At 42.5% G+C, this 54,216-nt stretch overlaps 2 protein-coding genes across 2 annotated transcripts; one reads left to right on the top strand and one right to left on the bottom strand.

The window, feature by feature from the left end:
* Positions 1–12,818: 12,818 nt before the first annotated feature.
* Positions 12,819–21,788, bottom strand: WDR12 (WD repeat domain 12). The gene is made up of 12 exons (XM_084265764.1): positions 21,714–21,788; positions 20,553–20,647; positions 19,817–19,923; positions 18,482–18,597; positions 17,966–18,120; positions 17,210–17,255; positions 16,399–16,484; positions 16,057–16,197; positions 15,843–15,948; positions 14,815–14,947; positions 13,978–14,050; positions 12,819–13,270 (listed from the first exon to the last, which is right to left on the bottom strand). Exons 2-12 carry the CDS (start codon positions 20,592–20,594, stop codon positions 13,193–13,195), a joined length of 1,083 nt encoding a protein of 360 aa, XP_084121890.1. The 5' UTR covers positions 20,595–20,647; positions 21,714–21,788; the 3' UTR covers positions 12,819–13,192.
* Positions 21,789–28,295: 6,507 nt separating this feature from the next.
* On the top strand, positions 28,296–54,004 carry CARF (calcium responsive transcription factor; the record flags this gene model as incomplete). The annotated part of the gene is made up of 13 exons (XM_084265760.1): positions 28,296–28,416; positions 30,195–30,324; positions 32,292–32,376; positions 36,438–36,627; positions 38,788–38,908; positions 39,782–39,925; positions 40,357–40,590; positions 40,980–41,142; positions 41,953–42,028; positions 45,764–45,894; positions 46,771–47,137; positions 48,241–48,918; positions 53,872–54,004. The coding sequence occupies 12 exons, from the start codon at positions 28,296–28,298 to the stop codon at positions 48,390–48,392; spliced, it is 1,914 nt and encodes a 637-aa protein (XP_084121886.1). The 3' UTR covers positions 48,393–48,918; positions 53,872–54,004.
* Between the last annotated feature and the right edge of the window lie 212 nt (positions 54,005–54,216).

Here is a 54,216-nt window from a genome sequence, read left to right on the forward strand (position 1 = left end):
ACACAACCCAATCTTGCAGCCGTTTCTTCATAAAGCTTCATATACTCTAAAACTGGAAAGCTCACTACTGAACATGCAGTTCTTGTGACCAGACACTTGTGCATGTGACTTTTAGATGGAGGGATGATTGGAAGATTCAAGGGTGAATGAGCATGGAATCTTTTACCTGCTTAGAGAAGGGCAAGGAATAGGGCTCAGTCTTTCCACATACTACATTCTGGAAAGCTTTGCAGAATTCTTCAGATTTCGTTTTTCAAGTTCAAAAGAATTTCTTAAATAGTGTGATTTGCTCTCTTTCATTGAAAATGATGGGTGAACTGTATAAGGCTGCTGTCAGGAGTGGCCTTTCCAGAAGGCAGGCAGGCAAAGGCAGCAGGTCTGCACCTACCATGGTAAGTTGTGTGCTCAGTTGTGGGAAACTGGGGAAGGTAGATGAGCAGGAGGGATCTGGTTCTACAGCAAGTACCTGATAGACTGCCAAGGCATGGCACAAGAAGTTACAGTGATTGCCTTAAAGCAAGTTCACCTGCTGACTGATGCCTCTTCAGCTTCTCAAACTCTGACTTGGTAACCCTTAATTGACTCTTTATCAAAACCCATGACAGTGGGAAGATGCAACAGCACAAGGAGATCAGTCTTTAACTCTTATTAATACTGCAACATCATCTGATTACAGAATCCATAAATTCAAACCAACTTAGAAATCTACAGGAGGACAAATTCTGATGTAATAAGGCTTTTTAATGTGCTGATTGTATAAGGTGATTGTGTCTATCCTAGAGAAACTGGCCTTCTGTTGGAGAGAAGTGTAAAAATACTGAATAATAATTATAACCTTTTCACTTCCTAGAGGTGAAAACATATGGAGGATATGCAGGTAATCTTATACAGCAGCCTAGCAGTAAATGTGTCATTTTGACTTAAATTCGTTTTCTTATGTAGACTTTTAACTTTGAACACTGCATGTAACTACCATGTCATCCTGGAGGAATGTGTTTGAGGCAGAAAAGTAAATTAAGTTTCTGGTCACCCTTTAGTTTGCTGAGGAAAAAGGAACTTAAAAGAGCAATTGCTAGAGAGGCAGAAGGAGGAGAGACTTTGGGAAGACAAGTACTTAACATGGGTGGGAAAGTTGATGCAGTGTTCCTCTTGTGGTGACTTGTTTGTGGCAATAAGCACGTTCTTCTGTTTTAGTAACAAGTACAGGGAACAACAGGGTTTTGTTCTCCAGGTGTGGAAGGGATTCTTTGGGGTTTATTTAGTTTGCTCAGCACACTCAAGAGACGTATTAGGTATCAGTAGCTAAAAAAATGTACTGAGTTGACATGTCTCTGTTGCCACTTAAGTTATAGAAAACTGCTGAAGCACTTGTTGGCAGCCAGTACTTCATCTAGTGTAGGCACTACTTGTATAGATGAGTGAATTTATTTTTTGGAATTCCCTGTTTTGCTTGCAGCTGTCTGGATAGACCTCCTGGGGTTCATCATTCATCCATAGTGATGCTCTTCTCTGTTCTGTGCAGGCAGGCTCCAGAGTATCAGATACTGTAGTTTTATGGCTGGATGCTGGCAGTTCCTGCCCAAGCTGAAGGGCCAATCTGAAGGTAAAGAAGAAAAAAAAATAGTAAAATACACAGGAGCCCAAGTAAACAGAATGCTTTGGGGAAGTATGGGAGAAGTGGGCTGACTGTAACTGCAGCTTAGTTAAAATTAAGACTTCAGCCTTCATGCTTACCGGCATTCACACACAGGCTGCCCCTCATCACCTTTTTACCACGTGGCAAGAACAGTAATAAATGCTGAGCTAAAAGGTGGTACATGAAGTTGATTTTCTTTCATTCTACAACCCAGGTTATAGAAGTGCCAGAGATGCCTGCAAAATAAATGTCATCCTGCATTTACAGGAGTAAAGGAACCTGTTTGCGTGCTCATGGCCAACAGTGCATCCAAACTCTGCAAATGCTCAGCTTGGGTGATGCCCATTTTCTCTCTCACTTCTGTGTCAAGGATCATGAGGGGTAAGTACATGCAGTATTTAGTGGAATTCCCAGCATTCTGAATATAAATAGAATTAAAATGTCATATGGTAATAATAAATCTCGTGCTCCCGCCAGCTCTCAGACAAGTGGGTGAAGGATCTGGCTTTGATAGCAGGGTGTGTGTATGTCTACCCAGCAGCAGCATTGAACTCACCTTCAGTCTGTTGACTGAATATATCTAGTAATAGCTTGAGCACATAACAACAGCTATAGCTTATTTTTGCCTGGATGCTTTAGCAGTAAGTTCCCCCCCTGCAGAACTGTACAGGGCTTTGCTGAGTGTTTGTGTATCAGGCTGAAATTTTGCATTTGGTCTGCCTCTGGATGGGCTTGTATTAACACTTGGCCTGAGGTGGATGTGACCCAATCTAAACAGGAGAAGGATGTGTGGGAATGAAATAGAACAGGCATACAGCTTGAGCTGTCTTGAATGGTGGGGGAGAGGAGGTAGAGAGGTGTGGGTAAAGCTCCCTGTTAACAGATCATCAACCCCTGCTAGTTCATACTTTACTTACAGTAGAGTTCAGGAAAGTGGTTTTCTTTTTGGATTGAAAATGGCTCTTGCTTTTGACACATCCCTCCTAATGTACCCTCCTTTGTACCAAATACATGCACGCTTAGAGTTGTACCTTCAACTGCATTAACAGCAGTGCATTTAACTAAGTGAATGGGAATATTTAAAAAAAAAAAAGTTGAAAACCTTTGCTAGACAGGAGAAAGGAGAATCCTTACCTGGACATCTATCCTTTCCAATTTCATTTGCGTTCTGCTCTTCCTGGAGCATTAAGAAGAGCCTGAGCTTATTTTGCTCCTCAGGCACGGCTATTAAAAGAAGTAATTGAAAAGAAAATGTGTGACAATTCCAAATTATTGACTCTTTTTTTTGAGTACTCTGGAGGTGGCAGAACAAGCACATTGTTCAAACTGATAAGATGCATACAAAGATCTTCAGGTTTTGACAACATGTGCAGTTAGATGTAGAGTACGTGGGGTTGGGGGGAGGAATTAATTAAAGAAGGAGTCATTAATGTCCGTATCAGACTTCCCATGGAACAATGATGAGATGATGGGCGTTGGGAAGAAAAAATGGCCAAGGGATATACAGATATGCTACAAAGGAATATGAACGTGAATATTTTTACTCTATTATTAAATACAGTATTCTTTGCTGGTTTTCTACTTAAATGTCTTTAACTGAACTCTGTGGCTTAAGGCATTCCTAGCAACATAATGTTTCCAGGATTCCTAAAGACAATTTTGTGTTCCTTTTTCTTGAGACTTAGTGAAGCTTAGAAATGTCATCTGTGATATGTCAAGGAAGTTTATATCTATTAATAGTTTCCTAAATAACAAAAAAATGCAGAAAGCTGCAAATAAATACGAGGGAGCATGTGCCATATATAGTTTTTTGTATACATTCATGAACATTTTTAATTCTGAATGTTTAATACTTTTGAATCGTTCATTATGAACAGCAGACAGCATTTTGAAAGGCTATGCAGTTATAATGTAATTTTTAAATACTGATTTCCAAATCATTTCCCATAAATGCCCCGAACTTGTCTGTAAAGTACTGATTTTACTATCCCGGGGTGGTTTTGGGGTGTGTGTTTTTTAAGAATTGAGAGGTGAAGGTGCAAGGGAGGGGGAGCTCCTTTTCCATAAACTTTCCACCCTTGTAGTTCCATTACACTGTGCGATTTGTCATGAATAGCTCACTGGCAATTAGATACTGCTATGCCAGCGTTGAATTTTGTAACTGGAAAGACATAAAATCCTTCTTAATCCTTTTTGGGTTTTTGTAAGATGCCATTAAAATTTTCAAAGATTATTAGAGTTCATTCTTTGTTACAACTACAGCTCCAGTAATAGGCCCTGCAAAGTCTAGCTAGATTGAATATGTAATGAAGGACATTTGTGATGTTCTGTTTCTGAAAACACAGCATTAAATTATTTCTCAATGCAATCTCAAGCCTGATCTCTGTGACCAACTTGAAGCAGCGATTGCCTCATGAGACCATCAGTGTTGTAATGTATCCCAATGTTAGAGACTACATGAATGTATAAACATATGTGTATATACATATATTTCCCTACACTTACAGATTCAGCATTCATTTAAAAAATGAGAATGCTGAAAAGAAGGACAAAAGGAACAAGAGCCTTAAACTAGAACAAACTTCGCTGCATGTGGTACCATGAAGTCCCTGTCAGGGTTCCTTAGTGCTCCACTACTCAGTAGTAGAAACTGGGAGTCAAGCTGCTTTTACAGAGATTATCAGGGTATTTCTCATGTGAAGGTCTTGCTTCAGTACAGGGTTTCACTGCCAGCAGTGCAGTGTAGGCAGATTCACGTTCAAAGACTAAACCAGATTTCAAGTTGACAGCAGATGATAGCCCTGTTTGTAACAAGAGTCAGGCTGGACTACTGACAAGCACTGGGTGTAGACTTGTAGACAATTTGTGAGAAGTCTCACACACAGAGAGTGGTGGTTCAGGCTATTTGTGCCTTTCATAGGAAGTAATTAGGACCACAGAATGGGTGGTGGCTCACGCTACAAGGGTTCAGACCTTTGCTTGCTTTAGACCATGGGTGCTGGTTCTTCACAGAGCCCTGCTGCTAATGTAGGAGAGATGTTAGTGACCAGAGCTGGTGCTTATCACTTGAGCATCAGCTGTGCTTCCTCTCTGTTTACCCTGTTCTTGAGAAGCTTGGTAATTCTTCTAAAGGTGAGGGGAAAACTTAGTAGCAGAGACATTTGCAGAATAAATGTGGATGATGAACACATGTGTGAACATGTCTGCTCTCATGGCCCTGCTGTCATAATGTAGTCAGTAATGTATGTGGGAAGAGAAGGGCAGTGGCACCTGGAGTGTCTGCTATGTTGGGACACATTAGCCTAAAGGTCAAAACCTGACATATTTAAAAGGAGATGTTTGCACCTCCTTGATCTTGGTGTCCCTGTGAGGAATAAGGAACGAGTTGCTTTCCTTGTAAAGCACGGAGTGGGTGGTAGAAAAGGAGACTAAATGGCAAGAAGCTACTACTGCAGAGGGGAATAGAAAAGCTTATCTTTCTCTCTAACCTTTTACAGTAGCAGTCCCACAAATGGCTGTGTCATAATTTAGAAAAATTAATTAGAGAAAATCAGTGGTGAAAGCAGTACTCGAGCCAGCAAAGCAAAATGATTAACCTCAAATGTGTGCCAAGATATGGGATACAATCCAGACATCCCAAAACGGAGAGTATTTTTCGGTTACTGCACTAGGCTGCAGCAAGCTTAGACGAGGTTGGAAATGGAGATTCCTTTCTTTTAAACAGACTTCTCTGGCACATAGGCTAATATTGTTCTTCTCAAGAATGATCTGGTCAGATAAAATTTTCCATCTCATAATCCCATGTTCACATCTAGCAAGCAGGACTGTAGATACCGCAGAGACTCACGGGTGCAGGTGGCATGGTGCACAGGTACTAACTGATCTCCTTGCAAACGCGATGGCGGCTTTTTAATGTGACACTCAGGACAGCTGACTACTGACTGGTAAAACTGAAGTGGGGAACTGATCTCTTCACCTTCTCATCTTTGGTGGGTTCATACTGGATTCTGTGGCATCAGTATCTCAGGCAGCATTTTTCATACTAAACATCTATTGTTTTCATTCCTCTGTTTAGATAGATTGGATTAGAAGGGGAGAAGAACCATCATCTCCTTCTCCTCAATCTTCCCCAAAGCTTAGTTACTACGAAAACAAATCTCACTTGTTTTCTTCCAGAAAAGGCTTTGCTGACCTACAGTATTTGATTTTTTTGGAAACTGGTTCTGACTTGATTTTCAGCTACACCGACATACAAGATCTAATTACTGTTAAATTGCACTCAGCTAGGCTGCATCTAAGCTCTGTAAATCTGTATTAAGTCCATTGATTTTGATAGGCTTTGCTGTCTAAACTGACATGCTCTGGAATTACAGCAGTGTAACTGAAACCAGGATCTGTTTCAATCTGTGCTGTTTAGATCGAGGAAACATTTTGTTCAGTATTTTAACTGCAGAAGGCAACTACTGGCCATAGTGCAGATTCCTGAAAAGCAACAGAGACGATTGACTGAGGGGCTGTGTATGCTTTAAAACCTAAGGGCAAAACGTGGTGGTGGTGGTATTCTTGTAGTCGTCATCGTCGCTGCTGCTACTGCTGTTGTTGTTTTAAATGCTGTGGATATAATAAGAGGACCACTTGCACACTGATGCAAGGTGGAAAAAAGGTCTTTTGTTTAATACCAAGAACTATATTCAATCTCTATTCCAAGTATTAGAAGTCTGCTGCCAGCAAATTCCAAAACCTCATCCTATGCACAAAGTCCACCAAAATACTGAACGAACAATCCAAGATCTGCCAAAAGATAAAATCCCTCATCTGAAATTGAGAGTGGAGGAGACAAAGATCACCGTGATCTTACAAGTACACAAACAGATCTGGTCTCTGATGGAACTCTGTGAAATGATGTCAGGCTTTGACTTCCTGAATTATTTTATTTTTTCTTTAAAAAGATTACAAAGAGCTCCCAAATTTGTATGACCCTTCCAAGATTCGGACTAAAGCTGACACAAAACTTGAGATGCAAAAGATGGAAAATAAATGGAAATTTTTGCTTTTTAAATTGGAAATGACTCTACTTAACCAGGGGAGATTGGGAAGCAGATGTTTGTTGTGAATCCGAAGCACATGGTAGCATGAACAGCTCTTCTGCAAATGCACACCCCTGCCATGCCTGCCAGACTTGGTTCAAAGTACATGTTTACAGCAGATGCCTCTGGGTGTCTGCATCCGCTGTCCGACCAGCAGTGTGCATTCAGGCTTAGAATCACACAAATGGGGGGCTTAATCACCCAGTAGCCATCAGTGGTGCAAATATTTTGGAAAAGGCATGTGTAGCTGCTTTGTTGTTGCCTTCTCCCCATCCCCAGACAAGCCCTGTGTGACAGAACTGTCCTGGCTGCCAGTCTCAGCAGTAAGGCTCTGGTTAATGCAAGACACTGGGAACGGCCAAGCTGTTCCTCCTGTGTGCAGGGGTGTGTGTGGATGCAGCAAGGGCACCAATGAGCCTGGGGAACCATTTAAAAAAAGTTCTCCTCCTTGATGTCAAATTGATTCAGAAAACAATAATGCAATTCCAACACTAGATACTGTTTTTTGAGTGGCTCAAACAATACAAATGGCTGAGACTGCCCTGTTGACAGAAATTAATGCTTGTTAGTGGCAGGAAGAATGATGCCATTGTCCTGTATTCATGTTTCACATATAAGTTCACACTGACACTGCTTATCTCTAAGTTTATCTCTAATTTGGCATCCAGGTCTGCATCAGATGTTGCCACACACTCATGTTTGTCCTTTGCTGAGCTTGTTTCAGTTTCCAGGATTTCTTCTACGTTTTGTTGACTGCTGGCTGGGCTTTTGACCTGTCTGGTGTGCAGAAATCCCTGAAATAGCTCTGTATGTCCACATACAGTGTAACAACCACAAATGTTTTTCAACAACTGGGATACAGACAGAGTTAAAGGAGAGCAGCTAATTCAGTGAGCGTTTCCTGAATGCTCTTCCAAGTGATCTCAACTTTCAGAAGCAGTTTACAGCAGCTCTGGTCTGATGACTGGAGATCAGAAACTTCCCTAATGTAAATGTATAGACCAGAGACGACAGGGAATGTGACGAGTGGGATCCTTTTGCATAAGCAATCTAGATTATTGGGATGTTTTGCTGTATCAAAGTTTGGCAGATAGTATTGCTCCAGCCAGTTCTCCATTAATTCTGCTTTGCATTCAGAGAGGGCTCCAAGCATTTAAAGAAATGTCTCTGCTTAAATTTTAAGCTGAATCTCTCAGTAGCAAGCACAAAGTATTTATTTCGATGTTTGTTTACTTTTGCAGGCATTTAAACTCCTACTGATCCCCTGTTGGTCAATAGGCTACTAGTTGCCCAGTGGAACAAACTGCAAAGATATGTAACACTGACATTTTAAAGTTTTGAACGTGAATTTTGTAACTGATCCAGAAATTTGTGGTTTTGTGGTGTGAGTTACTTTTTCAGCATTCCAGGCAGGAAATCTCTTGATCTGGCTTGGTAGACTCATCCAGACTGAGCAGCTGTCTCTTCTACACTGGATTCAGCCTCTGAAAAGCCACTCATTTCATGCAGTTTACAGGATAATTTAGATTTGTTTGCTTGACGATTAATTTTAACCCAGGTTTCGCTCCTAATTTGACTTCAGTGCCAATGTGCTTATAAATAAAACATAACTGGTGATTCTACCTCATCAGGGCTCTTTTGGCGGGTTGAGTGGTAAGAGAAGCTACTGTAACTTGTTGCTGTCTGAGCAGATAATCTGTGCAGCTCGCTGTATCTGTCTGTTTCTCTTCCCCAGGTTGGCCAGAGCCAGCTGTGGGAAAGCAGGAGCTGGTGCTGGGGTTTGCACCAGGCTGCTGTGAGACGCTTTGGGTTGTCTCAGCCTTTAACTACCGAGCAGAGGCGCAATGGGGATAGTGTGACAGGGCAACCTGCCATGATGATGTGTACTCAAAACATACCCAGTAACAACTTATAGGTAAACACTGAGTAATCCTACTAAAGGTGAATAACTTCCTTTTTTTTTTTTTTTCCTTTTTTAACCGAACAAAACCACAACAGAATGAACAATAGTGTCACATGAAGAAGGGTGATAATCCGTAGGCTGTATTCACCCCTGGCTGGGGCGTGTGAGGGCAGCTTGGCAGCCCTGTTCTGGCAGGGTAGAAATTAGATCCAAGTCAAGTGTGGTGACCTCCGAGTTTGCACTAAGTATTTAATCTGAAAAAACCCTTCTCCTTTCCCACAGCAGGAAATTTCAGTGACGTCATGGAATAGATCTGCCCAAATCTGATATACCACTTCTTTTCTTTTTTTAAATTTTTAAAGAAACATCTTTAGACTCGTGCAATCTCAGAAATAACTTTATAGACTGAATTACTTAACTGTGCTGAGAAAACCATTAAAACTTCTGAAATTCTTAAACTTATATCCATATTTAAGTAACCAGTTGATCACTAATAGAACTCAGATACTCTTAGCAATGCAAGAAAAGTGTATTTTTCCTGTGGGATGTATCTGCAGAAGCATATATAGCACTTTCTGTTGCAGAAATGTCACAAAAATGTAGTAGAAAACCTTGTATCTCAGGAGCTTTGGTTAAAAGTGTAGTCCCTTTTCTACACAAGTTGTTTTGTTTGGGGTTTTTTTCTTCCAAGCTCTGTGAGATTTTTAATTGAAATTGTAGGAGCAATTTTAGGTATATGTAGTTAGATCTAATGTATGTGTGTGAAATACAGGGAAATAAATGTTTATACTGGAAATTTATCAGCCTATACAAAACTTCACATAAATTTATTTTCTTTAAGGAGAAACCTCACCACCAGACTGCGCTGTATATCGAAAGGAATAGGCAGAGCAGGGCCGACAGGAGATCTGCATCCTTGCCCCAAACTCAGTGATCATCCAAACTCCTCAAAATTGCAGCTGAAGATACCCACGGTCTCCTGCCAGCCTGTCCTCTCTCCTCACCCGTGCCTCCAGAGCAGGTGTGTGCCCCTCCGCAGCTACCACCAGGAGAAGAGTGTCCAGCAGTGAAGCATTTGCCTGGGGAGCAGGTATCTGAGCTGAGTTTGGGGCATCTCCAAGCTGTGACCAGCATGTGTGCAGAGGCTGCCATCCACAGTGCTGTGGGTGAGGTGGTGTGCCCTTCCCTGGTGGGGGTCTGGATGGGTTGTGAAGGTGCTGATCTTGTGGGTGGTGCCACAGTGAGCGGCATCACGCCAGACTGACTGAGGCTGGGTGTCACTTTCCCCGGAACATTTAAGAGTTTCCTTCCCCCTGTCCTTGTTTTTAATCCAATCTCCTGTTGGAGAGGAGGCTGAGAAACTAAATATTAAAAAAATAAACAAAATGCCTACAAGAGAGAAGGAACAGTTATCTGCCAGGGCTGGGTGCAGGGAAGTGGTGGCAGTCATCCAGAAGCAAAGATGAAAGCCTCAAAGCAAGAAGCTGACAGGGCCAGCTAGGGAAAAGCAAACACCTGAACAGAAACGGGTGTGTGGCACTACACCGAGGGCCAAGCTGGTCCCCCCACCCCAGTCTGAAGTTTTAACATGTGTCTTCCTGCACAGTGGTGTGTGAGCTGTGCTGAGAGGCAGTGTATGTATGTGTGCTGAAGTTAACAGTTTACACCAGGTGTCAGTGCCAAATGAGAAGATGAAATAGAACAACTTATTGCACAACCTTTCAAAAACCTAACCCATCCCCACTGATACAAAAAAAATTCATAAAGCTTGAAGTAGTTGATTTTGACTTTATCCCCCCCACTGGTAGAATCACTTCAATGTTTAAGGAAAACTGGCTGTTGGTACATAAAAGTTCTTTGCTGTTCTGTATTAAGCTACCAGGGCACCACGAATATGCAGAAACAGTTGGGTGGGGTTCTTTTTGGAGGGGAAAATATTTTTCTGAGTAGAATCACTTGTCAGCAACTTGATTCTGGAACACCAAGTTTGGTTTTGAGTCAATTATGTTGCAGTTTTAAAATCAGCTCGTGCTGGCCACATCAATTTCACAACACCATTTTAAATGAAAGAACTGTGCATTTGGAGGAAAAAGGTATTCTTATTTAAATGTTTCAATCAGGATTACAGAACCTCCAAAGAATTGTCACTCAGACAAATCTAAAAAGTATTTTTGTAGGGTCTGGGATAATTTATAGACAGTGGCAATACAGATGCATTCTGAAACTGTCGTGCTGGTATTACCTCATAATGGGGATATGGTTGCTTAGCTGCTTTTTTCTGACACAGTACTTCTCCAAATAAGAGAACCTGAAGTAGGAGAGGGTATAAAAACCATCCTGTTTCTGAACTAGTTACACCCTGTATATTTACTACAGGGGAGAAGTGTAGCAGATCAGCGGATGCAGTGTTTGGAACTGAAATGCAAGCTGCCATTTCTTAAGTTTTAAATGATATTAACCTTTCTAAGCTAAAGTGACAGTCCCAGGGAGGGGACCTTTTCAAAAGTGTGGTTTAGATCTTTTTGGGAAGGCGAGAAAACTATTTAAGGTTACCTACCTTGCAGTCAGGACCCATGACACACATGCATATAAGAAAAACCATTTACTTCTATCAGCTATTTAATTGGCTGGAGGTGCACCACAGCTGTCTGTCTTACAGACAGGTAAAATACCACAGGAATTCTGAAAGCATAAACCCAAGAGTAACACGGATGCTTCTTGGAATACACAAAATAACTGAAGCCTGTAGATTAAATGGTCACTGAAGGATCGACGAGAAATGAAGCAAACTAATTTCCAAACTTCCATTACTGTCCTGTTTTCCACTAAAATAATCTCAAAACTTTACTTAGCCAAGACCTACAAAATTCAGGTATACTGGAGAGTAAGGATTCCCTTAAGAGAATATTACTCCCCTTTCTGTCTTAATACAAAAATACTGATTTTTAGAACTCTTATGAATATTAGGCCATGGATTACTAGAACAGACTGGTATATCCATAAATGTGTGTGTGAAATTACACCAATCTGTAACAGTAGGGAGGGAGGAAGGATTGCTGCATGTTCCAGCACATCCTAAATGCTTTGGATTTTGGTAGGTTTACAAAACAAAGTTATTCACACCACATTTACAAGTTACAGTTTGTGGAGTAAATAGAAGGTTTTAAAAGGAATTCCTGTTTTAAAGGAATATAGTTTAAGTAAGAGAATATAAATATATAAAAGAATTTTAGTTGCTCTATATTCTTATATATAAGAATATTAGTTGCTCTATTAAGGTATGACTAGTGTTTACTTCTTTAGAAAAGATGAAGCACTTACCAAGAACTTGCACATGGATTAACAAGACAATGGCAAACTAATTAATTCCTTGTAAGCAGCATTTGTAAGTAAAGGTTAGTCTGTAATTTGCAGAACATCACTTGCAGAGCCAAGGGGTCAGAGATCCTTCCCCTGCTCCCTTGCTGTTCTCTGTAGTTTTGCTGTTCTGGCATTTCCTAAAGAGCTTTCTCAGAACTTCCCATGTTGTAAACCTGGAGGTCAGAGTTTTCACTCTTCGAAGACAAACTAACACCCTTGCAATTTAGGCATTTCACTTGATTGTGCTGTACTAGTCTCATGTTTACTGAAGGCTGAGATGTTGGTTTCCATTTTATTAAACTATGTGCTCACTGACCATCACATACATGGCATCTAACAAACTGCAGGAGTAGCTTTTTCATGTAAATGCTGATTGAAAAGCAAGACCACCAGCAGAGAAAATTGACATTTGGATAGTATTTGTCCTCTATCAACCCAAAAGCTATTTAAACTCTTTTGTATCCATTCTTTCTAGGAACAAATTAATTTTTCTTCAGCCTCCTGTATGATCTTCCACTTCTATCTAGACATCTGCTGCTTTTTAGAAGTAAGATACCACATTAGTTTGCTGCAACCTAAGATGTACTGTGGCAAGGCAGAGATGTTCTTATCACAAACTTTACAGCAACAAAAACATGGAGTATTTAATCTGCTGATAAATCTGCCAATTTCCTTCCTATCCTACCATTCACCCTGCAACATACTAACTCTTCATCCTAAAATGAGAAGTCTTCATCAATTAAGGACCTAATCATAAGAACTGCTAACAGCCATGCTGTGTGGAGAGCTGAAGTCTGATTTTTATCTGAAGCAGAGCACTAAACCAATGGACTGTAGATAAAAGCTTTATTTTTTTTTCAAGGGAAAGCAGATAAACTCAAAATAATTTAGTCCAGTAATTTTTCTGTATCAGGAACAGTTAACTTCTTATTAAAAGGGCTAAACACTTAGTCATTTATAAGTTGTTAACAGAAAGCCATCAAAAAGGGAGGAAACACCCTTTGCTTTTTTCATGTTCATTAACTGCTTGCTGCCCTTTTTCTGTGACAAACTAGGTTACCAACACAAAAACCAGGAATAGCAGTGCTCTGAGCAACAAAAACCTCCTTTCTTCAGATGTTGGCTGTGAAAGGTGTTAACAGAATGTGACTGCTGCTAAACTTTTTTTTTTTAATATTTTTTTTAAAGTCTTCTTGCTGCTGACCTTCATGCTCCAACATCAGAGGCTGTAGCTGGGTATCTGTAGCAATACAGCTTGTTGTCTGCACCTCCACTCAGTAGCAACTGATGAGAGGAAAAGAAAACTCTAATTAATATCAGAACAAAGCATGAAGTAGAAGACTGCAATTTTTCTTTCCTCTGAAGACATAAAAAGTAGTGAATAATGAACTATTAATACATGACTAAAACCAAGAATGAAAGTGCAGAACCACACTTGTTCCTTCTCCTCCCCCTAAAATTACAAGCAGTTTTTGCAGGAAAATTTCTGAAGCTTTTTCCTGCCTTGTCCTGAGAACAGGTGCCACACTGAGAATCTTGAACATCAACAAAATTTTCCCCCTTTTCATACGTGTGTATTACCACTGCAGCAGCAAAACATCTGGCTAGAGAGGATTATAGTTCCCCCTTCTATATGCACTGCCATGCCCCAGCTGCCAGGACACACTGCTGCTTTAGTCTCCATGGCAGCAAGTGGTACCTTGGAACATATATGGCCCTGCTCTCGGGTCCTTGCCTAGACTATCAGTGTAATGCCTACTTAATCCTGCAGAGCTTAAACTCCCATCCTACTCCTCTGCACAGCACTGGGAAGTGCTGCAGGGCGTGTGACAGGAACGCCCAGTTATCAACCCAGTATCGACCACAGCACAAATAAAACTTCCTGTTCTCTTCTGTCTTTAACCATAAAGGAAGAAAATAGTCCATGACTGCTTTTACCCCTCTTCCTCACCACCCTGCATGTAAGTCAAGTAACTCCTTCAGATTCTTACCCCTGCTTCTGTCCAGTCCACACACAAAACCTTCTCTTCATGAGCAGCCAAGTCGTAGAGAGGAGCTTTGCAACTGGTAAAACACAAGTATTTAGTCACTTGTTGGAGGTTACATGAACAATCACAGACCCCAAAATTGGTCCCTTGAGGAAATCCCATCACTGCTATCAAACAGATGTGGTGTAGCAGTTTCTGGGAGTACAGGTATCTCCCACCTGTGCTCTTCAAGAGCTGATCACACCCTGCGTCCCCAAAGAGAAAAGCTGCAACACTTTTCACCTGCTTGGAAACTATCTCAAGACTGAAATTTAATCAATCTGCTAGTTAGGAACAGTTTATTATACAGTTTCCTTCTTCCATGTGTGGATGCTGCTCAACTGTGTGTGTGTTCCAGAAAAGCCGTTTACATCTTCTGCATGCAAACCAGTTCATCGCTTGGAAATTTTTAAGAAAAGATCTGAAAAGAGTATTACCAAGCCTAACCTCACACTGTTAGGCTTGTTCCTTAGGAAGGGAATGTGTTCAGCTCCTTACAACACAGGAACAGTTAGCAGGCCGCCTGCTGTTCTGAATCCCAGGAGCAATAGAACGTTACGGTTGCTGCCTTCTGCCTGTTAGTGCCGGTAAGCCCCGCATTAGAACACCACACCTGTTAAGCAGACTGCAAGCATCTTCCTTCTTTTCTTTATATGCTTGTCTCTTAAAAACTAGAGGATTTTCATGAATGCCACAGGAGCTTCCAATGAATATCTAAGACTGCTTCTGCTATTTCATTAGGCTAACTGGCCCTGTAAGCTTACATGCCTTTCAACAGCAATGAACATGTGTTTATTTTACCTCCTTGTGTCCCACAGCTTCACAATGTTGTCCAGGGAACCAGAGATCAGCTGATGCTCATGGGTAGGTGACCACTTCACAGATGTCACCCAGCCTGTGTGAGATGTCAGAGACAGCAGAACCAAGGAGCCATCTGAACAGAAAGAAGAGAATAAAAAGACATCAGTAGATGCTGACTGAAACTGGCACTGTGAAGATTTGTACAAAATCTGGTGAGAAAAGTGGTCAGCAACATATTTCTGTACATGGTAAGTGCTTCCCCCACTAGTAATTCCAAACCCAAAAATGGAAGTGAACTTTCAAGAAAGCAAACAAAAAGTAAGTCACACAGGTTGGGGGGGACACAACACACCCATCAACAAAACAGAAAATACATTTTCTTGTCACTAAACTATTTTCAAACATTTCAGAAAAAAGCAAACAAATGCTTTTATTGTTAATGAGTAAGAAGGCAATACTGTTGAAGGCTGGATTTAGATTTAGAGAAGCCAAACTAGTAAACATGTCTATGAAATACATCTGGTAAGCTCAGTCAAGAGCCATCTGCAATCCTGTCAGACGTGGCAGGGCTGCATTGTAACAGAGTGACTGCTACTTCGCTGTAACGATGGTTATAGAATCACAGAATTGTAGGGGTTGGAAGGGACCTCGAGAGATCATCGGGTCCAACCCCCCTGCCAAAGCAGGGACATATCAGGTGTCGAAACGGGTCTTGAATATCTCCAGTGAAGGAGACTCACCAACTTACGTGTGAACCTTACAAAAAAATAGCTCAGGCCTCCAACTATACTGGGGAACATTCACTAGTAAGTTAAAAAAAAAATGAGGGTGGGGAGAAAGTTAGTTTTCTTAATTATTGCAAAGTCTTGCACCACAAAACACTGATGTAATCTTTTTATTTAATAAAAGCCCCCAAATGGCTCATTTCAAGCAGAGGGACCAGAAGACAGTTTGTGTGATGTCTCTCAACAGAAGAGGTTCTGATTTTGAGAACACAACTTTGAGAACATGTTGTGCTTTAGCTTTACCTTTGCTGCGGGGGTCCCACAGTCTGATATGCCTGTCTGTGCTCCCGGATGCGAGGCGTCGACAGAGCGGTGAGTAGGAGACTGAATTAAACACTTTGTTCCCTGTCTGTCAGGAGAGAAAATGGAACCTCTAAGAGAGGAACTACTGTTTTGTGCGCTTTTTGCTTTGAGCTGGACTTCAGCTGCACCTACAGAGAAAGTATCATGGTCTCACCAAAGTCGATTTGAGATCCCCAGTCTCAGCATCCCAGAGTTTAATGGTGTGGTCCCACGACGCGCTGCAAATTTCTTCCGCATCTGACCACAGCACAGAGGAGACAGCTTCTGTGTGGCCAGAAAGGGTTGCCAGGGGAGTCTAGAATTTAAAGGTTGAGAGGACAATAGACTGAATACTGTCCCCAAACCCCTATTATTTCAACAAATAAAAGCATGTGTCTGATCAGCCTGACACACGTCACCAGACAGTTTCATAATAATCACTTTTAACAAAGAGAAATTATTTTCCGTAGTCACAGCTCTAAAATAAATCCCTGGACAAACCTGGAGCTCATCTTACCCTTGTTAGTCCTAACTGCTCAGTTTTCTGTTTCTTCCTTGGTCTGTTGGCTGCTTCTTCCATTTCGTCCTCTTCATCTGTAGGTACTGTGACAGAAGACAGTCAGAATCCATCTAGAGGTTTTCAACCTGCATTTCCCCATAAGTAATTAAGCAAACCCCTAACCTGTCTACAATGAATGAATATTTTAGCCTTACCACCTCTGATCAGGTCGGTATTATCTCTGTTCTGAGCAAAAGGAAAATGAACACAAATTCAGTGATATTCCCTAGGTCCCACAGTTTTAAAATGAAGTCCCAATGAATTTTTAAGGCCATCCTTACTTGTGGAAATTCCAACAGTAGTTCAGGTGTGTGATAAATGCAACACAGTGCCTACATATATAGTCCCAAACTGAAAGAATATGATTTGGAACAGTGAAAGCAAACATTTGGAGTGTGTAGGATTAGTCTAGATTTCTAGACAAGCCCTGGTCATCCTACTGTCCTCCATAGAAACAGGAAAAAACCCTCCAACCACACTTCTATAGAAGCCCATTAAAAATAAGAGGTCTATCTTCCGAATAAAATAAACATCAGCATACAGTTGATAACCATACCTGAAATTGTGTTACCAACTGAACCAGTAACTTACTATAGTGATGTACAGGCTTACAAAGCCTACAAACCCCCCCCAAAATTTCTAGCTTGCTTTAAATCTTAGTGGTTTGAGTTTTCTTAAGGAAAAAAGCATTCAGATATCCATCTTTCAGGCTGTACTAAGTACCGAGTTTTCTAGGAGAGGTGAGAATCCCAGCTTATGCTTATCTTACCTGCAGACCAGATCTTTAACATCTTATCCCAGGATCCACTGCAGAACTGCATGAATAGAAACATTTTCTTAAAAGTTGATCTGGACAGACCTTTAGGCCATACTAAATGCACCTCCTACTTGAAAACCTAACCAGTTGGTTTTAACACATGAATAACAGTACTAGGTTCAGAAAAAAGTATGTTTGGTATAGATCAAATCATTCTTTTTCCTTCCTTTTCAAGGAAAAAATATCTACAATGTGTCTCCTTGGTTTTATTTTAACCACTCTGCTACTAAGTCAGACTAGGAGTGACGATGCCACCTTTGGTGTGAGTGCTCTTAACTGCTGAATCCCTGGATAACAGGAAAGGACCTCTTCTGCCACCTGATTTTTCAAAGTGTCTCTCTGGAAATTTCTTACCCACCAAAATCAGATTTGAAAATAGTTCACTATAACATAAATTTCACATGTGTTAAAAGTAAAAATTTACTTAATAGTAAGTATTTTACTTCAGTCACAAAAGCCAAAACCAGCAGTATAATTGCTTGTGCACCTCAAGCTTTTTGTTGTATTAGAGGTTAATTGCATCACTGAGAAGATGGCCAGGCACTGATGTAGCACTCCTAACCCTCAACAACCACCACTTTCAAGAAGACTGGAAACTTATCAGTGTGTCACATACATGATATACCTCTGCAGGGACACAAAGGTGATTTTTGAGGTACTGGCTGCCAACATCCCAAAGCCAAAGGTTTCTTTCCAGGAGTCACTCACTTTAGTTCTCGTGCAATCAACAGCTATGGAGTCTACGCTCCCAGCGTGTCCCCTGCAGCAGTGAAGGGCTTTCACTTTGTTCTTCTCCACGTTCCACTCCCACAGCAGGACAGTTTGGTCCATGGAAGCGCTGAGTAACAGGCATGATAAGCTGTCTGAGGGAGAGAAAAAGTCACACTTGCACCCATCTCAGTTTTCCAAAGTCTTCACAAGTCTGCATATATTGTAGTCAAAGAAGAAACAGCAGATAGGGGACTCCTATATATGTTTACATTACGTTACAAATAATGTAAACAAACACACCAGTATTTGCTACCAAGGACTGCAAGGTGGATAAACAACATACATATTGAACTACTGCTGTTAAAGGACTGGTTTACTCACACAGTGACTTAATTTCTAACACCACGGAAATAACTGTAGTATTTAAGTAATTAAATAGTCATGGTTGAAGAATGCTGACATTTCTCCCCCAGTAAATCAAACTATTCCTACTCCCCATATATATAAACTGACCTTGCTTCACCCACGCCACATCCTTCACTACTTCTGTGTGCCCAGCTACTGTCATGATGGATTTCCCTTCCAAAGACCAGATTCGAGCAGTCTGATCGTAGCAGCCAGTCAGAATCCTGCAGGGTACAGAATTAGAAACATTACTGTCTTTAAAACCAACAGGGTTTTTTATAGGGAGGGTGGGGGGAAGGCCTCAACCTGAAAAAAACTGCATATTAATTGGTTACCTAAAATTAATTCAAAGAATAGCTACTTTGTATGTTAAAAAAAAAATAAAAGTTGCAATTGCAAGGCTACAAATATGATTAAGGGCCTGGAGCATCTGCCCTATGAGGAAAGGCTGAGTGAAATGGGGCTGTTCAGCCTTGAGAAAACAAGACTGAGAGGGGATCTTATTAATGTTTATAAATATCTCAAGTGTGGGACACAGGGAAATGTTCAGCCTCTTTTCAGTGGACTGTGGGGACAGGACAATGGGCAATGGCTGCAAGTTGGAGCACAGGAAATTCTGCACCAATATGCAGAACTTCATTTTCCCGGTGAGGGTGAGAGAGGCCTGGGACAGGCTGCCCAGAGGGGATGGGAGTCTCCATCTCTGGACATATTCAAGACCTGTCTGGATGCCTATGTGTGCGATCTGTCCTAAGCAACCTGTTTTGGCAGGGGGGTTGGACTTGGTCTCTTGAGGTCCCTTCCAACCACTACAATTCTGTGATTCAGGAGTACAAGCTAGAAAGAAAAGCGGTGGGAGTACTGCGTGTTCTGGTAGGTGAGACTTAAGATTGCTTACATAATTTAAAATAAAAGATAATGATATGTTACTAGAGGATCTCGAAGCGTTTTCAAAGAAATACAGGAACACTGCCTAGTTGACTGGAAAATGAGTGTGAAAATACAGTAGAAAGGGACAACCGTGTTTGTGTGGTTTTTAAAGAAAAGCTTTCCTTGCTGCTGCTGAATGCCACGTTTGAACCCAAGGGTTTAAGCTAAGATACAGAAACCTTGCTGTCCTTTAAGAGAAAGGACAGAGAATACCATCTGTGCTGCCCATTGGATCTTGACAGCATCTTGTGTGCAGAAACTCCAGCCACTTTCCCTTTGTTTTACAGCCACTGTCAGCATAGTGCAGACGTGTTAAAACTGAACTGCTTACAAACATGAGTAGCTCACTGACTTGACAGGTTAAAAAAACACAACTAAAACAGAGCAAAGAGGGGGGGAAAAAAAAGCATACAGCCCCAAAACCCAGGTTCTTCATGAGCCACAACACTACTGAGCCCCCTACACACAACAGCAGCCAGCAAGGCCAAACTTGGTGCTGCCTTGGCGCCGTACCATTCCTCGGTGGCTTGAACAGAGCTGATCCAGTCGTCATGGAAGATGCACTCCTCAGGCTGAGGTGCCATGTATTTCTCCACATACTCGATTTCCACCACTTCTTCCTGAGCACACAGACAAAACGCTTATTTAGCATGGTCTGGTTTTAGTTGGCAGCAGTCATATTTAATGGTAGCACAGTGCAAATACATTTACTGGGCAAGTATCTTGGCATCCATGTCCTCTGACACATTAGTGGAATTCATGTCTTTAAAATAATGTGTCTGAATTGTATTGCTTTCCATATTTTTATCAAGTTACTATTAATAGCAGGCTAGAAACAAAAGCAAGTAATTTTACTCTTTTCAGGTTCCTATGCTTCTGTATTTATGCATACAAAACTGGCATCTGAAATACTTCACAACATTTCCTAGAGGTACCAGTAACCTCCCCATCGTCCCTGATGCAACTAATACTGTAGGAGACAAAACTAAATCAACGGTGAACTGAGCAAGACAAGGATTTCCCCTCTGAACTGCGTACAGACAACAGACTGGATAGCAATGTTCTTCACACTGCTCAGTCCCGTACTCTCTAATCACTCTGCAGTTCAGAATGGGCTTAAACATACCGGGAATTCTCCTGGGGAAGTCAGAAGGGAAATAAAACTTGAGGAAGGGTATCTCCCTGTCAGCTTGAAGCAAACTGGCTCTAATCTACTGTCCAAGGTGGGGAGAAACTGAGTGTGACTCACCGTGGAGATGTTTTCCATTTCCATGTGCGTGACCAGGGGCATACGCAAGAACTGGCCATTGATAAGGAAGTCAAATTCCACATACTTGTGATCCACTGAAAGAAATTAGGAAAAGCCCAGGTACAGATGTCACTATTTATTTGATACCATCAAGAGCAGCATCATTCTGTGGCTGGTTTGGGAGAACTAAGCCAGGAAGGTTAAAAATTTAAAAAAAAAACCCCAAATAAAAAGCCCTCAACTACACAGTTGGTTCCCCCTCCCAGCTGTGAGTGGGCAGCCCATGAATTCCATGGGATTACAGGAAAACTTGCTGTTGGTGTTCAAAGACTTAAGTTTGCCTCTTACTGTTACCGTTCATTTCTAAATCCTTTTCTCTCTGCAGCTGCATCTAACCAAACCCCAGTGGTTCCATCCCTGTTCTGTACGGAGCTTGCCACAGCCACCCTGCACCCTCATCACTGCTGGCTACGGCCGTCACTGAGGCATCAATGGGAAGAACGTTCAGTTCGTGTTTGTCCCTCTGTGACGGCCCCACGTTTCCGTGAGGGCACTGAGCTGCCCCGTGAGCCCGTTTGCAGTTCCAGGGGTTGAAGTGCCTTGCAGAAGCCTCAGTGGGGTCTCGTTTCTTAGGGAAAACGGGACTTTTCAGCAACAGGCGCCCTTGCCCCGAAGGTCTGTCCCGCCAGTGAGGCCCCGCAGCTCTGGCAGAACGGCCGAGCTCTTGCCCATGAACCAAACCTTTCCTTGTATTAGTTCCTCTGGGCGGTTTTGGGGCACGCTGCCGTTCCCGTCTGCCGGGAAGGCTCAGTCTGCGGTGCTGGGCACACGCTGGTCCAGCCACCCGGCTACTGGCGTTCAGGTCAGGGTGCCCCGCTCGCACAGCCCGCCCGCGGGCCCCGGCTGACACCCAACCTCGCTGCGGGCCCGGAGTGCCGCTTCCCGTGGCGGCTGCACGCAGCTTCGCCTGGCCCGGCCCGGCCCTGAGCCGCCCCGCTTGCGGCGACGGGGCTGCTTCAGGCGAAACGTGAGCCTGGCGGCTGCCTGTACCCGACCTGCAGCCTGACGTCAAAAGCACGGCGATGACGCGAAAATCCGTCACCCCTTGGCAGAAGGGCTCTGAGGGAGCCGGCGCCCGCTCGTCCCCGCCACGGCACTTACCGTCGCCGGCCGCCAGCAGCTTGTTGATGAGGTGGCTGAGGTCGGTGGTCTCGGAGGCCGCGGGCACCGAGAAGGGCACATCCTCCACGGCGTACCTACGGGCACACGGCGCCGTTACCGCCCTGCTCTAGCCCCGTCCCACCCCCCGCGCCTCGGCGCGGTCGCGCGGCCCCTCACCTGCGGTTCTCGGTGCGGAACCGCGCCGTGAGCTGCGCCGTGCGCTGCGCCATGCTGCCGGTCCCGTCCCCGACCACGTGCTGCCGCTAGCCGCGCCCGCGCGCGCGGGGCACCGCCTCCCGCCCACCCGCGCGCCGGCCCGGCCGCGGCCCCTTCCCCGGCCCGGCCCTGGCCGCGCGCTGCCGCTGCGCCACGCGGCCGGCGGCGGATTGCGGCGGGCTGACCGCTGAGACCGCGAGGCCCGGCATGCCGCGCGCGCGCCCCGGCCCGCGAGACACGGCTCCCGAGAAGCCTCGCGCCGCCACCTTCCCGGCGCCCCCCGCGCGCGCGCCCCCTCCCACCTGCAGGGTGGTGCGCGTGCGCCGAGGGGCGGGCTGCATGGCGGCGCCAGCGGCAGCCGGGGTGAGGTAGGGTATGGAGCTCCTTTGGGTCCTCTGCCGGGGTCGCTGCGGGTTGGGCCGCGTCACATCGCGCCGCGCCGCGCTGCGCTCTTCCCCCGGAGCGGCGGGCGGGCCCCGCGCTTGCCTGTCCCGCTCTCCCTACCCGGGAGCTGTGGTGCGGGGGGTGTGACCGGGCGGCGGGGGCAAGAGGCGCAGGGGGTAAGGTTGTCCCCCACGGCGCTGGGGTCTGGGGGCCGCTTTCCGTGGGGCACTCGCAGGCTCTTGCGCAGCTAGAGGGGTCCGGTGCTTGGCGCTCGCCGCACACCTGGCCGACCCGGGCCGGGCGGGGCAGCGGAGTCCGCGGTAACGGCTTCGCTGCCGTGGCGGAGATCGGCTCCTCGTGTGCGGGCGGAGCCGGCGCGTGCGGGATGCCGGCTGCCGGCGGCGTCTTCTCGGTGTAACTTGGGCTGTGTCGCTTTGCGCGGCAAGTTACGCGGCAGTAATAAACTTCCCACGAGCGGGAAGGCGGCGGGCTCTGAGAGAAGGGGATCTGCTGTTCTGGGGAGAGGGCTACTCGCCGTAGCGTGGGGTTTTCCTGCCTCCTTAGCCGCTCCCGTGGCCTCACGGGGTAGCGACCGGGTCGGGGCACCGCCCGGTCTGGAGTCCTGCTGTTCGGTCACGCTGCACCTCGTCTCTTTGCTAACCCTGCTTGCGGGACGGGACGCTATGTGTTGCAGCCGCGCTTCCCGCGCGTCCGTGCTCGCTGCTCAGAAGCGGCCTCGCCTGGGGACTCCCCGGACCCTCCGCGCTCCCCTCGCAGGCTCTGCCCGCCCGTCCCTGAGGGGCGAGCCGAGTGTCGCGCCAGGCAGGAGCCGGTGCAGAGCGCGCCGGCACCCCTGTGCCTGAGGTGCGGCTGTGCCCTCATTCCCTCCCTGCTGCGCTTCGTGACGGCGGCAGAGGAATGCCGTCAGAGGCAGCTTTTCCAGAGAGAGCCCGTTTGGTTGTTGGAAACTGTGCAACTGTCTTAACTCTTCTCATAAAGCTTCTGAAGCGTCCCAATGGACAACCCCGAAGCGACTGCTGGTGAGGCGTTCGGCTGCCTGTGTTTCCTGCCGTGAAGTGTGAACTAAAACCATGGGGAGTGTTGCTGTCAGAAATGCTAAAGCCATGAAGTTACACGCTCAATCCTTGTTTTTTTGGGTTTTTTTTTGTTTTTTTAAATTACCTTTACTTTTCAGTGACACTGCGTTGAAAACTTGAAGCTTGAAAAGTGTAAGAGAATTCCCAGCCTCCTGCCCCAGCAGAGGACTCCTCGGTAGAATGTCCTCAGGGTCACCACAATGGAGTTACCTCTTTTTCACAGCTTAGGTTTCTTCTTAGAAGCAAAATCTTGCACTGTTGACTCAGTGTTAAAATAACTGGCTGTGGGGTTTTCAAAGGCAATGCTTCCTTCTGGAGCCTGGTTGTGTGCTGCCTTCACAAGGGAGGGCTCATACTGTAGGGAAGGCAGCAGCAACTCTCATGTGAAGCTTTAGAATCAGTCCGGTCTAGAACTGCCTGCGATTGGTGGGTGTAGGTTACCCTAGGATAAAGAACTGGAGGGAAGAAAATAGATAAATCTGCAAGACAGGGTGTGTTTTGCCACGTGATCTTGGACTGTCGGTGTGTTGGTCTTTGGCATTGAACCACTGCTGGTAATGCAACCGCGGTGTGCCATGCCAGCTCTCTTGAAGATCCTGTCCGTAAGACCCCGTTTGAACTGCTTGTGGTGGTGGTTGTGTTTCTTCCTGCTTGGTGTCTTTGTAGAGTAGAACCAAAGATAGCAATGGCCACAGATTTCCCTTTATTTTGAGAAAAGTGCTTCCCAAGTGGCAGCAAGGTAAAGGAAGCAGTCCTGTGGCATTAAAACGTGCTAACCCTTGAGTTGGAGTAGTGAACGTCAGGGGGGAGCAGCCTGTGAGCAGTTTGGATGGAGCTGCGTGAAGGCGAAAGCTGAGAGCTGCCTGCCTGGTGGGTGCACTGAGGATACAGCTGTTGATCCCACTTCCCACTAACATCAAACTCCCATGTTTCTCCTTCAGCCCCTTGTTAATATGGGGTACAGCATTGTTACTGTGGAAATTTTTGTGATGCCTTGAGTAAAGTGTTTAGGGAAAAAATACGTGCATGTTATTTACTCGTTCATGGCAAAAAATACATATGTATACAGGATTTAACTGTCTTGTTTGGGGACTTTGTTAGCAATATTTATACGACTAGAACATTTATTAACTGTGTACTTCTAAGTACTCTAAAAGTGTATTTCTTTAAGACAGAAAAGACACTCAGGTTTTTTTGTTTCGGATTGCACGGCACTTGGGGTAATGACACCTGGATGGTTAAGCCATGAAGTTCACTGTCCTGGGTGATGTGGTTCCCCTGGGTTAGGTTAGTGATTGGACAAAGTCTCAGGGCGAAACTGTGCCAAGGACATTTTTTAAACCCAAAGATAAAACATCACGTATCCCTTGGCTGCTTGCAAGAGGAAGCTGGATAAATGTCACAGTGGTTTGCCCTACTGCTGTCATTTTTTCTCTGAGCTTTATTATTAACCAATGTTAGATACAGAGTGTTGGGCTGTTTGGGCTGTTGATCTGTCCTGATACGGCCATCCCTGGTTCTTGCATTCCAGCATACTCAGGGCATGTGTCATTGGTATCGCTGGAAGAAACTTCTCCAGTTTATCTCAAAGAATTAAATATGCTGCTTTGACATAAGTGACCTATCTTTGCATCTTTTAAGAGAGGGGAAATAGTTGCGTGATGATGAAATCTAGGGTGGTGGGTTTTTTTATTTGCTGCTAATGTGTTTCAGACATCTTAACTGAAACATCTGGTAATTGATCCAAAGCTACAAAAAAATTTCGGTAAACGTGGTTTGGAGTGTCATCAGTTGAAAATTGAGTGGGAAAATAAATCTGCTTTGAAGTATTTAGTGTACTGAGCATGTGAGCAGCTTATCTTCACAATGTTTGTATCAGCAGGATGCTTTGTTCAGCTTCAGAAGCTGCGGAGGTGTGGATTTACATTGCCTGTGGTCCTTTATATCTTTGCAGAGCAAAATAAGTTTGTGCTTCCAGGGTTGTATCGTTCTTTCCAAGTGACTAGTAGCCTTTTACTTTCTCCGTACGAAAGCTGTGGAGGGTTGAAGCACCACATCCAAGAAGGTCCATCTCAAGGAATTTACTGTGTGGTGAGGAAGATAAAGCCTGTAGGCGTCGTGTTCTGATACAGCGCTGCCTGTCTTTAACATAAATCCCAAAGGGAAAAATCCTGAGCACCATTCCTCCTCTCTCATCCTAAATCGCAGGAATTAATTAACTATACTCCTGGAGCAGCACATCAGAATTTTTCTGCAGTGAGTAATGAGGTGATAAAGAGGGAAGGATTTGCTGTTTGCTTACAATGCTGTTGTCATTAAGCATTTGCGAGTCTAAAGTTGTAAGACCATAAAAACCTGCAGCAATTTCTTGGTTGAAGCTAAAGCATTGAAGGCTGATAGAAATTTTTCTAACCTTTTTCAGGTCATCTTGTAGTGGGGAAAAAATGGAGCCGACTGTGAAGTCGCTATGGAAGGCACTAATGATTCATTCATAGGCAACTGTAATACCAGAGGAGAGTCAGAAACAAATGATCGGGTTTTCCAGGTGAGGTATGAATGGCTTGTCTTTATTAGATGCTTTCCTTATATACTCACTAGATGAATTTATAACACAATATTTCATCCCTGCATTTTTTCTTGCCTTTATAGCAACACATTGTGCCTTTAAAAGAGTATGAAGGCTCTTTATCTTGGATTCTTGAGCCATTCAGTTTTGAACATCAATACTTGGCGACACGCCTTGGAGCAGGAGGGGTTCAGAACACTTGAAAGTCAGGTCAAATTGCTTAGTGACCAAATGTGGTGATGGGAATGCAGGGGCACAGGACATCTCTGTGGGTACTGGGGAAGGGAGTGTCTAATACAGGTATTATCAAAAGTTGGTAGATGTTCCTAGTTGGAGAGATTGCTGTGCTTAAATGTTCTTCTGCAGGTTACTTCAGGTAACAAAATGTTCTGGTAGTGATTTGGAAGTGTGCTGGTAGTCTCTACATGAATTTGGTAACACAACTCGTGCTGTTTTTGTGTTGCTGCTTTTGTGGTGTAGCTTACATTAGACAGTTTCAGCACAGAAGTCTTACGCCTGCAGGAGTTTTGAGAAGGTTCTTTGGCGCAGGTCTGACTTGAATATAAAATCTAGAAACAATTTTTTCCCCTCTCTTTCGATTTGTAGTTTGTGAAGCTTTGTTGCAGAAACACTGGAGTTGTTTGTGTGGTTGCTTCAAGAACAAGAATTTCCACCCTTCTCCTTGCGTTGGCCTGATGACAGCCTGATGCAGGGGCTGTCTACTTTCTGTTATTTTTACGTGTTTAATATTTGTGGTGTCAGAATTTGAACAAGACAGGTATTTGTGCTGAAATGTTTAAATTTAATGAAAATAGGATGTCCTGCAGGAACTTGATTTTGCAAGCTTGATGAGCATAAGGTCTGAGTGCCTATTTTTTGAGAGTTGCAGAATGTAATCTGTATAATTCTTGGACTTGCATTAGTGGTTTTGTGTTGCTTGTGTTTTTTCTGTGGTAAAGAGTTACGAAAGCATGGAGAGACTTTAGTCTTCATGGCTAAGTCCGTATGTCTGAAGGCAGAGTGCAATAGTATCTAGGATTTCAAGGAAATCAAGTTCGGAGATGTTTTCTAGTCAGATGGGGATTTGTGTAAGTTCTCTTAGTTTCTGGGTAGACTTGAGATGTTTTAAAGTGGTAAGTGGTTTTGGGGAACAGAGTTTGGGCAAATGGATTTTTTTTTTTTTTTTGCCATAGTGAAGAGAGTTTGTTCTAGGAAGCAGAAATATAAAAGCAGTTTCAGCATGGGAATGTAAGACAAAATTAGAACTGTTAATGTTACCTGGTAGCATCTTGATCAGGATATGAGCACCCTCTGACTGCAGTACAGCACACTGGTTTTAAATGTTCTTTTCTTTGTCTGTCTCTCTTTTTTAATAGAAATTGCTACTCAAGATTAAAGCACATTTTACTGTTTTTCCTCTGTGAAAGCATCTAACCTGCATGGATTCCAGGGATCTGGTGTTTGGACAGCGTGACTCTCCTGCAGCCTTGCCCATCGCCGTGCACCTCTCGGGCAGTTCTCCGTCACCATCGGCGCCCGTGTGGCCGCCGCAGCCTTCCTCTGCTGGGGAGTTCCACCTGGTAGACCCGACCGGGCAGCCCCTCTATGAGCTGCAGCCCCTGGGAGGGCCCAGTGCGCAGATGGTGAGTGTCTGAAAACAGGGCAGCTGATGGGTTCAGAGGAGGGAGTTCTGTTCTAACAGCAGCAGATTCAGACCTAAGCAATGAGGTGAAACTTTTCAGTCACCCAGTGGCTCCACACCACAACTTATGTCTTTTGTCATCATGAAGCCTGGATGTCATTGTGTGGTGAGATCTCATAGTTCTGCTGCTGCTTCCTCTGTATTCCTTGGATGAGTCTCTCTGTGGTCTTTTGGGGAGACTGGAACATGAGCAGTAAGCTAATCCAGAATGTCTCTTTTGGTTTTGCATAAAATACTGCCCACAGAGGTCAGTTCCTTAGGAGTAAAGGTCAAAATGTTTAAATGTTGTGATTAATTATGCTAGCCCACGAATGGGGTTGCAGTTAATCCAACTATAAATGGCATTCTGGTTTTTAATAGCTTTAATAGTGGTGTTCTGAGTTTCAGAGAAACTTGTGATTCGTTGTAGAATCTGGTAAAATTTGAGGGTGTTTTCCCCCTTTAATTAAGGGCTATTTTAAAAAGGAAGAAACTGACAGGATATAGGCAGTTTCCTTCTTATGAGAAATCAAGGTAATTTATGAGCTCTCATTCCAGCCAAAATATTTCCTCCTCTGATAACAAGCAAACCAAGTCAGACTAGTGCCAGTCATGTTTTTTGTGTGGTTGCTTTGCAGATGATTATTGCCAGCCAGTCAGAAAATGGACAGGTTCTGCATGTCATTCCTTCTGCCCAGCCAGGAATGGCCCAAGTGATTATTCCTCAAGGTCAGCTTCTGGACGTGAGCAGCGCGCAGGGTGAGTTTAACCTGTGGGACTCGGGGGGTGTGTGTGTTCCTGTGACTCAGCATGTCCTGCATGGTCTCTTTTTTTCTTGTTTTTAAGAACCTTGTTTGTTTGCATTTCCTTTCCTTAGTCAATTATAATACAAAAATACATACTTAGTGAGTCTGCTTTCTGACTCTGCCTGGCACCCCATGCTTTCTGTTAGACAGAAGCCCTGTGATCAGAGCTGCTATGCTGTATATGCTGTTCTCACTTTAGGTGATGGATAAATGGAGATACTGGGCACAATGTTGCTTCTTGCTTTATTTGCCATTAATAAGGATATTTGTGCCAAGCTAGACATCAGTACTATTCAGCATCAGGTTTTCACTGTCTGCTTCGTTTTGAGTAAAGTAGTTAATTCAGGTAGTGCAGATGGAAGAGTTAATGTTCTTCTGGTCTGTTCCAGAGGACACTGGGGATGATGCAGCTTTTGTGAGGTCAGGAATGAATTTCGTAGGTAGAAATTCAGGTCCCAATGAAGAGAATGAGATGCAGCTTTCAATTTGTTGCCAAGTTTTTTCCCCCTCAGTGTGTTAACCGGCACCTTTCAAGTTTGTGGTGAGATGCACAGCTAGAAGTGTGAATTTTAAGCTTTACTCTAAAAAATGGACATACTGCTGTCTGAAAGCCTTGATTATTTGCAAGCCTTGCTGGTGGCAGGGTGCTGTGTACTAGTTTCCATTCATATGCTAAGACTGAGAACTTGTCACATTTTGTTAAACTCTGCAAGGTTTTTTATTTTTTTTCAGTATAAAATTCTTAATCTAAACACTACTTAAGTGCTCTCATGGAATGAGCACTCAAAGGTAAGACTAGAGTCTTGATGTTGTGTGAATAGAAGTCTTTAAAATACAGTTTGGAAGACTGGTCAGTGGTTTACTACGGAGATTAAAAAGGAAGAACAGACTGTCAACCCTTTCCTTCGAGTTTCACGTGCCTGCAGGTGGTGGTAGTGCATGAAATAGTGTAGGCTCTAGGGTCTTAAGGGCATGTCTCTGTAGAAGGAACCAGTGCACCTAGCTCTGAGCCAGTGGCATTACTCTGAGGACTACACTTGGGAATCATCTGGTCCATGCTTTAAGGTAGAGTGATTGTGGTACCAAGTCAATACTTACTACACTCTCTTGCTGTGGGGGAAAGAAACTTTCATTTGAAGGGGACAAATCTTGCACCTGAAGAGAGCCTCCTTTCCTTTATGTTGAGATCAAACATCTGCTTTCACCGTTTTCCATCACATTTTTGTTTAACTATCCACGTGCTTCGATCTAGCAAGTATGTTCTGGCTTCTGGATTGCTCCTGGTTATCAGGAAAGGCTAAAAATTTATTCCAACCACCTCAGATTGCATTAAAGTGGCCGGTTTTTCCTTGTTCTTCTGGTAGTACAACAGTACTATCACCTCCTTTTTTCTTACTTTTAAAGGTAACCAGTGTGTGATTTGCAGCTGTGCAATCCTACATGGCTTTGTGGAAATGTAAAGCAGAGTATTTACAAGTTCTGATTATGTCCTTTGTTGTGGAAGTGCTCGTTAGCTGTAGCATGATTACCATATGTCCCCAACCAACCTTTATCAACTGTATCTTCATTTGGGTGCCTAGAGTTTGAGAATTGATTCACAACTATTAGACTATTTATCATCTTTGTATGTCAAAATGCTTGCTTTTCCACCACACAGAGACTAATCGTAGCTTGTCATTTCCCCGTTCTGAGTTCAGTTATTAACCAGGAGGATGTTTTATTTTTGTGAAGATGTTTCGGAAGGGAAGTGTGGTGATGGGAACTTGCAGACTGCAGCTGTGGCTGCTCTAGCAGACAGTGCAAGCAGTTACATTCTGCATCCACAGGCATCTCTCAACGTACCGAAAAAAGCAGCCACCAGGTAGGTCAGGAGGTAAAAGGATGAGCAATCACTTTGATCCACTACTAGTGCTGTTTATCTTGCAGTTCGTTTTTGCAATGGTTGTCACAAAATTACCACAGAACCCTTAGCATTAGTGAGCAATGTGTAGCTAACTGTGTTTGCAGGCAGTTTTTGTATGTGCCAGAGCAATTAGAAGTACTGATGAAAAGCTGAAGTTAAAACTCAGTAGCCTTGGTGACTGTGAAGCCTGACTTGGTGACTGTTCTTTATTGCAGTGCCAGGCAGCACAGGGGATCACTCCTCCTAATGTGTGCGCTGTACAGGGTTAGTTACACAGCTTTTATACAAGGCACATGCACCTTCATGATATATGCATATTCACGAGGGTTCCAAGAAATGGTTAGTTTTTCCATTATAAGAGCTCATTGTCACTCATCCCACCCTCCAGTAATCCCTTGATGGGCTTCAAAGACATTTGAAGGCCATTTACTCCCCTTCATTACAGGTCTTTTTGGTGAGCTTTAGGTTTTTTTCTTGCTAACAAAGCCACCGAGCAGGTTCTGCAGACTTGAGGCCCCTCCTGTTCTTTCTCCCTCTTTATCTCTCCCTTCTCAGAGATAAGTTGTTTTTTCTGAGGTATCCCAATGCACACAATGTGCTAATAGGCAGAACTTTGCACATCCTTTACATGGTTCCTCCCTGACCAACTAATATTTATTATGTTCTTTGCTTCAGTACATGTATTGCAGAAACAGTGGGATGTATTCTGCCCAGAGCAATAGCTGGGTGTTTAAATGGCACAGTGTGAACTCCTGAAATGACAGGATCCAGCAATTTCTGAGTAACTACTGAAATTAAAGTGATGCAGTGAAGGAGTTGCAGGGAAAATTGGAGGTTTGAGGGGTTGTTAGTAGAGACTAATTTTTAGATAGAGATTTCAGTAGTTGGAATTAGGATGGAGAGACTAATCTTTGTTCTCTGGATAACTTCTTCAGCTTCCTTAGCTAAGATATGGAAAGATAGCCCATAATGGTGTGTTCTGGTGGAACACGTAGGCAGGCAGGTTGGTTAGCAAAGTTTCTGCAGTTAAAATAGTTACTGTTTTTCTTTCTTGATAGCCACTTGATTCTGTCCCTGTGCTAAGTGGTGCCTACTCTTTTAGGCCCTGAATACTCTGGGATTCTTTTTTTGCTTAAAAACAAATCCAGAGAACAAAACAATAAACAATAGTTTAAACAAGAAAATCCAGAGACAGCATTTTTTATGTGGACTGCAGGCTGGCTTTGCTTTAGTTTGTACTCTTTTGAAATGGAGGTGTTGAGAGATTAAGTGTCACTGCAGCACAAATGGTATATGTTGATGAGAGAGAGTTTGTGAGTGGATTTTGTGAATATATTCTGTACATGTTAGAAGAACAACCTGGAAAGGAGGCATATTTGTATGAACAGGAGGTGGTGCACTTGCTTTGGCATTAACCATCAATTAAACATTGTTTCTGCTCCAGGATTAAAGGAATGGGGAAAGTAGATTCTTAAAATAGTTATTTGAGATGGTCTTCAGTAATTTAAAATATACTAAAACGTGCAGCATTTAACAAGTGTCTGATGTTAGTTTTAATCTTCAGTATTCTGACATCAGTCTGTGTAAGAAAATTATCACGGCAATCAACTGCTCTGTTTCACTGTGCTTTGTCTATGGCTTTCAAGCGACAACACTGAGACTACTGAATGCTCAGAGGTCGATCTGAATGTAGAAAATGGTGTGGTTTTTCAATACTTACATTCAATGTGAATTATTTTAGCAATGAAATAGAGTATGGGGGAAAGGTTTTTAAAGCAAGTCGATACAGTCTCCATAATTCGATCATGTGCTGTAGGTTTGTACATAATGAGCTAATTTGAGATGTTACCTGCAATTTTGACAAAATTGTTGCTTTTCTGGGTGTCTGTGTAGACTTTTACTGGTTTTATTATTTTTCTTTTCAGGGTAGTGGAAGATCCCTTTCCCGTCCCTCTCCAGCCATTGCCTCCAAATACGCCTGCATGGGCATGCTGTCTCAGGAACTGTGAGGTGGGCTGCAGAGAATTCTGACTTGATGTTTTATCCTCCAGATCTAAGATATTGATCCTGTTCCATGAGAGGAATAATGTTCATAGTTTTAGAAGTTGTGCTCGAGCTTTCTGGTACTGGTGCTAGGTGGTACAACTGGCACACTTAAAAACATAAATACGATGGAACCTCTGCTAGAATAACTGACCATCAGTGGCTCCTAAAGCAAAAAATGTGCTTCTGAACTCTCAATACCATACAGCACTGGAAAATCTGTTGTGTGCCATGTTAGAGTTCATTCTCAAACTATAGTGGAAGCTCTGCTGTCTTCTGTTGAGCCAGACTGTTTTTTGTTAGTGATCCATTAGTTAAAGAATTGCATTTGTAAGGCCCGAGTCTTCCACTGTTCATACTGGTCAGTATGACTGGGTGAAGTCTGGGATTTATGAGAGCACATTAACATCAGTGTTTCACTAAGGATTTCTATTTTAGATAGTCTCAAAGATACTTTTTTTGGTACCTCATGGTTGTTTTCTATGTTGTTTAAAAAATGCTCTTTCTTTATTCCCTCAGCTGGCTTTTGACCTAAACAAAACTCTGTTTATTTGCTTATTATTAGTTATCTGCAGAACTGTTCTGATGACTGTCCTGGTATCAGCAGCTAGAATGCATCATAAATCACTTAAAATGGAGGGAGGGGAGATGGAAAGATTCTTGAGAGATTACCTACCCTTCCTTCTGCTACCAGATTCTTCCTAACAGATGTTTATTTTTGCTTTCTCATAATGCTCGTTAAAGGAAAACTCATACTCTTAGCTGGTCAATGTTTAAGTTCACTTAAACATTCAGAGGTCAGAAAATAGTAACACGAATTCTTGCATGGTGAAGGTACTGTTCTCACAGAATGAGTCACTTAATTCAAATGGCCAGTTTGTTGTTGAAGTCCAGTAAGATGTGCAACCCCTATCACCCTGTTTTTAGCACTATGAGCCACATACTTTCCTGTCCTACTGTCAGTGGAGCTTTTCTGAATCCTTTATTGTTGGCTTCATTTCATAGACTTGTATTATGCTGGCTGTATCTGGGTCTAGTACAAGAAGTTTTACCTGCTGTGTTTAAAATTCACAGCAGCAGCATTTATAGAAGAGTCCTTATTTTTTAAGAAAAAGAAATCAAAACACTGTTTAAATGTGTTCGGAGGATGTAAACATCTGCCTCTGGTGTTCAACAGAAATATTGCCTGTGTGCATTAACCCTCCCTGCAAGTTTGCTGCTGTTCCACCTGCAGAGTCAGGCCATCCGAGAAGAATAACCCAAATCCTCTTCCTCCTTGTGTGTTATCAGCAGAGCTGCTTGCTGAATTTGTCAGTTACACAGTGGAAATCCCCTGGAGACTGCTAAGGATGCATGTGCCTTTGCATGGGGACAGACTAGAGACAGTGGGATTTTGAGATGTCACTTATCTTCAGGTGTGACAATGTTTTGTTACTGATAACAGGACAGAAGGGTCCAACTGGAATTTGGAGATCTGGCAGAGGTACAGATAAATGTGGCAGCTCCACTCTCAGTCCCTTGAGAGACAGGCTTAAGCAGCATGGGGGCCTGTGTGAATTCTCCAGAAGATGCCAGCAGATGAAGCTATGGTATAGCTGGGGTACATGCTTCCAATTGTGTATCCCAGGGAGCTGGTCAGGACTGAAATGAAAAGGCAGTGACTCCTTTGGCAGCTAGTACTGCAGGCAAACACAGAGCAGTAAAAGCTGTCTCTGTCCAAAAGGAGCACTTAGATCTGTGTTTGGTGTCGATTCCTTGAGTGCCTTTAAACGTTCAGCTTACGCTTGCCATGCCTAGACAGGGTAATGCCTCCAGTATCCTGCTGCTGCTAGTTCACTCAGGGAAAACTGGAGTCTTGGTGTGCATACTTTTAATGTGAGCTTTTTTTGTACCCTTGAGGAGATGACACCAGGAGGTAGAAAAGAAAGTGCTTCTCTTTTTGGCTTGAAGCTTGGCTGGAGTTAAAGGATTCCAGAGTTTCAGATTAATTCAAAGTAATTAACATCGTTAATAAAAGTGGATTTTAAAAAATAGTTATTTTCTATAACCTACTTAGCTTTTAGTGGTCTGATTAGAATACATTTCCAGCATGTATCAACATACTGAAATAGTGTAAATAAAAGCTGCATTGATTAATCAGTTGTGCAGAGCTGAGTTCATCTATTTGTGTGGAGCAGATGGTAGTATTTGCCAATTTCTTCCTACTTAGTGAAGCTCGCAGAAAGCAGGGATCCTACGTGTTGTATGAATTTCTTCTCCTCCTCTTCTCCCAACACTTTTGGGAAAGTTTTACCTATCTTATGCAGAAGTAAAGCCAGAATAGGAGACGGTGCCTTAGCTGTTACCACTACCTTTCTGGCACAGCAGTTTTATCAGTCTTCTCTTATCTCAGAGTAAGGTCAGTGACCTATTTATAGTGACAGCTATAAGATACAGAAAAAAATGCTCTTTGCACAGCATTCACTGTGTGGAGTAGTACTGTAATCCCTCCTGTGAAAGGTGATGTCACAGTTTTTTTTCCATAAAGAAGGTGCTCCTGGTACTTCTCAGGCTGCTTTGCTTCTCGATTTTTCAGATGAGGTTTTGGACAGGAAAGTTATTTATTATTTCTGGCTAAACAATTGCTACCACCTCCTCCTCACCACAGCTGCAAGTGCAAGCTGTGTAACTTTCTTAACCTCTGGAGCAGCATGCTTGTGGTGCAGTGAGCTGCTGAAGTGTAAGCAAGTGGTATCGGAATTACTTACACAGCTGGTGTGTACGTAACGCTCTGCTTTGGGGCTTGTGCTAGCAGCCACACCATGCTGGCCCAGTTCTTTCACAAGCTGTTTGTTCTTTGTTGACTGTAGGTCTTGCTAACCACATATATTTTGGTCCTCTTGGGTGACCGAGGCAGGTTTTCTGTAGTTGTCACTAAAGTATTTGTACAGCAATCTTGGAGAGTCACTGTTACTGCTTTTGTTGTCGGTATTATTTAACCATCTGGCTACTCTGCAATTGGGGGTGGTAAAATAGACTTTAGTGCTCATTCACGATGGCTTTGTCCTAGAGAAGTGTTTAAGACTGATGTGGCAAACTGCTCTGAGTGTTATTTCCAGCTGCTCCAGCAGCCTGATCCTGAGCTGTGTATGAACAGAAGCGAGCATGGCATTCCAAACGTGGGCAGAAAGCTCTTTGTCCGAGGGCTTTTGCTGCTTTCTGGCTGGTGTACTAGCACCGCTCCAGCTGTGGTCCCTCTGAGTAGCTGCATCACTGTCATGGGGGATGTTGCAAAGTCAGCAAGTTTTTTGGGACTTTTTGGGTTGGCTTGGTTTTATGGGTGGGTTTTTTTTTTCCACTTTGAGCCAGGATAGATGCTGGTTTTTTGGAGTTGCCCAGGTCTTAGCCAAGTTCATTGAAACCACCATCAGTGTGCTCATGGCAGAGCTGGTATGTTCTGTTTCTGTGTAATGGTGAGAATCCTGAGCTCCTGGAAGGCTGGGAGGAGCATTACACATTCAGTTCCAAATTAGTGCACTAAACGAGTGAGACAGTTAACTGGTGGTACAAACATGTGTATTCTGCTCCAGCTCAGTGCAGCATGTATGTGTTCAAGTAGACGTTTGAAGTAGCATTTTTAGTGCTTCAGGTATTCTCTGAAGACTCAAGTGAAAATGTTCACCAAAGACAGCTTTGCCTAGGGGGTTGCCACAAGTGAATTGTATGTGTTGGGGAAAGCAACAGGAGTGAAGTTGCCCTGTGGAAATCAGAGTTGTCAGAAACTAATCTTTTCAGAGATTCTTGGTGTACTTGGGGCTTCAGAGGGCTGGCAAACTCCTTATGTCAGTGGGGACTGCTCTGTTCTTAGATCCTGTGGTAAATCTATTTGAGAGGATACTTGATGGGGGGGGGGTGGGGAGCCACAAAACACCAAAAACCTGAGCCTGTGTCCTGACCTTCCAGAGTCCCTGACTGCCTTCGTTTTCTTGTGTAATGTTCAGCAGTCAGCTGGGTGAATAATCCTATTATTTCACCTCCTTTCCACGCAGAAAATTGGGGACTCGTACCGCGGCTATTGTGTGAGCGAGGCAGAATTAGAGGGTGTTCTAACGCTACACAAGCAGCAGACACAGAGTGTGTGGGGGACGCGCCAGTCTCCAAGCCCAGCCAAACCAGCCACACGCTTGATGTGGAAATCTCAGTATGTCCCATATGATGGGATCCCCTTTGTCAATGCAGGTAACTAACTTTTCTTCTAATAACTACTTTCAAAATTTCAACATCAGTTGCCAGCTGGCGATAAAGAAGGATCTTTGTGCTGTTCCTTAGTGTTGATAAAGTCAAGGCACAAACATAAATAAAGAGCAGCTTAAGTGAGGCCTTCTGAAGGAGCTTCTTTCCCTGAAACTACAGGCTTATGCTTTGTTGTGTTTTATTCCTTCTGCTCATTGGAAATAAACTTGCTAAGCACTATTTGGTGGGGATTCTTGTGATGAGATCTTTAGAGGTCCCATCTGTTCTCCTGCAAGTTCTCTTAAGGGTAGGAGGTTGTTTGAGTATTCTTTGAAGAGTTTGTTCCAATCAACTATTTAAAAGGCATCCTTTCAAGAATAAATTAACTTTAAGAGATAGATTTTTTTGTTTTACTGAATATGCAGACATCACAGGTTGGTAATTACAGACTGAGCTCATGCAATGTGTATGCGGAAAATATGAAGAGATCGTTCAGATATGAAATGAACAGACTTTGTTAAATAGAGATCACAAATTACTAGAATGTAGGTTATGTGCCTGGTTTATTTCTTAGTTGTTTGTTGTTTTCTGAAAGTAACCGGAAAATTGAAATGTTACCAGTTTTAGAGCTTCAGCTATAAACTGTGAGGTATGAGAAAGCCAAGAACAAAGCCAAAGTAACTTACACTTCTATTTTCCCATATGAGACATCTTTAGTGTCCTGTTAAATGTGCCTCCTAAGTGAGTTGCCCCACAGTAAGATATTTAGAGCAAACACACACACAGTTTTTCTTTTGAAGTTTTGTGTGTCAGTGTCAGATAAGTTGTTACATTTTTGTTTTGCTCAGATCCCTGAACAGGCATAATGTCATGTTGCCTAATAAGTTCAGATTCAATTTATAACTCCCCTGTGAAATTCATTAAAACACTTTGCACCTGTAGAGCAGAGGTTGTAAATGTGATTTACAGAACTGTGGTTTAAATCCCACAAAACTGAGTTCTGAACTGTGCAGGACAGAAAAGTTGTTCTCAAAGTTTATCCCCTCTGTGTGAAACCTGCTGTGCTTCAGCTGTGAGGGAATACAGAGAACTGGGCAGCTCCCTAGAGTGTAAAACAGACACTAATCATCATCTCTATTGTTGTTTTAGTAAGAATTTTGAATAGTTTGTACTTTTGTGAAACCAGGGCCTCGTCAAGCTGTTTTTGATATTCATATTAGCAAGGATTGGTTTAAAGCTGTTGAAGTCTCTTCAGTCGTAGAACTTGGATTTGTTTGTTTTTAAAAAAGTGATGAGATCTGTTTGTTATACATAATTATCTTTTAAATTTCTCATTTGCATTGGGGGGATTAGTATTAATCTTTTAATGTCACACTCTAAGGCAGTAAGTCATTGGACATCTTATGGAAACATATGTTGCTGTTGTGATACTTAAAAAGGTTTTGGTTATATCACTTGTGGCTTAGGCAGCTACTTGCATGTACAGTGGAGTATGTGGATTACAAATATAACTAAACCTGATGTGGAAGAAACCTAGAATTTTCTTTCTTGACTGCTTTAATGCTGTGCCTGCCATCCCTTTTGTTAGAGGTCTGACTGGAAGGAGTTGCTTCAAGTTCAGAGCTACTTGTTTGGGTTTGTGTGGGTATGGCACAATGAAACAGTGCTGTAGAGCAGGTAAGTTAGGTCAGACTTGCAATCAGGAATTTATGTGACAGCATGGTCTGAAGTATTGCTTTAAGACAGGAGGCCAGAAATAGCTGTTGACCTTTCTCTTTCACATGTGGATTTTCTTGGTTATCTGGGGGATTCTGCTCCTCTTACGTTTCTTACCAGCATTGTGCCCTTTTGGTAGCTTGCAAGGCTGCTCATCCTCTAAAATACTGGTGTTCAGGAGGGCAGAATCCAGTATTTTGCCCTCATTTACAGGAGTGTTGTAAAGTATAATAAATTTGGGGAACACTTTGAAAATGCTTTGTGTTCCTTACAGGCTATGAAGTGCATTTGCACTGCATTTGAATGGCTGCTACATTAAAGTGCTTTCTTCTGGAGAGTCTGGCAGTAAACAGAAATAACTATTCTGGAATTTTTGTCAGAGTTACTCTTTGACAGTAGTGGCTTCATGAGCTTCTTGAATAAACAGGGTGTGTTACTTTGTGTTTCCAGGAAGTAGAGCCATTGTAATGGAGTGCCGGTATGGACCAAGGAGGAAAGGGTTCCAGCCCAAAAAAGGTGGTGAGCAGGAAAGCACTTCTGGCCATCTGTACAAAGCCACTTGTCCAGCAAGGTACGAATTGTCTGTAACGCTGGAAGAGCCACTCTGCATCCTAAGAAAGCATCCTTTCTGTGGGAGCCTCGACAGAGCACTGTTTTGGGGTGGTAGATGTTATGCACTGTGGCTCTTAGCTTTGTCTTAAATTGAGGCAGAGACTGATTTAAAGGGAAGGAGGAAATGCTGTCCTGTTAAACTGAATCAGGCTGAGATTTGATAAGATGCCTAGATACAAAGTGTCAGTACATCAGGATATGAAGTACATGTGGGAATCTTTCTCTACCTGTGCATTAGTGAAATATTGTGGTGTCCTTTAGTGACCATTCTTGGTCCTAAATCTTGTTATTTGTTGTTTGGACTTTTAGTTGCACTCATATCAGTCATCCTAATATAGCAGATGTCCTGTTTGCTGAAGGAGTTACAATTCCAGTTTGCTGGAAGCTTCCTCCTTATCCATCACTTAATTGTTTTTTTTCCCCCTTGTCCTTGAGCATCCTCCTGGGTGCTTGTTCAGTTTTTACTGAGCCAGGAGTGTGTTTGCCTGGACAGGTGCAGCTAGGTATGTATGTGCTCAGTTCTGGCTTCAAGCTGGGTGAACTGCAGCTCTTCAGCAGTGGTGGTGTGCTTTCCCTGTACTGAGGGACAGAGGGGTTTGCTGAGGTGCACTCTGGCTGAATGGCTTCCACACTGAAACAGAAGTGTATACGTCTCCATCCATCTACTACTCTTAACAATTCTCCAGTTTTCTTAGAGGCTCTTCCCACTGCAACACTCTGCTTGAATCTTCTCTATACTAATACTTGATACAAAGTAGGTGAGGTTTTTGCCTTTTCCCCAAAGTGTACTGAAGGAGAATTTATTTTTTTCATTCCTCTCTCCCCTTGGAAGGATCTATATTAAAAAGGTTCAGAAGTTTCCGGAATACCGAGTTCCCACCGACCCTAAAATTGACAAGAAAATCATAAGAATGGAGCAGGAAAAAGCATTCAACATGCTGAAGAAGAACTTGATAGATGCTGGTGGTGTTCTCAGGTGAAACTTCTTTCTTTGTCCTGTCAAACAAAGCAAAAAAGAGCAATGGTTTGCTTGGTTTGCTTTGTTTTTTACTTAATTGGTTTATTAAGGCTCTTGCTTAATACCAGTAGTAAAAAAAATCCAACGGTGTCAATAAGACTCGTGGCTCTGTGGGACTTAAGCTGATGTTTTCATGTAGGGATAGACAGAAATACTTGTCTTATTTGTTGGTTTGAGTTGGTTTATTTTGCATTGAAAAATGAGAGGGCCCTGAGGTCTGAAAGGGAGGGAATACACCTCTGAAAGGTGTATTCCTTTGAAAGGTCAGAGGTGTAAAACCTGAAGTTGCTCTAACTAGGGAGAAGAGTCAGACAATTAAAAACAACCAAGAAGTTATTTCTTTTGCCTTTGCTGAGAACTGTGTGTAGACACTCGTTCCTTCTTGCCAGGTGGTATGTACAGTTACCTACTCAGCAAGCCCACCAGTATCATGAAATGGAAACTTCCTGCCTCCCTTCTTCACCATCCTATTTTTCTGTGTCTCCTCCTCCTCCGGAGGAGGAAGTTGTTAGAGATGAGAACTGTACTCTGCCTTCCCGACTTCATCCTCAAGTGGCAGACAAGATCCGGGAACTGGTGTCTCAGGGAATAGAGCAGGTCTATGCAGTGAGGAAGCAACTAAGGTACAGAACTGTCCGGCATGCTCTCAGTCTGTAGTGCTCTATCTACTTCTGCATTTGATTCATTTGGTTTGCAACTAAATGGCAGCGTTGATGTATTACTGAATATATTTTCTGTATTTCATCAGAGTCTGTTTTCCCAGCTGTTGTCATCTTTTTACATTTTGTTCTGGGTAGCCACTAAGAGCTGCTGTCCTCTGTTAAAGTTAGTTGACTAACTGGGTTTTTTTAGTTCTGAACTCGGTAGCAGACACATCAAGAACTGGGTCAGAAGATCATCTAGCTTGCTCTTGCCTTGTCCTTGCAAAAGGGGAGGGAGAAGGTAGTGATGCCTGTAACGGAGGGAATGTGTTTTAAATAGACATATTTTAATGTCCCTTAACATGTGACAGAAAGTTTGTGGAAAGAGAATTATTCAAGCCTGATGAAGTGCCAGAAAGACACAACCTGTCTTTCTTCCCCACTGTGAATGACATCAAGAACCATATTCATGAAGTGCAGAAGTCCCTGCGGAATGGCAAGATAATGTGTAATTCAGCGAGTATCCCAGCAACGGTACGTTGGCCTTTGTAGTTTTTTGATTACTTTTTTTTTTTGAGTTCAATACTTAAATTTTTTTTTTTTTTTTTTTTACAGCTTAGTAGTATTTCATCCAAAATTCTCTGACTTTATATTTCCAGTAGCAATATTTTTCAGTGGAATCTAGCCAAGCAAGATTGGATTAAATGTGAATAAAACCTTCTGACCTTATCCAGTATTTATCTCACCAGCATTATATGTCATTCGTTGTTTGACTAATTATACAATGCTACCACTTCAAGATGATTGCATTAACTAGAAGCCGTGTGGTGTAGAAAAACTTGCAGGCATCAGAAAATTTCATTCACAGCTTTGTCATTGTGTTTTGGAGAAGTTACTACTCCTTTTCCCCATCTGAAACATGACAATGACATACGTCTCAGGTGCAGCCTAAATTAGGGCTTGTGCAACATTTTGAATGTGTAAATATTAATAAATGCACTTCATAGCAACTGAAGTGTAAGCATGAAGTAGATACTTCAGAAGGCTCTGTAAGGCTCCTGGCCCAGGCGGGCGATACTCCTTAGTGAGCCAGGTGGTTTGACTACTTTCTATTGTCAACTCTTTGAACTGTCCCCAGCAGACTTTAGCCTACCTGGTACAGGGCGTGTTAAATCTTTTACGATGCTGTAGTTGTCTTGTAAACCAAGAACTGCCAAAATGCATAGCTAGAAGAGGAGACTGCTGGTTTAGACACCATTTCCATATGGGTCCTGTACTGAGGCTGTGTTCTTATAGCTGACAAGCTTGCACCCTTCCTGAGGACTGAGATCTTTTTCCTTTCAGCTGCAGTGGACAACAGACAGTGGGAATGTTCTCACCGAAGCAGTGACTGTTACATTTGCGTCGCCACCTTCAGATGGTAGGATTGCATTAATAACTTCTCTGTCTCCACATGTCATTTGTTCTGCTAGCAATGTGGTAGAAGTTCAGCTTCCTTCCAGAGAGCTTGCTTGTGTTCTGTCCCTCAGTTGAACTGAAAAAGGGTTATTTTGGGGTGTCTATCTTGGCATACTTTTTTCTAACTGTTTGATTGCATGTGTGGAACAGTATGTGTAGTTGTGATGGGGTTGGCAGAAGTATGAAAACTATAAATCTGGCTTTTATTTATCATCCTTGAACAACTGAACACTGGAACACTGTGGTTATGTGGAAAGAACATTTCACCCTGGATGAAGGTGCTGACAACACCATTAACACAATTAAATTCCTGCTGAACTGATACATCTGCCAGGGCACACAATACACAGGAGCCAGCTGGGTATTTGAGTTCCTCAGTGGTTTGTGCTTCACACGTGCTTAAACATTTTGCTGAAAAGGACTCAAATGCATATGGGGATTTCTGCTTCCCACAGAGTCATTTGCTCAGTGAGTTCTGATGCTTGGACAGGCCCTGAACAACAGATGCTGTATTTCTGTTGTCAGAGTTGAGAGCTCTCCTTTTCCGTTTTTCTTAATGCTTAGCATAGAAATAGACACACTGGTGTTTAGTGGCAGCAGGGCTGTGAGATATGTTTCTTCACAGGTATAACTTAATGTGTAAAGCCAAAGTAGCATCTCTTCCCAGCAATTGCTGAGAAGCCACCTAACAAAGTATTAAACTGTCTCCTACTCTGCTGCAAAACCAGAGCGTTGATTTCTGTAGAAATGGGGGTTTATGTGGTTATGGTCAAAGGTCTGTTCTTTTGAAGGTGCTAGTTAGACCGTTTTTCCTTTGTTGAAGCTGAGTTCTTGCTGCTCATGCTTTGACTTCAAAACGTGCTAAAACAAAATACAGACGTGTTTAACTGGATGGTGTTACTACCCACATAGTTAGGATTACACATAGACTGAGATGCTCCAGTGGATCATGGTGGCTTATAGTAAATTTAAAATTAGATTATTTTTGCTCTTTTACCCAGGTTTCAAGGATATTTGTCTAGTGTGACACCAAAAAAGCTTTCCTGCATGCTTATGGATGCTTTCCTCATGCCTTGTTTAATAGGTTTCATAGGAAGCTTCTGAGAAAAGTTGTTGGCTTTTGACAGGGACAGGATTGCAGCAAGTTGGAAGAGACTAATTGTTTGGGTACATTAAGATAATGCCACAGACTTCTGAGATGTGTTTAGTCTCAGTGGCACTGCCAGCTTCTTCTTCAGTTAATTAGAACATGGTGGTGGGTACGTTTGGGTTTTTTTCCAGATAGCTGATAGAGAAGCCCACAGGGACCAAAGGGGCACTGACACAGTCCTCAGGTTTACAGATTTGCTGGTATTGACAGTAAACTTCCACTGTGGTTCTTGCCTGAGGAAGGCCTGATGTGTATGTGTTTCTTTGCCTCCTGTCACTCCCTGGTCTATTTCTTACTTTGTTGTAGAATGAAAAATAAACCACCAAAGGTTTAGATTAATGTGTCACATCTCCCACAGGACTTGGTGAATGTGATTTGTGTGGAGTAGTTCATGCACACCAATGCATTTACAGTTAATAAACAGGCCAATGTTGGGGTTTGTTTTCTTTGGGATTTTTTTAATTCTTATTTTAACTGTTGCTGCAATAGAACAGTTTGAAATGAAATGCATCTGCATGCTTGGTGCTTTTAGGGTAAGAATTTCAGTGCTGACAACTGTCAGAGAACGAGAGGTAAATATTTAAGCTCAGTTAGAATGGAGCCCTTTTAAGTAAATCTTGTTTTAGGAAAAAAATGAATTTGCAGTACAAGCAGACTTACTGTGCTTAAGCTTGCATGTCTATGTTAATATTTCTATTGCTGTGCTTTTGTGGAGAGATACACAATAGTTGTGCCTTCAGCAGCTGTGATAGAGTTCAGCAAGGATGACTTTTGGTATGAGTTGTCTGAATGCTGGCGAAGGTTCAGGAAGACCAAGTCTTGAGGGTTTTTTGTCTTTCATAGATAATTTTCTAAGGCAAAGTAGCCTGTCAAATGTGTAAACATCCATCCAGTGACATACAGGGTTTTAAAGGAAGCTAAAGAATTGGATTTGTTTAGTTTTCTGCACGTGCCCCAATTCAGTGAATATAAGCAGATGTCGAATTCCAGCAGATCTTGTCTCCAGTGAAATATGGGGGTATGTGTTTGCACACATTGCCATCATGTTTATAATTGAATTACAGGTCTAAGTGGAAAAAAAAAGGAAGCCTGATTGAAAAAGCAGTTCTCATTAAAGTAGATGAAATGGTAGCAATGGAAAATAGCACAGTCAAACTACTCTTTGTATACTTTTTTATTTCAACTTGTACCGAATGGGGACAAATTTGTATGTAAGAAATTAGACAATAACAGAACTAAACCCAGCCGTGCTTTTCCTTGGTGTGCAGAACTCCTGATCTCCATGTGGTACAGCTTTCTCTGTTCTCTCCTGCATGTAAGAATCCCTGTAACTATCAAAAGTACATTCCCTTTTACTTTTCTATGAAGCACAGTGAGATACAAATGAGGTGAAATACCTTTTCTTTCATTTCTTAAACTTCTGGCATTTGTACTGAAAGCTCATGCAGCGTAAGGACTGGGTAGCTTAGGAATTGAACTACTAGCTTTGCTCCTAGGCATGTCGGTGTGGAACACAGCCTAAGGAAAGAACTACCATCTCTCCCTACATATGAATGTTCACATGAGCATATAGGTTCTCTCCATAGTGTTAAAAAACCTCTAAATATTTAGTTAGATTCAAGATTTATAGAGTGTGTGTTATAGTCAGTTATGATAAGAGTTTGCAAATTAGTATAGACATTGCTCAGATTACTGAATGCTTTTATATGATTTCCTGCTAAAAAGTTTTTAATGATTGAATATTCTCTCTTCTTTTTTTTTTCCCATTCTAGTCTACAGGCACAGGGCAAGCTCTTCTTTTACAGGTGTAGCAATGAAGTTGCAAAATGCGTGGCTAAGCAACATCTGCTTGCATTTGGATAAGCCTTACCCAGAATGTTCTAGGTAGCTCGAACAGGAAATGGAATGATCCTATAGGAACTTTTGTTGCAGAAGTTGCTACAAGTGAATCTCATTTTTACAGGTCTTCAGGAAATTAAGTCCATCATTCTTGCATTAAATAAGAACTTTGAGGTTGTGATGTAATCTGTAGACTGAAAGGCTTCCAGATAGATGGACTTTTGGTGTGTTAATTGCATAGAAATTATTCAGATTCTACAAATATGTATGTAAGAGAGTGGTGAGATTTTGGGTTTCCTCTGTAGTTTTTTGTTCTGGAAGATAATGCTTTCTTTGATGCCCTGTTATTGAGCCCTTACTGAGGTTTATTTATTGTCAAATTATTGCTACTTTGATAAAAAAACAGCGATTTCAGCTTTTATATTATAAGTAGAAATTCAAAGCACAGAGTAGGTTCGCTCTCCAAAACTGATTTATTTGGGTTCCCCCCCCCCCACTCTGACCAAGCACACACAGAGTCCCTACATACCCAGTCTTTTTTCCTTCAGCATCCAAGTTCTGCTGCAAAGAGAGTAGCATATGTGTATACACAAGTCTTTTGTATGTCTCTGCTGAGATTGAAGAGGTTTGTGTAGTTTGCAGAGAAGTCTCTTAAATGGGAAGAAGGGATTTTTTATAACTATCTGCTTTCTGTCTGTGGCACTGTAGGGAGCTCAACAGGGGAGTCAGATGTCACCAAAGCAGAATCCAGCCAGAGCGGGGAGTCCTTGCTACCAGAAAGAGCTCAGCTGTTGTCTTCACTTTCTTCACTTCAGCCCCAGATATTTGCAGAACTTCAGGTACAGTCAAGTTGTTTGCGGGCTGCCAAACGTTCTGCACTGGGAATGCTGAAGGTGAGCTGGGAACAGCAAATCGCCTCTCAGCTGTGATCCCAAACCCTGGCCCGGTAAGGTGCGCTTTGAAATAGCTGTCGACTCATGTTTCGGCCCCTCTTGCATGTCACATTTAGTGCAGAGGATCCCACTGCCATCTTCTGACACTTGGAAGTTAGGGTTGTTCGTGAAGGCAAAACTGAGAAGATGATGGTCTTCTGCCTCAAACCCAGCACCTGTTTATTTTCCACATGGTCCGGTCACTTTACAATGAAAATGTTGCAGAACTGAGGGAAGCTAAGTCAGTCTTACTTATTCCTTTTAAATCCTCCTCCAACCTCTTAAGAAAACAAGTTAAACTACTGGAAATGCTCCCAGCTCAGATCTGTAGACTTCCAGGTTGAAGGGCTGAAAAGCGGGGATAAGAATGTCATGCTAAAAAAGCTGCTTCTAAAGCTCATCTCCCTTAAGCTGTCTCTCAGCCTGCTTCTCTTAACCAGTTAGCTTCACCTCACTCTGATTTTTAAACCACTTAGTCTTTAGTGCCCACCTCTTGTGGGAATGGGAGGTTTTAGGGAATGATTTGAAACTGAATATAAATCCAAAATTGTAACCTTGTGGTCATTAAGTAGCCTTCAAGATACTGCTGGGTACCATCATCCTATTAGTTTTCTAATACAACCTTAGCCTAGGCTTGCTGGGATTGACTGTTCAAAAGACCTGATACAGATGCATATCATGAAAAGACATGAAGTCAGAAGCTATCCAGTTCAAGCATTGCAAAATAAGTGCCATTAAATGCAAATTTCTGGCATGTTAGTACTTCTGCCTTCTCTTTCACAGGGATTACAGCTACAATCAACTTTTACCTCCTCAAATGGATCAACAGCCCTCATAGCTGTAAATAACCACTCCCCTGACAGACATGCCAGTCTCCTGGATTCCATAGGGAGTGCAGTAACCAACCATTCTCTAGTACATAGTCAGGGACACAGTCTGCAGGCAGGTGCTGGCCTAATGCAGCATAGCACTGCTGCCTCAGCTTTTGGGACTCCGCCTGGCTCTGATCAGAGTCTGGTCACCATGGGCCAGCTGGTAGCAGTTGGAGGGGTAGATGAATCCAGAAGCCTGGGAGGCGGTGTCCATCAGATTCTCTTGGGAGATGTACAGACTATTCCAGTACGGATTGTGGACAGCCATCCAACACTTAGTAAGTTGCAGTCTTCCTGGTAGAAAACATGGCAGATTTTATTTTGTGTGCCTTGAAGAAAGGAGAGAAATGTGGTGAAGTTGTGGTTTAACCCCAGGTGGTAACTAAGCACCATGCAGTTGCTTGCTCAGCCCTCCCCTTCCCCTACAAGGGGGTGGAGATGGGAATGGGAAGAAAACAACCTCATGAGTTGAGATAAAAGACATTTTAATAGGATAACAAAGGAAGAGAATAATACATGTAAAACAAGTGATGCACAATAGAATTGCTCAACAAATGTAGAAGGGAAAAAGATTCCACCTCACGCTAGCCTCCCCAGTTGCATATGCAGCATGATGCTCTATGGTAGGGAATATCCCTCTCGCCAGTCTGGGTCAGCTGTCCTGGCTGTGCTCTCCCAGCTGTGTGTGCACCTGGCAGGGTGCAAGAAGCTGGGAAATCCTTAACTTAGTGTGGACACTACAACTACCTACCAACAACTTAAAATACCAGTGTGTTATCAACATTATTCTGGTACAAAGTCCAAAAGACAGTCCTATACCAGCTAGTAGAAAGAAAATCATCTCAGCTGAAACCAGGACAGTTGATAATGGGGAACTCTTGGCCAAGTGCTAACTTAAAGATTAAGCTCTTTACTGCTGCAAATGTGCAGTCATTGAGGTGGCTAGTCATGTCTCAGGTGTGTCCTTCTCTAAATCAATATGCCTGAGGTAATTTTATCAGCAATAGGACCTCCACTTTTTCTTTCCCCTGTAAAAGAGAGAAAGAAGATGGTATCTTTATTTTTTGCATGGGGAAAAAAGAAAGATACTTTTGTGTGAGAGTAATTTTATATCTCCAGAAATATTTTTGAAATGAAATGCTTGAAATATTCTTACTTGAGGGGGCCCTTAGTGCAGTAAATCCACATCAACTTGCAGTGTCTTATAATAGCACAGGAGATGATGGAACTGGCTGTCAAACTAAACCGCAGTTAACTTCACAATTATCTTGAGTTCCTGAAATATTTCTCTTGTAAATGCATACAGTTACTGGGGCTGAAGTCATATCAGTGGAGTGTGAACTTTAACGTTTGATTTTTTTGTTTTGTTTTTGTTTTTAAGTTGAAGAAAATACAGAGGGTGTTACCTGTGTGAGTCAAGTTAAGCAAGAGCCAAGAGAAAAAGCATTGTCTGTGGAGCCAGATAAAATCAGAGACTGCCATAGTCCCTCACCTGTCGACCTCTGTGAAGCCTGGGCGGATTTTTCAGATTAGAGAACTCTAAATGTCTCGGATGGAGAGGCAGGTGCTCTCAAAGTAATGCCATTCTCTTTAAGTTGTATGGTGACATTCAGACTAGCCATATTTTACACTAGTTCTGACAGACAGCTGTTCTGATTTATGACTGACGTGGCTCACTGCCGATTCCAGGTCATTCAGTTGCCCTGTAGAACACCACCTGTCTCTTGGAAGTTTTGAGCAATTTGGATACTATCCAAATGGCCCGTTTTGGTTGATGTTTCTTGAAGGTCTTCCACAATTTAATTCCTTAGCTTTAGAACATGGATCACAATGCTGGGTTTGCTCGTCTCTGAGACCCTCAGCTGTTACAGCACTACAGAGACCACAGAATCTGCCAGCTCCAAGACCACAGAATCCAACAGCAGAGTGTATCCATACAGCAGTGTTTCTTTGGACAAAATGAAGGTTCGAGGCAGTATGAAGGACATGGATGCTGAAGAAAATGCAACTTTGACCTGATTGTAATGTTAATGGTGTGAAGATCCAGGAGAGGAGAAAGGTGAGGTTGCCAGGTGAATGTAAGGTTGTATGAGGAAAAATGTGTGAATTGTCATGGTGAATGTTTTCAACTTTGACATCTCTGAGCTTAGGTTCTGGCTTTACAGTGAGGCTCATGGGTGCTTATGCAGTGGCACTGCAGCCACCGGTCATGACAGCTAAGAGCAGGAGCTTTATCCTGCGGGAAATGATGGATACTGCCACTTCAGCTTATTGACCTTTGGCTTTATGCACTTATGCTATCAGCTCAGATAAATGTGATGTAATCTGCACTGTTCATGGTGTCAGTATTATGGATACATTACTAACGAAGAGAGGCCCAAGAAAACAAAGCGAGCAATATAAATCCAAATAAAATGTGCAAGTGTGCTGTCACTGTAACACTCAGAAAACAAGCTCTTTTTTTCTATGATGGCAGCTTCTAAGACTAAAGCAGTCCATGTTGCTTAAAATAATTACCTGGAATCTTTAATAAAGAAAAAAAATCCTGAACGTGGCAAAAAAAAATCTTCTAGTTATACTAATCCAAGGCTGTCGTGACAAGAGCTGAGTTATGTAATCTGTGACACACATGTTCTTTAAGAAAAAAATACAACTACAAATATCTTGGAATCCATTTAAAGCAGTAAATTAAATTAAGCTGATGCCAACATTGAAGCAATGTCATTGTTTAACTTGCTATCTGATGTTGAATGCTCAGAGCAACATTGAGTACTTTGTATGCAGCAGTATCAGCAGTTCTGTTTAGTGGTTGAGAAGTTGATTGTAAAGTTAGATATTTTTTTTCTGCATGCTGTACAAGAATGTGGTCTGAAGACTTTCTGTTCTTCAGACTTGAAAAACAAACAAACCTAAAAAACGAAACCAGAAAAAAGAAGGGTTCATATATGTAGAGGAGAAAGTCTTAAGAATATTATACAAACGTATAAAAGAACATTTTTTAATGGTTAAATTTGTTAGCATGCATTCCAGGGATCTGCAAACATAGTCTAAATAGTGGCCATTTAAAATTCATTTTCTTTTGAGTGCTTAAAGCCATGACTTTCAAAATTATCACGTTGAACTTGGGTTTGCAATACCTTTATATGCAGCATCTATTTAGATAGGTGCTATATCCTAGCCTTACCTTAAAATATACTAACCTCTATGAGGTGAATTCTGTTAGAATACTGTCTATTTAAAGCTAATGTTTATGGGTTAGCTTAGACTAGAGTTTTCCAACAGGGTTGTGCTCTTATTTGATAAGAGTCAGTATTTTACCATGAAAGTGCGCAGAGAATCTCCAGTTCCGTGGAGTTCTGTTTTGTAGTATGCCTTACTCATTTCTGGGTAGGTAGAATCACACAAGGTCCATATTTTTAGGCCTTTGTTGTTGTTAATTGTGCAAATATGTCCATAATGGGCGTTCCCTGCTGTGATCACAGTTCTGGGGCGCAGAGGCAGCAGTCGCTTTTCCAACTCAGTGACTATATACTAGAATGGGTACTTCCTTCCTCACCAGTGGGTTCCATGATTCCATTGCCTTCAGCTTTTCCTAAACCAATGTGTTCCAAAGTGTATCATTTTTCACAGTATTATGAACTTTTTGAGAATTGTTCCTCATTTTTGAGAGTGCTGAAAAGAATAACTTAGGGGTAAAGGTTACCAGCAGGAGGCTGTTCCAGTTTTGGGTCTCTCCAAAGCAGATAATGCATTTGTGGTTGGAGTATAAACTTCAGGAAAGAGAAATTACACCTCTGTCAGATTTTGCCTAGTTCCCTCATTAACAGATCTGTTCTTTAGCAGTCACTGTGCTTCCCACTATGAGCTGTAGTCTCATCCTGTGCTGAACAATATTTTTGCATTAATGAAAAAAGCATTGAAAAAGGTAATGAAAAAAGTGTTGATTTTTTGGGGTCAGAAGCTATCCAGTGGGTCTGTCCAACGAGCATCAATTCAGGTATGATACGTGTGCTGTTACACCTTTGTATCTCATGCAATTTCTAATGCACCTGACCAATGACATGTTTGTTTTCTGAAGTGATTTGATGTGCTTTCTGGAGAGTCTTCCAAGGAGTGATCATAAACAGTACTGCACTATCATAGAACATACTAGCGGATGTTTGTTGTGTAGGACCCCATCCTGTTGTAGTACAGAAGGGATTTAAAAAACATGGAATGCTTTCTGAGGGCAAATATTGAGTATCCTTGTCCTCTCCTAAGGAGAGAAAATCAGGAGCACTGGATGCTGTGAGAGAAAGTCTCATCAGTAATTCATTAGCCTGCGCTAGATGGAGAAAAAGCTTTTAAAAAGCATGCATATGATATGATAACCTCTTTATGGAAAAGGTTACCTTTGGATGCTTAGTAGTTTTAAGTGATATACATGAAAGGGATGTTATGTATTTGGGGCTGGGGGGGAGAGGGGAGAAAATTAATATAGTTGTTTGCATGTTGCTCTTTAATAGAGTTTTAATTACGCTTAACTGTGGTTAAATGATGCAGATATTTTAGGGTACACATAATCAGATCTTTTAATGTGGGTAATGGGAATTCATGTTTTTACTGCCGTCCTTAGCTGTCTGCAGTGCACCTCACTTGGTCGTTTGGCATGTACAGGGCTTCTGCTAATGACAGTCTGCCTGTTTAAACAAGAGCATGCTGTTCTAAGCAAATTAAATTTCTCGCTCTTCCTGATCTTTCTTCTAATAGAGATTGATAAGGCTCTTAGGAGGGTGAAAATGCCTTTGTAGTATAGTGATTTCATAAGAGTTAATTCCTGGGTCCTCACTATAAAGGAACTCGACAGCAAAAGCTTCAAAAACACCCAGCAAACTTGAGACCAAAAAACCAATGCCATTTGGTCACTTTTGTAATGTACTTGGATTTCTACAGCAAAATGTTGTCAATACCAGCTACTGCTAAAATACTCTCAAAATTCTAGCTCTTATCAATAGTTCAGTGGCTTCAGAGGAAAGTCTCTGTTCTTTCCTGCTCTTTTTAGAATAGTCTTTTCCTCTAGTTACTATTTTAAATGTAATTAGGTATGGTGAGCAAATACTAGCAGGAGAGCCAGAAACAGGTGTGTGTGTTGGTAGATCAGTGGGAGAGAGAAGAGTTTAGTCCCTGCATCCTCATTCCAGGCTAATGTTATCTATGCTTGCCCTGAGTGCACCCCTTGAGAACCACTGATGACTTGCCTTTGTGTTCTGACATGACTGTTCTTTTTGCTTGTAAGATGTTATGGGAGGACCTGCTGGAACAGAATGAAGGATGTTTGATGATGTCACTTCTATAAAGCCCACATTCTTTGGTGGGAGGAAGAGGGTTTTTTTCAATAGAGAATAAAAATAAATATTCCTTTTCCAGCGTCTTAGAATTACTGTGCTCTCTGATCCCCTTGGCAAGATGCTCAGTGTTTGGGCAGATCTCAGTGTTTTTATGAGTGTGTACCAAATTGTCAATGAATACTTATTGCCATCTTCCCATATCATACTGAAACTGTAAGCCGGTGGTGCCTCCCAGTCTTTGCATTGCCTGTGTTCATTTCCTTAAAGTAAATGAAAACTGCTGCTATACAGAAACAGAGGAGAGTTTTTGTCTGAAGTCCTTTCAGATGTATGCTCTTTACAGTGTAAGCTGTAACTTGAAGTGGATAATGTTGTATTCCTGCAGAAATTTCCTATGAGCAAATACTAGTGTATACTTCTAACTCTGTGGTAACCTACAAGAGCCAGAGCCTTTTCCTTATCCAAAACAGGAAGCATTCCAAACTGTCCTTCAAAACCACCATGTTCAGTGCCTCAACAGGTTGGCAATTTGTTCATCTGTGCTGCAAATCACTGTGTTCAGTGTCTTCCACAAAAAAACCCCACAACAACCCAGCAGTGTTAGAACCAAACTTGCGCAGGGGAAGGGGTGGGGTGAGAAACAGGGATGTTACCAGCATCCTTCCTTACCACCTCTCCCATCATGGGGGTACTTCCTTTTCATTTGCATAATTTGACCCGGTCACTTGGCAACACATCACTGACAGTATCTGCAAACCTTTGCTTGTTTGTAAACATCCATGACACATCAAGCCTAGATACGACAGATTTTAATTTGTGCTTGGAATTTCCATAGGTTTAGTGAAGCCAGTGGTGTCAGATGGTCAAGTCCCAAGAACAGACAGAGCCTTCAGCTGTGAATTTATCCATAATGGAAGCTCTGACTGAGCTGGGGAGAAATTCTGAGGCTGTGCCCATGTGCTCTGCGGTACTTGTTGAACATATGAAAAACCTTCCGTTTCTTCCAGCTCCCCAAAAGAGCTGCATTTGTGCTTCTAGCTGATGCAGAGCTGCTCATTTATCTCTTCAAGGACAGCTCATGGAATTCTACTTTCCAGCTTAAGGGAAGATAGAGGTCTCCCTGTATGAAGACTTTATGGTACAGCTGGAGTTAGTCAGGAGCACCCAGAACCGTGCCCCTCCAGCATGCTGTAATTTAGGCTGGGCTAGGAGTGGGAGCTGGTAGAAGAATAAGCAACTGCAGAATATAGTGATAAAAGCAGGAGTTCCTGCTCTTCATATACTACCCTCCTCACACCATACCTTTTCTTAAACATCTTCAGAGAAACACTGGTCAGCTGTGGAAAGAAAACAAATCTCCTGCCTTGACTTTTAATCTTAGTTTTGCTAATGAGCTGCAGATTTGGGCTAAAATAAGATCTTCCATCCTAGATGTAAATGTATAGTGATTAATTCCTAAAGGACCGTGCTTAAAAATTCAGTTGTGCTTTGTCAAGTCACTGTTATTTTAGACAGAAATTTAACTTTTTCTCATGGGTGTTTCTATAAAAGCTAAAATTAAATGGGAGAATTGGAAATGAATTATTTATGTTTCTTACAGACACTCTTCAATTAAGTGTGCAGGTGTTTCCTTCTTGGCTTCTACTTTTAGCTCTTAGTTCACTATGTGTTGGATGTTTTCTCAGGACCACTTATCTCTGAGAGTACTCCAGAAAACCAGCAAGAGATCAGAACAGAGAACAGAAGAGGAAGTGAAGTTTGTAAAAAGCTGCTTGCAGGAGATATAAAGCTCTCAGAGTTACAGCTCAAGATTGCAGTTTCTTCTGGCTGAAGTGGTTTGCTTTAAATGGTAAACTTTTTTTAATATACAACTTTTTGATGTTCATTTTGGTGCTACTTATTCTCTGAGCTCACATCTAATAAAAGCTGTAATGGTGTGTACTTGCTCTTACCTTTAGTGCAAGAGCTGTCCTCTGAATGCCAACTGGTGACCCCGTGTTCTCAGATGTTGACAATGGTGTTACCACATC

This window comes from Gallinula chloropus (assembly GCF_964237585.1).
Source record: "Gallinula chloropus genome assembly, chromosome: 5".
Taxonomy (NCBI): domain Eukaryota; kingdom Metazoa; phylum Chordata; class Aves; order Gruiformes; family Rallidae; genus Gallinula; species Gallinula chloropus.

What these genes read in the sequence shown, in the direction of transcription:
- WDR12 (XM_084265764.1), bottom strand. Translation starts at nt 20,594, where the DNA reads ATGCCCCTGGTCACGCACATGGAAATGGAAAACATCTCCACG. An exon ending in TTGATTGCACGAGAACTAAA is followed by an intron (nt 17,256 to 17,965) that starts GTGAGTGACTCC and finishes CTATTCATGCAG; the next exon opens with TTCTGCAGTGGATCCTGGGA. An exon ending in GTTAAAGATCTGGTCTGCAG is followed by an intron (nt 16,485 to 17,209) that starts GTAAGATAAGCA and finishes CTTCTGTCACAG; the next exon opens with TACCTACAGATGAAGAGGAC.